The 56,630-nt window shown below is 39.3% G+C and overlaps 2 protein-coding genes across 4 annotated transcripts; both read left to right on the top strand.

The window, feature by feature from the left end:
* Positions 1 to 13,818: 13,818 nt before the first annotated feature.
* LOC110147733 (olfactory receptor 8B8) lies at positions 13,819 to 18,678 on the top strand. Of its 3 annotated transcripts, none has more exons than XM_070462977.1 (2): positions 13,819 to 13,825; positions 17,753 to 18,678. In XM_070462977.1, exons 1-2 carry the CDS (start codon positions 13,819 to 13,821, stop codon positions 18,676 to 18,678), a joined length of 933 nt encoding a protein of 310 aa, XP_070319078.1. The 3 variants fall into 3 exon arrangements, with proteins under 3 accessions (XP_070319078.1, XP_020765063.2, XP_020765062.2); XM_020909404.2 differs by lacking the exon at positions 13,819 to 13,825 and adding an exon at positions 15,383 to 15,397 and having other exon boundaries at positions 17,758 to 18,678; XM_020909403.2 differs by lacking the exon at positions 13,819 to 13,825 and having other exon boundaries at positions 17,731 to 18,678.
* Positions 18,679 to 32,302: 13,624 nt separating this feature from the next.
* Positions 32,303 to 33,231, top strand: LOC110147734 (olfactory receptor 8B4). Its single transcript, XM_020909406.2, is given in 2 exon segments — positions 32,303 to 32,978; positions 32,981 to 33,231. Coding segments are annotated over 2 exon segments (927 nt in total).
* The last annotated feature ends 23,399 nt before the right edge of the window (positions 33,232 to 56,630 follow it).

The raw sequence follows: 56,630 nt of genomic DNA on the forward strand, positions 1-56,630 counted from the left end.
CATTTCAGTGAGCCCAGACTCTAGCATCTTCCCACACATAGAAAATAACTAAATTCCTCAACTTGCAGACATCTATGTAAGATCATTAATTCTCAGTCATTTTCGACTCTTTGTGACCCCATGGACTGTAGCCTGCCAGGCTCCTCTGTCCACAGGGATTCTCCAGGCAAGAATACTGAAATGGATTGTCAGGCCTTCCTCCAGGGGATCTCCTCAACCGAGGGATCAAACCCAGGTCTCCAGCATTATGGACAGATTCTTTACCATCTGAGCCACCAAGGAAGCCATCTAGTTTTCTTTTATTAACAGTTTTAGTACTACTACCTGCCCCTTGTTGTGAAACTCCTATATATCCTGGCTCCCTCCATCACCTCCATGGAGCGGTTGTCTCAGGGTTACTTGAGATGCTGTCTTCCAGGCTTGAGGTCCTCAGTATGTCCACTGAATAAAACATAACTCTAAACTTGTAGGTTCAGTTCAGTTCAGTTGCTCAGTTGTGTCTGACTCTTGTGACCTCATAGACTGTAACACAACAGGCTTCCCTGTCTGTCACCAACTCCTGGAGCTTACTCAAACTCATATCCATTGAGTAGGTGATGCCATTCAACTATCTCATCTTCTGTCATCCCCTTCTCCTCCTGCCTTCAATCTTTCCCAGTATCAGGGTCTTTTCAAATGAGTTAAGTTCTTCACATCAGGTGGCCAAAATATTGGAATGTCAGCATCAGCATCAGTCCTTCCAATGAATATTCAGGACTGATTTTTTTGGGGATGGACTGGTTGGATCTCCTTGCTGTTCAAGGGACTCTCAAGTCTTCTCCAACACCACAGTTCAAAAGCATCAATTCTTCAGTGCTCAACTTTCTTTATGGTCCAACTCTCACATCCATACATGACTACTGGAAAAACCATAGCTTTGACTAGATGGACCTTTGTTGGCAAAGTAACATCTCTGCTTTTTAATATGCTGTCTAGGTTGGTCATAATTTTTCTTCCAAGGAGCAAGCATCTTTTAATTTCATGGCTGCTGTCACCATCTGCAGTGATTTTGGAGCCTAAAAAATAAACTTGTAGGTTGTGAATAATTTTTCAGTCGACTCTGCTTATAGCTAAGTAGACACTCCTTAGCTCTGGTTGTCCAAGGAGGCCTTACAAATAGCTGAGAAAAGAAGAAAAGCTAAAGGCAAAGGAGAAAAGAAAAGATATACCATCTGAATGCAGAATTCCAAAGAATAGCAAGGAGAGATAAGAAAGCCTTCCTCAGTAATCAATGCAAAGAAATAGAGGAAAACAATAGAATGGGAAGGACTAGAGATCTCTTCAAGAAAATTAAAGATACCAAGGGAACATTTCATGCAAAGATGGGCACAATAAAGGACAGAAGTGGTATGGACTTAACAGAAGCAAAAGATATTAAGAAGAGGTGGCAAGAATACACAGAAGAACTGTACAAAAAATGTACAGATAACCCAGATAACCATGATGGTGTGATCACCCACCTAGAGCAAGGCATCCCAGAATGCGAAGTCAAGTGACCCTTAAGAAGCATCACTACAAATAAAGCTAGTGGAGGTGATGGAATTCCAGTTGAGCTATTTCAGATCCTAAAAGATGATGCTGTGAAATGCTGCACTCAATATGCCAGCAAATTTGGAAAACTCAGTAGGGGCCACAGGACTGGAAAAAGGTGTTTTTATTCTAATCCCTAAGAAAGGCCAAGCCAAAGAGTGTTCAAACTACTGCACAATTGCAGTCATCTCACACACTAGCAAAGTAATGCTCAAAATTTTCAAAGCCAGGCTTCAAGAGTATGTGAACCATGAACTTCCATATGTTCAAGTTGAATTTAGAAAAGGCAGAGGAACCAGAGATCAAATTGCCAACATCCATCGGATCACAGAAAAAACAAGAGAGTTCCAGAAAAACATCTATTTCTGCTTTATTGACTATGCCAAAGACTTTGACTGTGTGGATCACAACAAACTGTGGAAAATTCTGAAAGAGATGGGAATACCAGACCACATGACCTGCCTCCTGAGAAATCTGTATGTAGGTCAAGAAGCAATGGTTAGAACTGGACATGGAAAAACAAATGGTTCCAAATTGGGAAAGGAGTACATCAAGGGTGTATATTGTCACCCTGCTTATTTAACGTCTATGCAGAGTACATCATGTGATATGCCAGGCTGGATGACGCACAAAATTACCAGGAGAAATATCAATAACCTCAGGTATGTAGATGACACCACCCTTATGGCAGAAAGCAAAGAAGAACTAAAGGGCCTCTTGATGAAAGTGAAAGAGGAGAGTGAAAAACTTGGCTTAAAACTCAACATTTAGAAAACTAGGATCATGACATTCAGTCTCATCACTTCATGACAAATAGATGTGGAAACAATGGAAACAGTGACAGACTTTATTTTCTTGGGCTCCAAAATCACTGCAGATGGTGACTTCAGCCATGAAATTAAAAGATGCTTGCTCCTTGGAAGAAAAGCTATGACCAACCTAGATAGCATATTGAAAAGCAGAGACATTACTTTGCTGACAAAGATCCATCTAGTCAAAGCTACGGTTTTTCCAGTAGTCATGTATGGATGTGAGAGTTGGATCATAAAGAAAACTGAGCTCTGAAGAATTGATGCTTTTGAACTGTGGTGTTGGAGAAGACTCTTGAGAGTCCCTTGGACTGCAAGGAGATCAAACCAGTCAATCCTAAAGGAAATCAATCCTGAATATTCATTGGAAAGACTGATGCTGAAACTGAAGCTCCAATACTTTGGCCACCTGATGCAAAGAACTAACTCACTGGAAAAGACCCTGATGCTGGGAAAGATTGAAGGCAGGAGGAGAAGGAGATGACAGAGGATGAGATGGTTGGATGGCATCACCGACTGGATGGACATGAGTTTGAGCAGTCTCTGGGAGTTGGTGATGGACAGGGAAGCCTGGTGTGCTGCAGTTCATGGGGTCGCAGAGTGTTCTGAAGTTGTGTGTGTGACATGGTGGTACTGAATGTGGCTATGTACAGCTGTCCGGATGGAATCCCAGAATGGGCAGTGAGGACACGATGCTTTTAGGCAGCTGGCTCTGAGCAAAGAGTGTCTGCTGCTCTAGTGTTGGGAGTATCTGTGGTAGGAGCAAAAGATGATTCTCTAAATAACACGGCAGGCTGTGGTTCAGGATAGTGATAATTATAGGGAGGCTTGACCTTGACCGGGTCCTTGCTGGTGGAAGCTGCAGAGATTGGGATTTCACCAGGGCCTGGTGCCAGGCTTCTCTCTCTCTGAGTAGGTGGAGTCTTGTGGTTTTATGCTGCCCTCTCATTAATGAGGTGTATGGGGGAGAGGGAGTGCTGTTGGGCCAGGCCACCCATTTAATTGTGGTGGTAGTTGGTTTGATTTTTTTTTTCTAAACGTGTTGAAGGCCTCCATTGTGTTGTTTGGGATGGGACTGGAGATCCAAATGCATATAGGATTGCTTCCCCCTAGGGTACACTTTGTCCCAGTGTGTTGGCCCTGGGCCCTGATGCATCCCCCAACACTGCCTGCATTTGGTACACATTTTGTCTCCCTGACCCTGATCTTCTCCAAAACATTTTAATCTCTGTTAGAGTTTTGTTTTAGACCCAAAGGTCTTCTGAAAAAGTTAGGGGATGAATGGCAGGGTAGAATATTAGAAAGATCATAAATCTTGATATTTGAATGCAGAAGACCCCCACTGGGGTTATAGAGGTTTTATACATCCCAGTTTTCTTTTTTGTAAAGCAGAAAAATAGTACCTTCTCCCAGAATTGCAAGGACTGATTAAGTGGGACTGGTATTAAGTGGGTTTTAGACTATATAGTGGTGTGCAACTTTCAGCTCCTGCTTTAAATATGGTTTTTGAACTTATAGAGGCAGGACGATGGTAGAGGCAGAAGGATTAGAAATACATCCTTAGGAGCAGGAAAATATGGATTATTTAGTCAGGACTAACTTCTTTGGTCATATGAAATATATTCCCTCTACAGAGAGGGAGTTGAGGGCAGATAGTGGAAGAAAGGGATCTGAGGAAGTCATTTTTGAGAGAGATTGAAATCTGAAGTGTATGTTAATGAAAAACTATTAGATCAATGTACAAAGAGATTACAAACTCAGAGAAAATAGACTCTTTGGCTAAGAATTTGATTACAAAATTTTAACAATTTGAATTAGCTTCCTGGGTCTGTCATTTCTGAGGATTCTAGAAAATTACCAACTTGTATAAATTTCAGTTCCTTCATTTGTGAAATTAATATAATAACAGAAACTATTTCATCAAGAATTAAATGAGATAAAGTATATAGACACTGAGTGCAATGTTTGGCTTCTATTAATCATCCAAGAAGTGTTAACTACTTTTAGCACATGTCAAAATTATATCTTACTTATTAATGAGGCAACTGGCAGGAAGACAAAGAAGCTAGCTCTAAGAAGAGCTTGAACACACACACTACACACTCACAATTTTATATAGGGATACATAAAATCAAACACATAATGTAGATACTAGGAAAAAGATGCTGAAATAAGATTGCCATGTTAGATATTTTAGATATTTGATAGATTAATGTCCTACAGGACAATAAAACCATATTCCCTTTAGGGTTAACTCCTTCACTGAACTTTACAAATTATAATGATATCAATTTATGCAAAACTTTTACCTTATAGAATTATAAAAAATGCCAGCTCCTTTATCATTTGTGGATTGTTAGTCACATACACCATGATATTTTCTAAGAGTGTCAATGTGGATCAAGAAGATAGTCTGAAATATGTCCTGGCTTGATGTCAAAGAATTAATCAATCATCTATTTACATTCTTTCCACCTTTGGGATACATTTGTTTTTAAATTATTACTAAAAGAATTTTTGGAAGGGACAACCTAGAAATTATTGAGCAGAAATGAGACAACTGATTCTAGGAACTTTTCCTCTCTCTCAAACCAAGCAGGTTCTTCTTTATTCTGAAATCATCAAGGTGAGAGGAAATGAGGCCCAGGACCTGGATTTTAGCTGCCTGCAACCGTGTTTCTCAACTTTGGCTGCCCTTCAGCACCACCTGAAGAACTTTAAAAAGTACTCCAGCCGGGGAGGCCCATCTCAAAACTTTTGATTTAATTAGTTTGGCATTTGGATTTATCTTTAGTTTTTCCCTGGGTTTTAAACTTTTTAGCCCAATTCAGCTGTGTCCTCTGTGAATCTGGGGAGAGGTTATTAAAAGCTGAAACAGGGGACATAAATTGGGGTAAAAGTGTTACTTATTGTTATGTAAGCCTCATTCTGGGAAGAATCTGAAGGTTTAACTTTGGAGGAGTAAAAGCAGTCAAACACCAAGAGAGTAACAGAAAAACTTCTTTTTCTAAGACATTACATCAATAATATTTGTGCTGTGGCCGGGCTGTCTTCAAAGAATTTTCAAAAGGGCTGCACTATTTTAATCACCTCCTGTTCACCCCATTGATGAGGGATGCCCACCCGTATTTATGGGGGTGGCCAAACACAAAATACCCAGCATTGGACAGATGAGTTAATGGAAGTTTACTATTTATATACACTCACAACCTGGGGTGGGGGGCGCTGCAGGTCATGCAGGTTCACAAGGGGTGGCCCAAGGAACATACAGAATATATCCAGGGACTGTGGGAGGCAGGCTTTCTAGTGTCAAGATGATGCAGTGTCCCTGGTTCCCATGGAAGAAGGTCATTGGCTTATTTGAAAGCTTTCTCAGACTAACAAGGGCTGAAACCCTAGGATACTCAGGGAGAAGCAGGGACTGTGCTTGGACCTCATGATAAGGGGGGGTTGTTTGGCTAGGAGACTTCATGAATGGGACTGGAATTAGGTGGGGAACTCATGGTTAGGCCTTTTGATGTCAAGGCAACCTAATATTGGACCTAATTTGAGCCTTATACCACATGCACACATTCACAAGAAATCATGTGTTTGCATTTATGCAAAGTTATGCATATATCTGTGGGTATACACAGTTGTCCCTCCATATCTGCTGGATCTAGGACTGGTTCCAGGATACCCTCCGCCCTGTGGATGCCAAAACTCGAGAACGCTCAAGTCCTTATATAAAACAGAGTAGTATTTGCATATAACCTACACACATCCTCCTGTATACTTTTGCACTTTAAATCATCTCTAGATTACTTATAATACCTAATACAATGTAAATACTATGTAAATAGTTGTAAATACAATGTAAATGTTATGTAAATAGTTGCTGGCATGAGGCAAATTCAAGTTTCACTTTTTGGAACTTTCTGGAACTTATTTCTTTCTGAATATTTTCCATCTCTGGTTGGTTGAATCCACAGATGCAAAACCTGATGATACAGAGACCTAACTCTGTATATGAAGAATGAAACAAAAAGACGTTGCTCTCTGATTATCCACGCTGAACAACTTGTTTTCTTTTACACATGGCTCAGTGGTAAAGAATCCGCCTGCCAATGCAGGAGACATGCACTTGATCCTTGGTCAGGAAGGTCCATTGGAAAAGGAAATGGCAACCCACTCCAGTATTTCTTGCCTGGAGAATCCCATGGACAGAGGAGCCTGGCAGGCTACAGCCCATAGGGTCACAAAGAGTTAGACACGACTTAGCGACTGAACAATGACAACTAACTATTAGTAGCAGGCTTTTTGAATCCTTACTGAGTAGTTAAGTTTCAGCTCAATTATCAATATCTGTCATCTGGGGCTTGATGGAGATGTCACCAAGTAAGACTGTGTTAATTTTCTTTGTTAATTTTGTATTTTGCCTTCATTAAAGAACATAGAACATTTTAGGGAGAGGAGAAATTTATTTTACATGACTAAACATTAGGTGTTTGAGATATCTGATAGTCGGTTGATAGTACAGGATGTAAATCTGAGCTGGTTTAGTCACTAAGTCATGTCCAAGTCTTACTACTTCATAGACTCTAGCCTGTCAGGTTCCCCTGTCCATGGGATTTCCCAGGCAAGAATATTGGAATGGGTTGCCATTTTCCTTCTCCAAGTCTGAGCTAGACACATACATAGGCAGCTACCAATTTTATAGCATGGGTTCATCTTAGCCAGTATAGATTGACTGCGTGTTTATCTTCAGAGCTCCCTGGAGCATTGGCCAAAGCTATGGAATACATTACATTTACTAGAGATAAATAGTGCTTTATAACCACTGGTCCCTGAACTGTTTTAGGGCAGGATGTACCAGCTTGCCAACATTATCTAGTAATATTAATTGGATTATAATAATTCAATAATCATAATAATGCTTGGCTTTGGCAGAGCCTTGGGGATTTCAACAGTTCAGGCTGGCCACCTAGGTAGACTGCCGACAAGATCAGTTCTTTATAAAAGGAGAAGACTTGGGACTTCTTGGTACCAAGAAGCTTCCCACGTATGCTGGTGGCATTTCAAGACCTGGTAGCAGAGTGTGTCTTGTGTAATCCAGTGGTGGGAGGGCACGGAAGCCAAAACATCTGGACCTCTTTCATTGCATACTCTTCTCATGCTATTGTTGTATTCTGTACTTGTGATAAAGTCGTGTGAGTGTAAAAGTTTTGAGTGTTGTGAGTCCTTTCAGCAATTGAATGTTTAAGGCAATTTATTCATAATTAACACATCAGTTAATGACATCTAAACCATAGAAGTGGATGGAATTATTCTGGAAAATTGTATGGGATAAGGGGATAAGAAAGGTGAGATTGGAAATCTGAGAAACTTCATTTAATTATGAACAGGGAAGAACATACCTGGTGCACTGTAGACAAATCATGAGGTAGACAGAGAAGTTTTAATATTCCTCTTTACAGAAGAGGAAATCATGGACTGAGAAACATTTTTACTTTTTCAAGACCACACAACTAGATCTTTAGATTCCTAAACATAGTTCTTTCAACTATATCACATTGCATCTTGATTAAAACTCCTCTTCAGAAAAGTTCCCTAGAGAAAGCTTTGAAAAGTATAAGAACATTTACCAGAGCCTTTGTGGCTTTCCTGACCAGCAGAGATGCTCAAAAATAGCAGCATCTTCACCATCCTGCAATTAGGATTTCTGAGACATCTCTGTTCTGTCCAACAAAGAAAGTCTGTTGCTTTCTACAAAATTAGTGAATCTTAATGTTTAGGATTTATTTTTTAAGAAAATCAACTGAGACATCTGTACCAATGCCTACAATAACCTCCCCTCCATCAAACTGCCTTTAAATAAGGCCACGCTACATTCTTGCATTTTTTTCCCCCTAGCACAATCTTGGAACATGGTGTACCCTTAACACACCTTGAAACCATGTATTTTACATTGCTAGTGTTAGTGTAATTTTCTTTTTATAGCATACGTATTCCCGAGATAAATGTCACTTAAAAATGGATTCCTATTTTAAGAGCCCCAAACTGTGGGCTATGATGAAACGGAGCTCTGGGCAACTCCTGACTTGGGAAGACTTTGCATCTCCTTCTGTCACTAAGTACCTCTCCTTTGCCAGTCCTCAAAATATTGGGAGGCTCCTTCTATTCTGTAAATATCTGGATCCCACAAGTTGCACCCAATAGGTACACAACATCCAACATGACTGTCCATTTGGTGTCAACATCAGCATGGTTAAAATATCAAAAATATAGTAAAACCAACTGTGTGAAATCTACTCTATTTATTTATCTTTTGGAAATGGATTTACCACAAAGCTATCTATAGAAAACCTCTAACAAATTTCTTTATCATTGGAAAAAAATAGTAAATGCATCCTGAACTTAATACTTTTCAAATCTGGACTTTTGTAGAATCATATTTACACTTCTTTCTATTGAATTTACTAAATATTAATGAACAATACATGCATTTGTCATTGTGTTCAATATTGGGTGTGTAGATTAAACAGTATTTCAGGATATTATCTTGCTTTGCAGTCACTTATGATATAGTTGGAGCTGAGGAAATTCAATCCTGAGACAGTGGATGAAACATAAAAGGCAGAATTTGACCAAGTGGATAAAAGGATATGCAAGAATAAGCATCCTGTGATAGTTCATTAATTCAAAATTACTGAACAAAAATTATGACACTTGCCCCTCACAGCAATCCTATATATGAGGTGTCAATCTGTTTACAGACTGAGTCCTTAAAGGGCAAACACTATAATCTTACTGCAGTAAGTGATGTGATCAGGACTCAGGTCATCTGACCACAAAGCCAGCTCGGGGCCAGCACACTGGCCTTCTCTGTCACATTTACTAACAACTTCCTCCTCCCTCTGTGTTGAAAGTTTCATCTTTCACCCTTGGCTCATGGTTTCTGTGATCCTCCCCATTTACGTAACTTACCAGTGCATGTCTCAGTGACCTTGCCCCGTGCTCCTATCTCACACAGCTTTTCCTGACCACCCCTTTTAGATGTGCTTTAGCCCTTGACAGTCTGGCCTAAATTCTAGGTCTTTATTTGACATCTTTACTTTCTTTTTTCATTGTCTTGTGATTGAAATCAGTCACCCTTGATACCTGATCTTTCCTTTCCACTCTTTCTCTTTGACCACTAGTCTAGCAAATGCTGTTAATTTCTCCATCACTACAGACACCTTGAGGCTTAAGTAGACCAGGCTGTCCTAAGAGAAAACCAAGTCTGATTCATTTGAGTCAAGGAAACGTTCTTGTGCTGAGTAGCATAATAATAGCACTTACCTCATAGGATTTAAAAAAAAAAATTAACTGAGTTAATATGTGTAAAGCATTTAGCATAGTTTTTGGCATGTAGTAAGCACTTAAAATATAAAATATTAGTACTATTTTTAGTATTCTTGAATCCATTGGATGACATTCTTAAGCTTGCCAAATCTGTACTTTTGGTAGATTATTCATTTTCTATAAATGACATAGTGTATGTAAAATTACTAGCAAGTGCCTGGTATGCAGGTGTTCAATACATGTTAATTACCCCCAATATAGACCTCCATCCCTGGTGGCTTAGACGGTAAAAGCATCTGCCTACAATGTGGGAGACCAGGGTTCAATCCCTGGGTCAGGAAGGTCCCCTGGAGAAGGAAATGGCAACCCACTCCAGTATTCTTGCCTGGGAAATCCCATGGATGGAGGAGCCTGATAGGCTACAGTCCATGGGGTTGCAAAGAGTCGGACATGACTGAGCAACTTCACTCACTTCACTATAGACCTCCAAGTTCCCTTCTAATTCTAGAATTCTATGTTAAATACATATATCGTTTATGTACAGATTTGTATGTTAAGGAGTTAAAAATGTTAAATAAAAGTGTGTGTATGTGCATTAGTTGCTCGGTCATGTCTGATTCTGCAACCCTGTGGACTGTAGCCCACCATGCCTCCTCTGTCCATGGGGTTCTCCAAGCAAGAATACTGGAAGTGGGTTGCTATTCCCTTCTCCAAGGGATCTTCCTGACCCAGGTATCAACCTGGGTCTCCCGCCTTGTAGGCAGATTCTTTACCTTCTGAGTCACCAGGGAAACCCCAATAAAAGTATACTGAGATTCAATATAACATAAAGCCACAGAACTTCTGATATTTCTTTTCTCAGGAGTTAACTGAGGTCATTTCAAATAATGATCTATCAGTTGCCATCTTTTCTCTTTGGTCAGGTTCTGGGCCTCTCTTCTCATGAAACTAACTTGTACTGGGCCTCTTTCTGGTGGGTAGCAATATTCAATACACTTGGAGCCACTCTTGTGCCACCAGAAATCTGAGAGTTAATGCGTGTGCGTGACAGCCTTTGTATTGCATTTACATGTGTCACACATGGAATGACACAAATAGATTGTAATTAAACAAAAAAGACAGAAAAAATAGAAATAAATAAAGTAAAGCACCACTATATAGAGATTCAAGTTTTGGAAAGAGGGCAGTTCTGCAACAAAAAGAATACAGTTAAGAATAGTTCTTCCTACACTGCTTCCTGCTTGGGCTTCATCTGCTCTTCAGGGAACATGACTTTAGTAAAGCCCCAGTTGAGAAGATTTTGAAACGTAGTTCCCATGGCAACATGCTCTGAAGTGACATAAATCCAAAGAAACTTTTCTTGGTTGTTCTATTATTCAAACAAGAATCCTCTAAGGCTTCTAGAGAAGTCAACTTTTAATGAAGCTAGAGTCTTCTTTGCTTTCTGTGCCCCAAGGAGCCCCTTTCCTATGGGACTCCTTTCAGGTTTGTAATAATGATTTATTTTCTTTAATTGCGAGTTGACTACAGTGGGAATGAGAGTAGGGCCTAAGATTTCCTGTAATCACCAATGCAGTGGTAAATTTTTAAGTGCAAGATCCATGCCTGAGGCTTTTTGTTACTGTTCAATTCAGTTCAGTTCAGTAGTATCCGACTCTTTGCAACCCCATGAACTGCAGCATGCCAGGCCTCCCCGTCCATCACCAACTGTTGGAGTCTACCCAAACCCTTGTCCATTGAGTCAGTGATGCCATCCAACCATCTCATACTCTGTCGTTCCCTTCTCCTCCTGCCCTCAATCTTTTCCAGCATCAGGGTCTTTTCAAATGAATCAGCTCTTCGCATCAGGTGGCCAAAGTATTGGAGTTTCAGCTTCAATATCAGTCCTATCAATGAACACCCAGGACTGATCTTCAGGATGGACTGTTTGGATTTCCTTGCTGTCCAAGGGACTCTCAAGAGTCTTCTCAAACACCAACAGTTCAAAAGCATCAATTCTTTGGTGCTCAGCTTTCTTTAGAGTCCAACTCTCACATCTATACATGACCACTGGAAAAACCATAGCCTTGACGAGACAGACCTTTGTTGGCAAAGTAATGTCTCTGCTTTTTAATATGCTGTCTAGGTTCATTGTAACTTTCCTTCCAAGGAGTAAGTAGTCTTAACTTCATGGCTGCAATCACCATCTGCAGTGATTTTGGAGCCCCAAAAAATAAAGTCAGCCACTGTTTCCACTGTTTCCCTATCTATTTGCCATGAAGTGATGGGACCTGATGCCATGATCTTTGTTTTCTGAATGTTGAGCTTTAAGCCAACTTTTTCACTCTCCTCTTTCACTTTCATCAAGAGGCTCTTTAGTTCTTCTTCACTTTCTGCCATTAGGGTGGTGTCATCTGCATGTCTGAGGTTATTGATATTTCTCCCAGTAATCTTGATTCCAGTTTGTGATTCATCCAGCCCAGCATTTTGCATGATGAACTCTGCATATAAGTTAAATAAGCAGGGTGACAATATACAGCCTTGATTTACTCCTTTTCCTATTTGAAAGCAGTCTGTTGTTCCATGTTCAGTTCTAACTGTTGCTTCCTGTTACTGAGATGTGATAAAAATCTACTCCCCATATGAAGGACTAGCAAGCACCAGCTATGTGCCAATGTCACTCGACCCTCACACACAAAACACACACACATGCACACAGGACTGATGTAGGGGTTATAACTAGTTTGCCAAGCGGAGGACACAGTGCTACCAATGAGGTTCTCATTATAGACCCAGTAACGATGACTTCAAATGCCTCATTCTGACCAAAATATACTTCTCATCAATTGGGTACTGTCTGAAAGTTCATAATTAGAGACCTGTGCTTTCTTGGTTAAAGATTTGGTCTTCATTAAAAAATATCTGGAAAGGGGAAGGGATGTGTGTGATCCCTAACAAGCTTTAGCTGACTGTTGATGAGTTTGTGTGATTTTCTATAGAGCTGGTTCTGACACAGAATTGAAGGTAAAGAAAGCTTAGGATTGTGAGTCTTTAGGGAAGAGGTTTTTTTTTTTTTTTTTTAATCGAGGCTAGGGGTGGGTACAGAAAGAGAAGTTTAGAGACTATAGAGGAAAGCTCACTTGACTTTGTGATTTGGCCTCTGTGGTGTGTAGAATTATTTGAAAAATAAAGCACTGGTTTTGGACAGGAAATAGGGGCAAGGTAAAATTAGCCCAAGCCTATCTGTGAATTAAATTGGTTGGAGAGATAGGCCTTACACAAAGTTTTGGAGGAAAAAAAATTATTTTAGCACTTCTCTCACTTCTATCAGCTCTCCTCTTCTTCCAACTTGTATGAGCCTGACTCTTGCCCCTTTTAGCTTCACTTGTGTTGTGCTTAGTCACTCACTCATGTCCGACTCTTTGCAACCCCGTGGACTGTAGCCCCCCAGGCTCCTCTGTCCATAGAGATTCTCTAGGCAGGAATACTAGAGTGGGCTGCCATGCCCTCCTTCAGGTGATCTTCCCAACCCAGGGATCAAACCCAGGTCAGGTTCATCTATCTCTTAGCAAACTTTTTATCTTCCTTATTCCCTTTCTAAATTATACATATCTTACATTTCTTTATGTATATCTCCTATAACCTTTATAAAGGCACTTCCATGTGTCTGCCTCTTTGTGAGATGCTTCCATTTTATAATTTAAATCTCACCATAACCCTGTGATTATCCTTAATCCCATTTTGCAAATGAAGAGACTGAAAATCTGAGATTTGTGAATTGCTGCAATCCAGGTTCTCCATTTGGTTTAAAGACACAAAAGTGAGTAAACCTAATGCCCACCCTTCAGGTTCCTAGAGGGAGATGGATGTACACAGAGATAGGGATATGTCGGGAGGAGAGCTGCAGGAAATCTCAAACCAAGGAGCTATAGGATTTTTTTTGCTAATCCCCATTAGGCTGTGACCTGATAATGACTTGAGACCCTACTCTGTTTGGCTTTTTGGCATTTTGACAGAACATACTCTAAGTTCTCTGCAACATGGAATTTCAGGTACTCAATAAACTCATGATTCATATTTGGTTTTCTGGTGGTGGTGGTGGGTCAGTCACTAAAGCATCTCTAACTCTTGCGACCCCATGGACAGTAAGTAGCCTGCCAGGCTTCTCTGTCCATAGGATTTCCCAGGCAAGAATACTGGAGTGGGTGGTCATTTCCTTCTCCAGGGGATTTTCCTGACCCAGGTCTCTTGCATTATTCTGACCTGGAATCAAACAACTCTGGGGGAGGCTGTTTCCACTCAGGTGGAATGAGGAACCTTTTGGTCAGGCCTGCTCCACATACTGTTTCAGCATCACCTTAACTGAGGGTTTCACAAAAAGGCATGCCAGACACAAGGATCTGTATGCAGGTAGCTTATTTTTGGAAACGATCTCAGCATAAAGAAGTAAAAACAGGAAAGAATAGAAAACAAATCCAAGGTTGGGTTGTTGGGCTGTTTACCCTAATGGGAAATTGACGATCAAATCTCTCTGAGGCTCTCTGAGATGCTATGGAGAATGAACCTCCAGAACCAGAAGAGAGGAGCGTTTGTCCGCTGGCTCCCAGGACATGTTAAGTCCTTTACACTTGCAGGTATGCACATGCACCAGAATGGCTGAGTGGATTCCCAAAGATGTGCCACATGTGATGGCAGAGATATCCTAGCACAGAAAGAAGGGTGTATGTACTGGTGCAGCTGAGAAACTGTTGTCTGGCTACAACTGCATGCTGCCAGCTTCCAGAGCATCAGTAGAGGCTGAAAGCATAGGCTGAGTGATATGAAATGAGGCATAAAAACTGTCCAACACAGAGAGCTTGGTGATGGCACCTGAACTTGGTGATGGGCCTGGAAAAAACTGTTCAGAGTGGAGGGTAGAGGACACCACGGCTAACAAGGCAAGGCCCACATTATCTGATTGGTAATGTGCTAAAAAGCTTAGAAAGGACTTTTGTTCCATTTATTTTGCTATTTATTCTGAAAGTTCATCCTTGGTCCCTTACCTCATTTGCTGTGCTTTGAGTTAAGCATCTTGTCTGGATTACAACATAAAATATAGTGCCTGGAGGGGCGGCAGATCAAGTCATTGACACCCACCAGTTCGTGAGACTAATTGGTCTTTCTCAGCCCATCTGATCATGTCATCTATTCTGTTCAAAATGTTCCATGGATTCACACTATATACACATTTCCTGTCTTGATATTCAAGTTTTTCCCTAGTATAATTTTGGGGTGCTCTTCTAGGTCTGATGCCCAGTTATGTCATTTACTTGTACTTTGCATTTCAGTTAAATGACCAGGTGGGCTTCTTTTGTATAAGCTATAGGCCCCCTTCAACTGTGGAGGTTAGAGACCCATGTTTTATTCCACATTCCAACACCAACCAATTTTGTAATTGACTGGGCCTCAATTTTCCTGTCTGGAAGACACAGGTAGAAGAATTAGATCAGTGTATCCCAAACCTGGCCAAATATTCAGATCACCAGGGAAGATTTATAAGGGAAAACAAATTATAAAGACCTACTCCTGGAGATTCTGATTTATATGTCTGGATTAGAGCAGCAAGGAATGTACATTTAATAAGTACATTGTTATCTAATTCAGTTGTATAGTTAAGTTTGTGAAAAACAGGATTAGATGACTTTTAGTATTGCTTCAAATCTATGGGGCCTCAAAGTGTGAACTGGGCTTCCCTAGTGGCTTAGCGGTAAAGAATCTCTGCAATGCAGGAGCCATGGTAGGAATTGTGGGTTCGATCCCTGGGTTGGGAAGATCCCCTGGAGGAGGAAATGGAAACCCTCTCCAGTATTCTTGCCTGGAGAATACATGGACAGAGGAGCTTGGTGGGCTACAATCCACAGGGCCCTAAAGACTTAGCTAATAAACAACAACAAAATGTGAATTAGCTGTCACTGAGCTCAAGAAGACTCTAAGAGATGGGACACAGAGGAATGTCATGAGAGAGGGGAGTTAGGAAAAGAGGAAAGATTCCTTTGCTTTGCAGAAACTTTTCAGTTTAATTAGATCCCATTTGTTTATTTTTGTTTTTATTTTCATTACTCTAGGAGGTAGTTTGAAATTATGTCAAAGTAATCTGCCTATGCTTTCCTCTAAGAGTTTGATAGTGTCTGGCCTTACATTTAGGTCTTTAATCCATTTTGAATTTATTTTTGTGTATGGTGTTAAGAAGTATTCTAATTTCATTCATTTACATGTAGCTGTCCAGTTTTCCTAGTGCTACTTATTGAAGAGATGCATTTTATTTTTAATAAATAATATTTTATTATTTACTTATTACTTTTACTAATACTTTAAATTATTTACTTATTACTATTTTTTGTCTATTTAGTCATATATATTCTCTTATCTTTTCCAAAAGAACATCAGAGCCTTGAGGGTAAGGATTTATACATTTAGTTATCTCCCATAGGGAGATATTAAGTGAAATTGTTAAAAATACCAGGCTTGTAGTTAAATGGACTTAGATTTCACATGACCTTTGTAACATTTAGTAAAATACTTTATTTCTAAAATGGGAGTGATAAGACTTAGTTCATAGGATTTGGGGGAGAATGAAACTAAAATATTTTATATAAAATGCTTTGACATATGGCATGGTGGGGTCAGCATATAAGTGCTAATAGAGGAAGACTGTTGGGGATACACACACAATAAGTGCTCAATAAATGTAAGTTATTAGTTTGCATTTTACTGAGTGGATGTTAATTGGATAAATAATGTTTCTAAAATCCCAATCAAATATTATCCTGGGTATAAGCAAAAGTTCCTTATTTTAAGAGTTAATTTTTAGGGCTGTGGTCCTGGGGGAACTCTGGCTTTCTACCAGTACCTCTAATCAGGTCCTCAGATCTCTAAACCCAGAATAAAACCGGCTCAGTCTCCTGTCACTAACTGGCACTGATTACAGGCAACGATCCGGTATCCCTTTTGAAAGATGGAAAAAAGCCTTCGGGCAAAGTCTCAATCAGATATCACGTCAGGAAAATTTTGGAGTCAGTGCAAGCTCTGATCCCCCAAACAGAACAGAGAGTTAAGGGGTAACTCTTAGTTCATTCGTTTGTGTTAGCACTACACCATTTGTCTGTCTGAACAACGGAGGGCAAGCGTTGGACTGAGAGGGACAGCGGACGGAAGTGCAGGCTGAAAGAGGTGAGTGACTGAATCTGGGCTGAACTTTTCCTAAGTCCCCACCCTCGGGTGGTAAAGGCTTTGCGAAGGACCACCTCCCTTTTCTGGTCTTCCCTGGTGGCTCAGTGGTAAGAATCTGCCTGTCGATGCAGGAGATGCAGGTTCAGTCCCTGGGTCGGGAAGATCCCCTGGAGGAGGAAATGGCAACCCACTCCAGTATTCTTGCCTGGAGAATCCCATGGACAGAGAAGCTTGGCAGGCTGCAGTCCACGGGCTCACGAGAGTCGGACACGACTTAGTGACTGGGCTTGCGTGCAGGCACATCTTACCTCTAGTCTGTCCACGTTGACCATGAGGTGGACACGGGCATGGTTGGACTGGCTCTATCCTTTCAGAGGACTCTTCCCAGAAAATGACCCCAGTTACTGTAAACCTGAGCAGACTGGAGTTGGAAGGGCATGATAAATAGACTGAAGTTTACTGAAGTAAAGATCCGGGAGATTCTTCGGTGCATCCTTAGTTCCTTTCTTCCCAGCAACAGTGGCCGTCCTCTGAGAGACGGTTCGTCCTCCAGAGGGCGCTCCAGAGAGATAGTCCCTAGAGGGTCATGGGAACAAGACCCACAGCTTCCGGAAAGGCCTTTCTGCTGAAGTCCAAAATATCCAAATGAAAGTGTTAATTGCTCAGTCGTGTTTGACTCTTTGAGCTCCCGAGGACTGCAGCCCACCAGGCTCCTCTGTCCACGGGATTCCAAAATATCCAAGTGTGCGTCTAATTCTAAAGAACTGGGAGGTGACAGGGAGGGCAGCACTGCTCTCTCTCCTTCTCTCTCTAAGTGACGCTTCTCCTTTGTTTCCACAGAATGCCTGAAATGAGAACGGTAGCTGAGAACTCTTCTGTGACAGACTTCCTCCTCGCAGGCTTAACCAGCCAGCCAGAACTCCAGATCCCCCTCTTCTTCCTGTTTCTAGGTTTCTACGTGGTCACTGTGGTGGGGAACCTGGGCTTGATAACCCTGATTGGACTCAACTCTCACCTGCATACCCCCATGTACTTTTTTCTCTATAACTTATCCTTCATAGATTTCTGCTACTCCACTGTTATCACTCCCAAAATGCTGATGAGTTTTGTCTCAAAGAAGAACATCATCTCCTACGCAGGGTGTATGACTCAGCTCTTCTTCTTTCTTTTCTTTGTCATCTCTGAATCCTTCATCCTGTCAGCAATGGCATATGACCGCTATGCTGCCATCTGTAACCCACTGGTGTACATGGCCACCATGTCTTCCCAGATCTGTTTACTTCTTTTGTTGGGTGTCTATGTGATGGGGTTTGTTGGGGCCATGGCCCACACAGCATGCATGGTGAGACTGACCTTCTGTGCCAACAATCTCGTTGACCACTACATGTGTGACATCCTTCCCCTTCTTGCGCTCTCTTGCACCAGCACGTATGTAAATGAGCTGGTGGTTTTCATTGTTGTGGGCATTGATACTGGTGTGCCCACAGTTACCATCTTCATTTCTTATGCCCTCATCCTCTCCAGCATTCTCCATATTCATTCCACTGAGGGCAGGTCCAAAGCGTTCAGCACCTGTAGCTCCCACATTATTGCAGTTTCTCTTTTCTTTGGGTCGGGGGCATTCATGTACCTCAAACTATCTTCTCTTTTATCCATGAACCAGGGGAAAGTGTCCTCCTTGTTCTATACCATTGTGGTGCCCATGCTCAACCCCTTAATCTATAGCCTGAGGAATAAGGACGTCAAAATTGCTCTGAAGAAAACTTTAAGCAAAGTATTGTTCTCCTGAGAAGGGGGCAATATCTGGGGAAAGGGACATTTTTCCTTCCATAGATGATTCAAGTTCCATTGACGACATGGAGGAAATTTGAACCCCTTCTCAGCAAGTTTGTCTTTCCCCTTTTAAGAGCCCTTTAACTTAAGAAGATTATTAGAACTAGAGGATACTCACATTTAGTGGGCCTTAAGGATCATTGGAGCTTCGCCGGTGGTTCAGACGGTGAAGAATCTGCCTGCAATGCAGGAGACCTGGGTTTGATCCCTGGGTCAGGAAGATTCCCTGGAGAAGGGAATGGCTACCCACTCCAGTGTTCTTGCCTGGAGAATTCCATGGACAGAGGAGCCTGGTGGGCTACAGCCCCTGGGGTTGCAAAGAGTCAGACATGACTCAGTGACTAAAACTTTCATTTTTCACTTTCAAGAATTATTTAGTTAAGCTCTGTCTTATTTCTGAGAACAGATTCAGGCTTAGGTAACTTCCCCAAGGTCACTCAGCTACCCAGCAGCTGAACTTGACTAGAATCCAAGCTCTTGCTTTTTAATACTGATTTCTTTCCATTACTGTTCACTTTCTTCCTCCCTCAGCTGCCCGAGAAGGTTTCATTTCAAGTGTGAGTTGGTCTAGGACATGAAAGTCTGGTTTTGACTACAGAAATTCCAGGCAACTTTTCAAGGGCTAATTTTAAATATCACATTTTCACATGAAGGTAGGAGGTATAACACTTTGTTGAGATGGTCTTGGCTGAATGACCAGACAGATTCTTGAAGAATTCTGCAAAGTGTGTGGGGAAGTGTGCTAGAACCCGGACAGCAGCGCACACGGTACCTCCTGAGACAGCGACGTGGAGCTTTGGCCAGTTGGACTTCAGTGGATTTGGCCAGAGTGCATGAAAGACCTCAAATAATATGTCAGCGTTACAAAGGACAGGATTTGGGAAATATTTCACACACAGTCATTTCCTTGTTTTCAAATTGTGCGTTTAAAGCAAGAGTGGAGAGATCTGCCACTCAGGGTGGTCAGCTGAGGATTTAGAGACTACTTAAGAGCCATAGAAAACCTAGTGTTATCCAGTCAGCACCACACAGCAGCCAGTGACAGTGGAAATGGTCACTGACTGTTACGGTACTGCTTGCATTTTCTGTGTGACCCTTTAGGTAACTTTCTGGTACCTGACTCCAAGCACTGGGAGGCATTCTCTAACGGTTCCATCATTGGGCTCCTTGGCCCCTGGTTTCTGGTTGGGTTAGGCAATGGAAGCATCAGCAGAGAAAATCAGAAGATGAGAGGAGTGTGACATTTGTAATATTTATTTCCCAGAGTTTCTTCCAGCTGGGCTGCAGTGTCAGGAACTGAGTGCCCTCTTTCCTACTTGGTTACAGTAACTGCTCCCTCCTTTGTCTCTTCATGCCAGTCTCTCCTGGCTGTTGCTAGTCTGGGAGCTCTATCTCCCTTCGGTGGTCTCTCCAAATCACCTTTTGTGTACACCCCTGCAAATAGTTCCCTTGTTATATGTTTCAGTTACTTTGTTTTCTGCTGGGACCTAGCTAACACACCTTACAGTAAAGGGTGGAAGTACAGCCTAAGTTTGTATATCCGCAGCCTAGTGTTTCTACGTATATGGGGTAGGGTTGCCTTTTGTTTTAAAAGAAAATTGTAGGGGGTAAATTTTTTTTTTTTTTTTTTTTTGTGAAGCAGCAATACATGAAATGCAGTGACAATACTTTTGATTTATGGGTCTCTTTAGGAAAAATTTCTTCTATATGGAAAAATGAAGTTTGAATGGATGTATAGCTTTGCCTGTTGGATCGCACAGATCAATAAGGGTGAGTTCAAATGAACGAGAGCAAAATGAGAGAACTTTATACAACACAGAACAGATGGATGGACAGTATGGAGGCTGGGTGACTGGGATAGGTGAGAGGAAGAGTAGCATAAAGACCTAGAAAAAGCAGAGACTAGGGAACTGGAAGGGAGAATCAAAATTGGACCCTAGCTTTTACTCCAAGTTACTTGATGACTCTGAGCAAATGTTTTCACAGGATTATTCAGAAAATTAAATGGCAAGTGCTCAGCAAATTTCATCTCCATTCTTGCTAGATCCTCTTCTCCTAGCATCAGCACTTCCACTAATTTATTGTGTGACCTTGAGATAATAGCTCTCTCTTTCTGGGCTCATGCTTGTTTATGTGAAAAATGATTATGCTAGATCACATTATTTCTACATTCTATTTATTTGTATATTAAATGCATAGTACAGGTTCATGATGTTTAATATTATTACTTAAAAATAATCAGTGAAAGGGCATCTGATCCTTTCTGGTCCTTTTGTAGCCTCCCATGGGGACATCACTATTGCTTAATAATTGTATGTATATTTGACAGTCTTTGCACATATATACACACAATGTTGTCTATTTTCAGAGTCTATGAGCAGTTTCTTTAAACAGATGAAAATTAATTAGAAGAGGAGGGAATAAAGAATTCTTATTGGATAGATGAATAAAAAAGCAGAAAAGATGTATGTGAAGGGTCACAGGTAGCCAAAAAGAGGGAGAGAGAAAGGAAGGCTGTGAAAGCCAGAAACACCATCTCTAGCTACAAAAGTTTGTTTCCCCAAACAGAGCTCACAGCCAGAATTTTTTTCTGATCTCTTGCCTTCAATTTTGTTTTTTATAATTGTGCAAAATTCTACCATATGGATGTATTATATGCAGTGAACATTTTTCTACTGCTGTATGTTATTTTCATATTTCCAAATCATAAATGATGCTTAACAGCATTCAATAAATCTGAGTCTCCCCATTAAAATATATTCCTAAATGAGGAATTACAGAATTGCATGAGATTCTTGGATTTTATTGCAAAATCCCTTCTTGAAAATTCAATCTCAAGCTGCACTTTCACTGGCAGCATCCACACATCTGGACTGTGCACTTTGGCCAAACTCTGTACTGGTAAGGGTGGCATTCATGAAAACTTGTCACCTTTAATTTTGGTGGTGGTGGTGTTTGTATTATTGTCTCTTCCTTCTATATCTTTTCTTTCCTCTACTTCATAAACTATTTGTGGTGCCTAGATGGGTAAGAATAGAGGGAGCAAATTGAAAATATTTTCTCTTTTCTTTTCCTTCCTTATACAGTCTTTTAATTTCTTAAATAGCTCTTTCTTGGCTTAATTGTATTGCTGGTAATCTTTTTAATCCTAGGACAGGAAGGTGCTCTGGAGCCTTCCAGTCTGTGACTATCTACTGTGAGGTGTCTTTCTGGAATATCTTTCTCCTGCCCCAGTTCATTTCTGTGCCTCTGCTCATGATGCTTGCAATGTAAAGTCCTTGTCACTTTCTTTTCTGTATTTATCCCTATCACAAATTAGACTGTGTAGTTTTGTGTGAGCAGAGTTCTTGGTGTCTGTTTTGAGACATTCCCCACACCAAGCACAGTACCCGGCACATGCACAGTGGAGATTAAACAAGTCTATGTTGGATGCGAGATTGGACCACCTAGCAGTTTAACAGCTGACTTACCAAAGGGGTTTCCCTGTTCTGTCTTCTGGCAACACATCTCTTCTAGCACACGGATAAACACATGCTCAGTCCCTGAGAGCCCATCAATGATGCCTTGATTATATTGCTGCTCAGTTGCTTAGTCATGTCAGATTCTTTGCAGCATTATGGACTGTAGACTGCCAGACTACTCTGCCAGTTAAATTCTCCAGGTAAGAATACTGGAGTGGGTTGAGATTTCCTCCTCCCAGGGATCTTCCTGATCCAGGGATCGAACCTGCATCTCCTGCATTGGCAGGCAAATTCTTTATCACTGAGCCACCTGGGAAGCCCTTGATTATGTTATTCTTATGTTTACTCCTGTCCCCTAATTTTAGGCACATGCCACCCGGCATCTGTAGCGGAAGCCAGACCCTATCTTTATCTGCAGACCACCACTTTGCTGCTGCTAAGTTGCTTCAGTCATGTCCAACTCTTTGCGAGCCCATGGACTGTAGTCCAGCAGGCTCCTCTGTCCATGGAATTCTGTGGCTCCTATGTCAAAGGCAGATTCTTTACTGCTGAGCCACAGGGAAAGCCCAAACCACCACTTTACACTCCTCCTAATAGTAAAATTTATAGTTTTCTATAAAACGAATACCTTCAGCAAACTCTAAGCCACTATCCAACTGAACATAGGACTTCGAGAGAAATTTAATAGTTGGGCATTCATTTCGTATTCCCCACTTTAGTTAATATGCCAGAGACAGCAAGCTGAAGAAAAATTTGTACAATATAGAAATGAATCATTCATGCTCCCATTTTCCCCAGAGAAGTGGAGAACATAATCTCAAATGATTGTGTTCAGAAGATTAATGCACTCAGAAAAGAGTCACCAAGATCACAGCCTGATTCTTTGCTGACTTCGCATAGCACCATTTCCTCAGAGCAAAGCTTCCTTTTTCTTTGATCTCAATCTGGGGACATTTGACAACACAGAGTTCTTGAAACTTTGCAAGTTCCTTGGTAATTTATTGGGGAAGATGACTACTTTTCCCATTGTAATTAAAAGTATATTGTGGGGAGATATTTTGAGACCATGAAGTGTGATGTTCCCTTTTCAATCTTTCACACCCTTGTTTTAACATCCATTGATGGTGCTTGCTTGATTCTATTACTCCGATGGTTATAAAATGGAGATTTTCTAACTCCATCAAACTTTTGTTATTTGTTTCTAACTCCATCAAACTTTTGTAGTTTTGTCAGGAAGAACCCTTTATTTCTTCTATTTCATTCATTCATTGATTCATTCATTCATTTATACCATTATGGACTCATACATTCTAATTTTATTGAGTTATGATTCATTGTTATCATTATTTACTTTGATGCTCAATTTGTCCCTGGTTTGTCCAGTGCCACCCTCCTCACACTTGATCTTATGACCTTTCAATATGTCTGCATTAGATTTTGAGGACTTTATTACTTTCTGGCAAGACAGTCTGGCTTATCCTGTTCTTTCCCTGCCCAAGCACTGGTTTTATGTGGAGACAAATGGTGTTTAAAACTGAAATATGAAAAAAAACCTGAAATATGAATATTAGGTGAAATGAGCTTCATTTAATGTGATTCTTCAAGCAGCTGTTTAATGGAAGAATGCTTGTCTTTGTAGTCATTTATGTTTGCTCTTTGAGGATGCCTGTGTATGTATAAGTGAGACTTGCTTTCTGTGAAGAGGCCAATGCTCTGTGTCTCAAACATAACGGTTCCTTAGTATCATTTCTCACCACGTTTTACTTGCACACACGATAGTTTACCACGTTCGATCAGTGACTAGTGAGACCACATAAAGGAAGAACCAGGCCTGGAGTGGGAGGAAAAACAGCCCCGAGACATTTGACCCCACAATTTGGTTGTAGATGCCATTCAGTCTGGCCTCCTCAAGGATATGACTCCTTGTCTCTCTGCCTCCTTCTTCACACATCTTGCAATGACTGTGATTTGAGAATGAAGGTGGACAAGAGTCTCACAAGATTCACGGGACCATGTTCTTTAAACACAAACAATAACATTTTATACAAGTTCTCATTTAGACTTCCTACAACATATGAGATGATTCTCTCTGCTTTATAAATGGGCAAACTGAGGCTTAAAGATGTTAAGAACTTACCTGAAATAGATTGTACAGTTAGTAAGTGGTGAAGTAAAGAACTGAATTTAAACTGGCTGACTCTGGTGTTCACACTCCTGCCACTCGCTGCCTTCCAGAAGCTCAATCTGCATGTGCAAGAAACTGTGATGCATGTATATGAACCCTGTGCCAAGTCCAAGGTCTTGCTGCCTCAGAGCTGGACTTGTCCATGCATTTACTCTCACTTGAAATGATTTGCCAAAAAGAGATGTCAAGGAAGAGTGCCAAAGACTTTTTTCCTTATCCAATGCACTGATTTGATAGGGTCAGTAATACAAGCATATGTGAGACCTGCTGGACTACGGTGATACAGATTATGAAGTCAAATATCCAGAAAACGTTTGAGGTTATAGTCCCAACTTTAGTTAGGTGATCTAACACATGAAGACAGATTAATGCCTGGCAGATACAGAAGGTGCTAGGTAAATGCTGAACAAATCCTGAGTGAGATCTTAAAATGTTAAATTATGCAGTGTTTTGTTTTTAATTTTTTAAAATAATTTTTCTTAAAATTGCAGAAGGAATGCTTGAGTGTTGTAAGAATACGTAAAAGTATCGGTAAGCAAAAGATTAAAAAAATCTATGATCCTACCACCAAGAGATAATTAACTACTCTTAGGATTTGGGTGTTTATTCTTTCAGAAATTTGTGTGTGTGTACCTATGATGACTTAAATTGGTTTGTAAAAACAACACACACATATATCCACAAACACAACAGCAAATGTGGTCATATCATTTGATTTTATAACTTTTTTTCTCATTCTGTAACACAATGTAAACAGCTCTCCATGTGACTAAATATATTTGAAAATCATGATTTTTAATGGCTATACTCATTATATTAGGAGTTGTAAGATCAGTGGAATGATGTAAAATGTTTCTGTTGGCTGCACAGGACAACACTGTTTCCTTCTTTACAAAGAGGTTTTTGTTTTGTTTTGTTTTTTGTTTGTTTTTTTTAGCAGTGATGTTTTCATCTGAGGATCTTAAATTTCCTTTTCTAAAATTCTAAGAGCAGCTTTCTCTTTGACTATTTCTCATGTGTGACATGCTGCACTTTCCTCCTACCACCTGAGTTCAGGTTCCCCTGGTCTCCAGCCCCATCCTCCTACACTCTTTACCAAAAGTCAGAAGCAAGTTTGGAGATGTCAACTGCCCATTTTGCTCACCATCAACTACAAACTCTGGTGCTAACCAGTTTCCACCCCAAATGTGATTCTAGCTTCCCTGAGGCTTCACCTTCCCTAGTAGGGAGAAGACTCTATGTCCTATACAGGTAACTGAAGAAGCAACTCTTTCTCTTCCCCATAATTTGCTCCTACTTCACTCCAAGGGAGGGAATGGTTTACAGAACTGATCAGAAATTAGGAAAATTGACTTATAATGTGGTTCAGGTGGCCCAGCCCCCTTTGTTAGGCCTCTCTCCTCATTTCCAGTTAAGACATGCACACTCTCAGAATCTCTGCTCGTCTCCTCCATCTGCAACCCTTCTCCTTTGTTGAGAACACCAACTGTTGTCCGGCTCAGTTTAGACCTGGATTCATAAATTTAGTCTATGGTGTGCAGTGAGGGAGTTATAAGGTCCTATTGTAGATGTACATCCACGCTCGGTCTTCTAATTAACTTTATCAGGAATAAAGCTGGCATTTTTTCACCCCCCTGACTTCTGTGTCTAACTTCTCAACTGATTCTTGAGTCAGAGAGGGAAGAAGGATTTAATTTACCACCATCATTAATCCACCCCAACTACCTCTCGCCCCTCTCTGCCATGTATGCAGTGATTCAAGTCTCAATGTCATTTTCCATTTCCCAAATTTGCAATGCTTTTTTTTTTCTTCTTTCCCTTCATACGTCTTTTAATATTTCCTTTTGTGATTCTCTTTGCCCAGAACATCCTCCTGATTTTCTCTCTTGGTTAAGTTCTACTTATCAGTCAAGACTAATAGCAATGCATTTCTAAAACCACATCATAAAGCAGATTGTGCATCTCCATGCATGTGTACGAGGTAAGTTGCTTCAGTCATGTCTGACCCTTTGCGACCCCATGGACTATAGCCTGCCAGTTTCCTATGTCCATGGGATTCTCCAGGCAAGAATACAGGAATGGGTTGCCATGCCCTCCTCCAGGGGTTCTTCCCGACCCAGGGATTGAACCCAAGTCTTGTGTCTCCTGCATTGGCAGGTGGGTTCTTTACCACTAGTGCCACCTGGGAAGCCTGCATTTCCATAATTACATGGAATGACTGGAAGTTGTTTTTTAATAAAGATCTGTTGCCAGACCAAAGACACACTTTCTATAATACTCTATAAGTGATTTTTAAGGGTAAATTATTTTCTGAGTTTTACAAGGTGCACAAAAAGCTATTCCAAAGCTATTCTGTATTGATTTTATACAAAATCACAAAGGCAAATAAGTGAACATAGAACCCATGAAAAATAGAACCTTATAAAAATAATGACCAATTTAAACACACACTAGCATTTTAATCACTAATAAAAATATTTTTTGTGCCATTACCTTCTTTAGATGTTAAACATACTCCTTATTATTATTATTTGCTATTACTTTTATGGTCCACAAAACATTAAAAAAGCTGGTCAGACAATCAAATGCATTTCCGTCTGCCTAGAAAAGGAGCTTATTATTCATTATTAAAGAAAAAAGGAGTCATTGGACAATTGAAGGTTTAAAAAACTTTATGTAGGATTATGAAGAATGGTCTCTGAAATCTGCAAAGTTTGTTCATTTTATCCTTTAAACCACATCCACACAACAATTCCCTGGAAGGGGAAAAATCATTCAAAATAGAGAGAAACACTGAGGGAGACTTTGTTACACCCTTTTAAAAGGTGATTTTGGTGGGTGTGTCTGCTTTCATCACAGGGATATGAGAAAGTTGTCCCACAGCTTGGAATGGTTTCCCTACCTCTACTCCCTGCCACACCCTCATTAATCTCCAGTCACTATTCTGGAAGCCAGCATTCTTAACTACAAACAGAACACTAATTCTGGTTAACTTCTTCCAAAAAAGGGAGTTGTCAGGAAATGAGGTGGTTCACAGAATCTCACAGCAGCTTTTGGAGCCAGGTAGCATCTAGGAGAAGCCAGGTGGTAGAAGCCCAGCCAAGTTACACTTCAGAACTGTCTGGTTAGGCTGAGCTGGCTGCTCCTGTTGGCCACCAACACTTGACATTTCTTACTGATTGACTGATTTTTGTCTTTTTTTGGTGCCAAAAAGGAATATGAATTGTTCCTCTTTTTTTGTGTCACAGAAAGAGCATGGGAATATCTGAGCTGAGCTCATGTCTTATGTTCTCAAGATTTCACAGAAAAAGGCCAAGTTCTGGCTCCATCCAAGACTTACAGAAGGGCGGGTTTCCAAATGCAGGAGTGCCAATGCTGGACAGTCACAAACAACTAGTTTCATCACTATTTACCTTTTGAGTTTTAAACCTGAATTTCACTTCCTCAGGGAGGACATCCCTGACCCTCCAGATTCAGGAGAGCACCTCCCCCTGCCTCATTAAATGGTTTCATAGCAACCCATAACTTTTCTCTGGCAAACTTACTGTATTTCCAATTAATTATTGGAATTGATTAATTATTAGAATCAATTAGAGGCGGCTGTTTATTTTTCCCATCTAAATTACCTATTTGAAAGAAAAGCGACTATGTGTTTCCACTATTGCTTTGTTTTTAGTGCCAAACACAATGTCTAGAATGTGGTAGATGTTCTCTATAAATCTGTCAGACTGTATTTATTTCTACATTTCTTATGTTTTATTTCTAAATGATAGCTATTCCCCCCTTCTCCCTAGTTGATGCTGACTTCTGGATAAGTTCTACTATCCAAGTTACTTATTTTTTCTTCACCTGTGTCTAACAGGCTGTTTAACACATTCAAAGAATTCCTCATTTCAACAATCATGTTTTTATTTCTAAAAGCTCTATTGGAGGGAATTCTTTGGTTGGAGAACTAAAATCCCACAAGCTGCACAGTGTGGTCAATAAATAAAGTTTAAATTCTTTAAAAATATGCCTTGCCAATTGTGATTTTTCCTTCATTATACTTTCATTTTTTCCCTTTGAATACATCAAATATATTTATTTTTTATTCTGTCCCTGATAAATATAATAATTTTGCAGATCTGGTTCTGTAGATTGTGATTTTTCATTATCATCTTGGTGGCTTATTATGTGTTTGTTTAATAACTTTCATTAAGAGTTTATGATCCTTGGGTATTTTCAGGGGAAATCCTTTCATATTTTGATTTAAATTGTATTTTCCCAAGAAAGATGTTTTGTTGTTGTTGTTGTTATATATGTAATACAGATTTTCTGCCTAAAACACAGAGGTGGTTGGGACTTTTCAGGGGATATTTTCTCTTTTTCTGCCCTTTTAGAGCCAAGGCCGGGACAGATACATATCTCTGCCTCTTCTATGTGAACTTTTTTCTTTAATTAAGCCATGGGAGATGTTTCCCTTTGGGATCCAGTATTATGAGTCAATAATGGTACCAAACTCCCAACCTGCTTGATTCCCTGGCTTTATCTCCTGTGTCCTGCATAGGCAACCCAATTAAACTCCAAATCTGGGCTACAGGAAATCGACTAGCTCCCCAAGGACAAACCCCTGGTCCAGTGCTCCTGCACCCCCCTGGATTATTCTCTTTTGCTCTCACAGGAATTCACTTAGTATCTTCTCCCTCAAATATCAACAAATAGATGACTTTAATATTTTATTCTGAATTCTTAGTTTGCCATATTAGAGATTTTTCTGAATATAAACTTTGCAAAATTGCAAGAAGTAGCTAGTCTTAATAAAAATGTATTGGATGATGAATAAGTGAATACATTGACTTCTACTCTGATGAACAGAGATGTTTATTCCTTACTCGTTCATTGCTGAGCCATTGCCACATATCTGCAAAACTGTTATTTAAGAGGGAGAAATGCAGTGGGTAAGAAATTATGTACTAAAGAGAAATACCTATTTTCTTCATAAAAACAAACCTCAGAAACATCATCTAAATATGGAACTGGAAAAAAGTTACTCTGAGTAGTGAAGGGGAAACAGAATCCAGTCCTGTACTAGGAACTGTCCTGGCAATTTCCCTTGTGGATGCATCCTGATGCAGCACGCAATCTCTAGAGGGCTTCTGAAAAAAAAAAAAAAAAAAAAAGTGTTAGTTGTCCAGTCGTGTCTGGCTTTTTGTGACTCCATGGATTGTAGCCTGCCAAGTTCCTTTGTTCATATAATTCTCCAGGCAAGAATACTGGAGTGGATAGTCTTTCCCTTCTCCAGGGGATCGTCCCAACCCAGGGATTGAACCCAGGTCTCCCGCACTGTGGGCAGATTCTTTACCATCTGATCCACCAGGGAAACCCAGAGGGCTTCTGTTCCTCCTCAGCACTGGATAAATGACCATAAACCTTCTGCCTTGCGGTTTATCTGGAGATAAAGCCAGATGTTCCAATGTGAGTGAAAGGCTGGGGATGACAAAAGAGGAATAAGAGTAAGGAGAGAGGAAGAGGGAAGGCGGAGAGAGAAGGAAGGAGGAAAGGAGGAGGAGGAAGGAGAGAGAGGGACAGACAGCGGAGTGAAAGCTGTATTCTTCCATGACTGAGTCACGTAGCATCACTTCTGCCATATTCTTGGTTTGAGAAATCCCAAGTCCCTGCCTAGATGCAAGGTTAGAAAGCATAGACACCATGGGAGTTGTCTTTATTGGAGGACAGCTTTCCTTCTGTTGTATTAAGAGCATGTGGGATGTAAGATGTATGTATAGGTGTGTGTGTGCACGTGTGTGCACGTGTGTGCATGTGCTATAATGCCATCTTTGGAAACAATAACCTGCCACACATGCACACTGTGAAGTTGTATAGTTTGAGCTAGGTATAAATCAGAAATAGCTTGCAGTTAATGCCCTCCCCATTTTTAAGCCAAAATCTACCAACAAGAAAGTACTGGTTGTCCAGGAAGAGCAGGTTCAGTGAAAGAGAACTCTTAGGGTAAGAGAGGGTGAAAGACAGAGACTGTCTGAGTCAGAAAGTGGACAGAAGTCAGTAGGAGACAGCAGGAGCAGGAGGATTTGAATAGTTGCTTATGCTCTTTTTAGTAGGGTGACCATATAATTTGTTACCCAAATCCAGACACTTTTGAGAGTGAGAAGGTTTGCTATTAATAATTATACAGGGATAATGGATGTAAATCAGGAATGTTCCAAGCAATCTAGGATTATTTTAGGCATCCTCAGTGGAAACTTACAAATGCAGTTGCTCACATATCTTGAAAATTTCTTAGAATATTCATGTAGCAGATGACATGGAGAACAATCTTGCCATCTGAAAGATGACAGAATTAAAACCTTTAGGTACATCTCCTGTTAATACCTTGGCCTGCACACATCCATAGAGTAAGTTTGTGAAGTGGTGTGTGTAGGTGTGTGTGTGTGTGTGTGTGTGTGTGTGTGTGTGAGCACATGTGTGAGTGCTGCTTTGCATAAGTGATACTTTAATCTCATTTATAGTAAAAGCCGGTCTATAGCCCTTGGTAGAACTGAGGGTAGGTGGTGCTTGTGATTGTGGCGGTGGTGGAATATCTCCACTGTTCTGAGCAGCTCATGGTGCTAGAAGCATTTTGTCAGAGGTGCTCTTCATACCACCTACAAGTCGGACCTAACTTTTTTTGGTCGTATTCTCAAAGCTCCCTTTACAAATTTGGAAATAGTTGTTAAAATAAGTATGGGATCATCCTCCCTTAATGTCAAGTATAAGTACCAAGATTTAATAAAGGAGAGGAAACCTGAGCCCTCCCTCCCATCAGTTCATCACTCAACAACATGAAATCCTCAGAGTTTAGGAGAAGTTTGAGTGAACACCTGAGTCCCAAGATGCTAGGTAAACATCATCATCCAGGTTGTAAACAAAGACAGTCCAATTTCTTCCCTGTAGGGACATAACTGAGAAATTACCTAGGGATTGAGACTGTATCTAATCAGATCCCTGAGATCATCAAGTAGCCCTAAGTTCTCCATGATATACCAGCTGGGGTTCTGGTGAAAAGGAGGGTTGCTCCTTTTTTTCTCCTAAAGTTGATATATACCATTTGGGAAAATCCACCAACAGAAATCTTGGTTGAGTCCTACAGCACCTTGGAGACTGGGGTCTGTAAAAGCTCTGATTCTCAGCACCAAGGGAATCAGAAGAGTTAAAACTTGATGCTGTCTGCTCTATGCACTAACACCATTTTCTCCTTTGAGCTAATAGAAAAAGAGATTGCTTAATGCCCAGGACTGAAGGGCAGGGAGGAGGAAGGTGAATGTCTGACTCCCATTTCTCCTCATGACTTTCTTTTAAATTCACATTCCAGCGGTCTGAGAAGTACCGATCCTCTCTTTACTCGAAACTGATTCTGGTGTCAAATGTAGTGAAGGGACTAAAATGAGCAAGGCAGGAGGTGCAGACAGAGGGGACCACGCTTGGCTTTCTCTCAGGGTGCGGACCTCTTATCTGGTTGGGAGGAGGCGGCAGGGTGAATGGAGACGATGTGGGACAGGAGAGCCTGTCTCTCAGAGTCTGAGGTGCAGTGAGTTCAGGTTGTACTCCTGGCTCTTGGAAGGTCTTTCTGAGAGTTACTGGGCAGCCAATTCAGGTGCTCCATCTCCTCATCTCCCGCGTGCAGACAGGATTCTTGCTGCTTATGCTAACAGACTCTAGCCTGGATTCATGGTCAGCCCAGGGGAGCGAAGATGTAGTCACAGTGACACATTGACACATTGTCAATAGCTTGGCAGGGCTGGGTGGGGGGAGGGCATATAGATGAGAGAAGAAAGGCAAAAAGGAGGGCATTCATGCACTGGCTCATCTTCTAGGCTTTTTTCCATCAGCTATGCTTGTGCTCATAATCAATTGAAACATTTTGTCCCTTGTTTCCACAGACAGCTTCCCGGAAGAGAATGGCTCTGGTAAACAGCTCCTTGGTGACTGAGTTCATCCTCGTGGGATTATCAGAACGATCAGAGCTTCAGCTCCCCCTCTTCCTCCTGTTCTTAGGGATCTATGCGTTCACAGTGGTGGGCAACTTGGGCTTGATCACCTTAATTGTGCTGAATTCTCGCCTTCACACTCCAATGTACTTTTTCCTCTTCAACTTGTCTTTTATAGATTTCTGTTATTCCTGTGTGTTTACCCCCAAAATGCTAATTGACTTTGTATCAGAAAATATCATTTCTTATGTGGGATGCATGACACAACTATTTTTCTTCTGTTTCTTTGTCAATTCTGAGTGCTACGTGTTGGTATCGATGGCTTACGATCGCTTTGTGGCTATTTGCAATCCTCTGCTGTACACGGTCACCATGTCCCCTCAGGTCTGTTCTCTGATGATGCTTGGTTCATATGTGATAGGGTTTGCTGGGGCCGTGGCCCACACCGGAAGCATGCTGAGACCGACCTTCTGTGATTCCAACATCGTCGACCACTATCTGTGTGAAGTTCTCCCCCTCTTGCAGCTCTCCTGCACCAGCACTCACATCAATGAGCTGGTGTTTTTTATTGTTGTTGGAGGGGTCATCACAATATCCAGTATCTGTATCTTCATCTCATATGCTCTGATTCTCTCCAGTATCCTCCGTATTCTTCTACTGATGGTAGGTCCAAAGCCTTCAGCACATGTGGCTCCCATGTAGTTGCTGTGGCTCTGTTCTTTGGGTCAGGGGCATTCACCTATTTAACAAACTCTTTTTCTGGATCAAAGGACCAGGGTAAATTTGCCTCAGTCTTCTACACCAATGTGGTTCCCATGCTTAACCCTTTGATCTACAGTCTGAGGAATAAGGATGTTAAACTTGCTCTGAGAAAAACCCTGAAGACAGTTCTCTTCTGAAATGGTTCTGATTGCATCAGTCACTTATTGGTAAGCAGCATGCTCAAGAATATTTTATCTACATGTGGAAGACTTTTAGTCTTTCTTTTTTAAGTGAGGTCTTCTCTCTACTTAAAAAAATTGCAAATCTCTTACTTGCATTCTTTTTGAGGTTTATACTATTTCAACTGGTTCACTGCATGCAAGTTAGCATCTATTAGGTGCCTATTGTTTATTGGACTTGATACTAGGTCCAAGAGATGAGTAAGATGAGACTATATGCCTTCCATCCTTTTCTTGGTAGGCTAAATGGGTTTGTTCAAGCAACTTTTCTGGCTGGGAGATGGGGCAGGTGGTCATATAAAAATCCTGGAGAATGAATTTATTTTTCTTCAGTTACAAGAACAGGCTTACCAAAGATGAAAGGTAGCTATAACTTGGGCCATAAGTAAGATAGCCTTCCAACTCCTAGAAAGGTTTGCTTGGCTAGGAGAAATGTAAATCATCTCTTTCATATACATCCACATGTGTATAAAACAAAGCCTCATCTAAGAGCTGTTTATATGACCTGAAATGTAAGATAAATCAAACCTAAATCTTTCTTTTCAAAGTTTCAAAACTCTTAGGCCATGGATTAATAACCATGGGGTAGGTGGTTTATAACTGGGCCAAATTCTTGGCTTCTGAGGTCTAAGTCTGAACGCAAAACAATAAGAGAGAAATTCCATGGATTTACAACATGTTATTAACTGCTAACCTCTATCCTGCCCTGAAGGTACACTGCATGTTATAGACATTTAGGACAATTCTTTTATTCTTTACAGTAGATTTAGATTTTATTGCCTCTGAAACTATGTGTGTGTGTGTGTGTGTGTGTGTGTGTACGTGTGTTACAGTTAATTACTAAAGAATCAGGAAGAAAGAGGAGTCACATTACACTTTCCACTTTCAGGAAGACTTGAAAGGGACCCCAGTTTTGAGTGCCAAAGAGTGCTCTGTTCTGCTCTGTTGAAGACTCCCCTATTCTATAATGGATAGCTCAGATTGTGATGAGTACACCCTCATAAAGTTCCTTGTGTGTTGGAATGAAGCTAAACTTAGGGTCAAACTAACCCACATGGAGAGGCTAGAGGACCGAGACTTGTGGCGGGGTCAGAAGAATGGGATCCTCTCTGCATAGTCTGAAACTTGGGGTGTCCATGAGGAGACTATCTGCAAAGAGCACTTGGTACTTTTGGAAGTGGGGAGCACCACATAAAGTGCTCAGTCTAGATATTTGGCTTTGCTCATAATTTTCCAACTCATCCAAAAAACTGGATAGTTGCACAGTGTATAGCGGCATGAGAAATGAGTAAACAAAGAGAAATAAGACCTTCCTCACATTTACTTCTCTGCTGACACCTGTTACAGTGGCAGCATCATACTAAGAAGAAAGATAGCTCAAGTGTTCTAGATCATGGCCAGAAGCAAGGCATTCTGAGATAGAGCCAAAAACAGCAAAGAGAAGCACCTGAAGCATGAAACTAAAGAGGAGGTGTGAAATAAAACTTATTTTCTCCATGTCTGGGCACTATTTAAGATGCTTTACACATATTGTGCACATGGGCATAAACAGAGGTCAATACTGAAATCAGATTGATTATATTCTTTGCAGTCAAAGATGGAGAAGCTCTATACAGTCAGCAAAAACAAGACTGGGAGCTGACTGTGGCTCAGACCATGAACTCCTTATTGCCAAATTCAGATTTAAATTGAAGAAAGTAGGGAAAACACTAGACCATTTAGGTATGACCTAAATCAAATCCCTTACAATTATACAGTGGAAGTGACAAATAATTCAAGGGATTAGATCTGATAGACAGAGTGCCTGAAGAACTATGGATGGAGGTTCGTGACACTGTACAGGAGGCAGTGATCAAGACCATCCCCAAGAAAAAGAAATGCAAAAAGGCAAAATGGTTGTCTGAGGAGGCCTTACAAACAAATAGCTGAGAAAAGAAGAGAAGCTAAAGGCAAAGGAGAAAAGGAAAGATATACCCATTTGAATGCAGAGTTCCAAAGAATAGCAAGGAGAGATAAGAAAGCCTTCCTCAGTGATCAGTGCAAAGAAATAGAGGAAAACAATAGAATGGGAAAGACTAGAGATCTCTTCAAGAAAATTAAAGATACCAAAGGAACATTTCATGCAAAGATGGACACAATAAAGGACAGAAATGGTATGGACCTAACAGAAGCAGAAGATATTAAGAAGAGGTGGCAAGAATACACAGAACTATACAAAAAAGATCTTAATGACCCAGATAACCACAATGGTGTGATCACTCACCTAGAGCCAGACATCCTGGAATGTGAAGTCAAGTGGGCCTTAGGAAGCATCACTACGAACAAAGCAAGTGGAGGTGATGGAATTCCAGTTCAGCTATTTCAAATCCTAAAAGATGATGCTGTGAAAGTGTTGCACTCAATATGCCAGCAAATTTTCAGTAGTGGCCACAGGACTGGAAAAGGTCAGTCTTCTTTCCAATCCCTAAGAAAGGCAATGCCAAAGAATGTTAAAACTACCATACAACTGCACTCATCTCACATGCTAGCAAAGTAATGCTCAAAATTTTCCAAGCTAGGCTTCAACAGTACATGAACAGAGAACTTCCAGATGTTCAAACTGGATTTAGAAAAGGCAGAGGAACCAGAGATCAAATTGCCAACATCAGTTGGATCATTGAAAAAGCAAGAGAGTTCCAGAAAAACATCTACTTCTTTACTGACTATGCCAAAGCCTTTGACTGTGTGGATCACAATAAACTGTGGAAAATTCTGAAAGAGATGGGAGTACTAGACCACCTGACCTGCCTCCTGAGAAATCTGTATGCAGGTCAAGAAGAAACAGTTAGAACCAGACATGGAACAACAGACTGATTCCAAATTGGGAAAGGAGTACATCAAGGCTGTATATTGTCACCCTGCTTATTTAACTTCCTATGCAGAGTACATCATGCGAAATGCAGGGCTGGATGAAGCACAAGCTGGAATCAAAATTGCCGGGAGGAGTATCAGTAACATTAGATGTGACACCACCCTTATGGCAGAAAGTAAGAAGAACTAAAGAACCTCTTGATGAAAGTGAAAGAGGAGAGTGAAAAAGTTGACTTGAAACTCAACATTCAGAAAGCTAAGATCATGGCATCCGGTCCCATCACTTCATGGCAAATAGATGGGGAAACAATGGAAACAGTGAGAGATTTTTTTTTTTTTTTTGAGCTCCCAAATCACTGCAGATGGTGACTGCAGCCATGAAATTAAAAGACTACTGCTCCTTAGAAGAAAAGCTATGACCAACCTAGACAGCTTTAAGAATCAGAGACATTACTTTGCCAACAAAGGTCTGTCTAGTCAAAGCTATGGTTTTTCCAGTAGCCATGTATGGATATGAGAGTTGGATCATTAAGAAAGCTGAGTACTGAAAAACTGATGCTTTTGAACTGTGGTGTTGGAGAAGACTCTTGAGAGTCCCTTGGACTGCAAGGAGATCAAATCAGTCAATCCTAAAGGAAATCAGTCCTGAATATTCATTGGAAGGACTGATGCTGAAGCTAAAGCTCCAATACTTTGGCCACCTGATGCGAAGAACTGACTCATTGGAAAAGACCCTGATGCTGGGAAAGATTGAAGGCAGGAGAAGGGGATGACAGAGGATGAGATGGTTGGATGGCATCACCAACTTGATGGACATGAGTTTGAGCAAGCTCTGGGAGTTGGTGATGGACAGGGAAGCCTGGTGTGCTGCAGTCCATGGGGTCGCAAAGAGTCAGACATGACTGAGCGACTGAACTGAACTGAACTAGCTGCTCAGTCATGTCCAACTCTTTGGGACCCCATGGACTGTGGCCCACCAGGATCCTCTGTCCATGGGGATTCTCCAGGACAAGAATACTGGAGTGGGTTGCCATGCTCTCCTCCAGTGGATCTTCCCAACCTCCCAACCCAGGGATCGAACCTACGTCTCCTGCCTTGCTGGCAGAGTCTCCTGCATTATAGGCAGATTCTTTACCATCTGAAGCACCAGGAAAGCCTTCACACATATTAATACTGGAAAAACCACAGCTTTATCCATACAGACATTTGTTGGCAAAGTGATGTCTCTTCTTTTTAATATGCTGTTAGATTTGTCATTACTTTCCTTCCAAGGAGCAGAAGTCTTTTAATTTCATGGCTGCAGTCACCATTGCAGTTATTTTGGAGCCCAAGAAAATAAAATCTGTCACTGCTTCCACTTTTTCTCTTCTATTTGCCATGAAGTGATGGGATCAGATGCCATGATCTTAGTTTTTTGAATGTTGAGTTTCAAGCCAGTTTTTTCACTCTCCTCTTTCACCCTTATCAAGAGACTTTTTAGTTCCTCTTCACTTTCTGCCAATAGAATGGTATCATCTGCATATCTGAGATTGTTATTTCTTCAGGCAATCTTGATTCCAGCTTGAGCTTCATCCAGCCCAGCATTTCATGTGATGTACTCTGCATATAAGTTAAATAAGCAGGGTGACAATGTACAGCCTTGATGTACTCCTTTTTCAATTATGAGAAAGGTCCATGTTTGGTTCTAACTGTTGCTTCTTGTTCTGCATATAGGTTTCTCAGGAGACAGGTAAGGTGGTCTGGTACTCCCAACTTTTTAAGGATTTTTAATACTTTGTTGTGAATCACATAATCAAAGGCTTTAACAGAGTCAATGAAGCAGAAAAAGATGTTTTTCTGGAACTCCTTTCTCTATGATCCAACAAATATTGGCAATTTGATCTCTGGTTCCTCTGTCTTTTTTAAACCTAGTTTTTACATCTAGAAGTTCTTGGTTCATGTACTGCTGAAGCCTAGCTTGAAGGATTTTGAGCATAACCTTGCTAGCATGTGAAATGAGCACAGTTGTACAGTAGTTTGAACATTCTTTGGTATTGCTATTCTTTGGACTGTGAGGAGATCAAGCCAGTCAATCTTGACAGAAATCAACCCTAGATATTCATTGGAAGGATGATCGCTGAAGCTGAAGCTCTGATTCTTTGGCCACCTGATTTGAAGAGCTGACTCATTGGAAAATACCCTGACGCTAGGAGAGATTGAAGGCATAAGGAGAAGGTCGTGGCAGTGGATAAGATGGTTATATATCATCACCAACTCAATGGATATGAATTTGAATAAACTCTGGGAGATAGTGGAGGAAAGAGGAGGCTGGTGTATTTTAACCCATGGGATCATAAAGAGTTGAACACGACTTTACTGAATGACAACAACATATATTAACTCACTGAAATTGTGTTAATACCTGGGACTAACTTCTTTTGGACTTAGCTGAGGACTGTCTACATTTAGGTATGTGGAGACCTGGGTATGTATTAGTAGGAGTCAAGAATAAGGAAGGACAAGAATAAATATAATATGATATGCATTAAGGAAAAAATTACCATTGTTATAAATGAGTGGAAATAAGGAATATATCAGAACCATAAGGATGTGAGTGGAAAGGGATATTTAGGAAATAAGTTCATTAAAGCCTCAGAATTATTTTCTTTACACACATCCCGTATTTGCACTGAGGTGACTGAAGGGGAAGATATAAGTACTTAATGAGACACTGGCTTGGATTCCTTTGTCACTGAAGTTCTGAAATGACAAAAAAACTCAGAGGCACTTTTCCTTATTTCTATAACAGCCCGTAAGAGCCATTTATTGCTCCCCCAGAAAAAACAACATTTTATAAATGATGAAGATATTCACATCTCTCACAAACTAAGGATAGATCATTTTGCATATCCTTTCAGGCTGGTGATGAGGAACTGTTGGTTCTTAAATGATCAACAAACAGGAACAAGTTTGGGGACTTGAACTTTACAGTAAGTAAAGTTGCACATATGCAATATGATTTGATGCTCTGATAGGTGTCCTAAAGGATGTCCCTCTGCCACAATACCAAAATTCTGTCACCTCATGACATCATGACATTTGATGCTCTGATAGGTGTCCTAAAGGATGTCCCTCTGCCACAATACCAAAATTCTGTCACCTCATGACATCATGACAGTTTGACTTTCAGCAAGTAAAATTTTCTCTTTAGGAAACATTATTAAAGTCAGGATTCCTCTGGGTTCACTCTTTGGTCCACTCTCTTGGGTTCTTCCTTGGACATCTCCCCAGCTCCCATGGTTCCAACAACCACATGCTTGATCCTAAATCTGTAACTCTGCTTTAGATCTATGTTTATAACCTATATCTAATTGTAGTTGGAAATATAAAAGTATTGTCAAACACCAAACAGAATTAGGTAATGATTAGGTAGTGCCAGTTTTGGAGAACAGAGAAGAATAAACTGTTCTTGGTATCTACACATTCTCCTACATTCTAAACAAGTAGGAAAATACAGAGGTGAGTGACAGACGCCAAGTCCAGGAAGAACTTCCAGGTGGAGGCTGGGAATGAAAGGCACCTCTCTACTCTGCAGAGCAGTGATGACAGGATAGTGCTAAGCCCCAGCCCATGTCCTAGATAAACGTTGCCCTGTCTCCCCTCATATGTCCGTAAAGGAAATCCATCATTTACTAACTGCTTCAGCGACTGATAACATAAGTCTGACTGCAGTGGTTTAAGCATGTGAGGGTTTATTTTTCTCTAACATAAAAGGCATCTCGAGGTAGGCAGTTCAGGGCAGATATGGTGGAGTGAGTCATCAAGGGCTTAGTGTCTCTTTCTTCTCTTCTTAGTAGTGACTTCATTCTAGTGGATGCATCATGGTTTCCATATGGCTGCTAGGCCTCATATGGTTTTGTCCGCAGCCCAAGCAGCAAGAAGACAAAGGGGCAAAGGAGGGCAAAGTGTGCTTTTACTGACATCTCACAAACCACACCTACTTACATGGCAAACTGGGAAACTTGGCATTCAATTCAGAAAATTGCCACCTGGGGAAAAAAATTAGGATTTTTTTTTTATTAATTAAGAGAGTAAATGGCTACTGGGTAGGCAGTCAGCAATCTCTACCACTTGCCAGGAGGGAGCAGTTCAGAAGTGAGCACTTTCCACTCCTATTATTGCTTCCTTACTTAGCTCACTCTATGAGAAAACAACAGATTAACTTGACAGATAAGACTTACAAAGACTGATGAGTTGGTCATTGAGGGAACAGTACCCAGTATCTCTTCATCACTGTCTCATTTGTACTTAAGGCAAATGCTTAGAAAGTACAAGCCAGATATGTGATATTTCATTTCCACCTTCTCCTCCTGCCGCTTACTGGGTGAAGCTAGGGTCTACGTTCTGAGAGGCAGGTGTGAGTCCTGACACTGATTTCCTTAATCAGTTTTGCTATTAATAAAGATGTAATGGTATTTTGATTCTCCTTTGGCTCCTTGTACTTGACCTCAATAGTAAGATTTCATATGGGAAGAGATTGAGTTCTTAATATTGCTAATCTCTTGCATTGTGATTATCTTTGTGCTTTTAGTATAAAGGGACTTCTGGTAACTGAAGCTCTTATTTTCTTATGCTCTGAGACACTCCCTCTTGACTTGCATGGTTATTAGAAACTGTAGGGGAGGAATATAAACTTTCTTCTATCCATCTCAGGTTCATTGACTAGCACACTAAAATTAGAATGATGAAAGAGAGATTAACAAGAGAAAAATGAACAGGAATGAATTAACATGAACATGTGTGCTGGGCACACACACACAGGGGTACTCGAGGATGAGTAACTAACTCCAAAGGGTGGTTAGAACTTGGGCTTAAATAGCATTTTAACAAAGAACAATAAATTTGTAGAGAAGTTACAAGATAAAGGAAAAGGGCTTTGAGCTTCTGGGGTGGCAAACTGTGGGAAGGTATTGATAAATATATGAGGAAAACTAAAGGAAGACAAGGTCTATTAAGTAATGTTTTTAATGTAGGTTCTGCTGGTGAGGTCTTTGGGCTTAGAAGGGTTTAGAGTTTTCTCCAGTGATTAATTTCTGTCTCTTCTGGGAAAGAAGGGAAAGGAACATATTTACACATTTATGTCCTGATTTTAGGTAAAGAGGGAGAGAATTTTTATATCTACTTTTTCTCAATAGTCTTCAGTTTAAAATAATCCTTAATACCAGCATGGAATATTTGGGTAGTATATATTCTGCTGCCATTCAAAACCATACTAAGAACTAAGTTACTGAGAGTACATGAAAATGCAACTCATATAGGGGCATGGTTAGAGGTACTCACTGACAGCTAATAGGGAAATATGACCAGTTTTCCTGGTAGCTCAGCTGGTAAAGAATCCACCTGCAATGCAGGAGACCCTGGTTTGATTCCTGGGTTGGGAAGATCCCCTGGAGAAGGGATAGGCTACCCACTCCAGTATTCTTGCCTGGAAAATCCCATGGACAGAGGAGCCTGGCAGGCTACAGTCCATGGGGTCGCAAAGAGTTGGACACAGCTGAGTGACTAAGCACAGCACAGGGAAATATGACAAGAAAAATTAGACTAGGAAATCTGTAATTTCACAGAAAAGCAAGAAGACTTGCTTACCTTTTAAGATTCATCCAAACAGTTATGGGTTCAACATATATCCTCTAAATTCTCACTAAGTTACAGTGGAGAATTCAAGATTTCACTTAAATGGGATCATTAGGACTTGAAACTGTCTTTTTTTCCCCATTAATATGTACAGCTGCATGCCCTGATTAATAAATAAGCTAAGGAGGGTTTGATTGATACTCCTTTCTGAAAACTGAGAATCCTAATTAGAACATATCCCTAATTAGAACAATCTGACATCTCCTTGGAGACAGGACAAGAGTACTTAACAAGCTGACAATCAGTAAAGAATAAGTATATTTAATAGTGTAAAACAGACATTAAAGAGTATTTATTTTTGGCTAAAACTTGATGATGGAGGAAAAGGAGCAGAAGGGAAAAGAAGAAGAAATGTATTAGTTGCATCATTAATTATAATGGGGAATTAATAGACACAGTAAGGGAATTTTATAAAAGCATGCACCACCACAAAAAATACAAGCTTTTCTAAGTATCAAAATTTCATACACATAAGGAAGAAGAAAGGCAAATCATATAGTTACTTAATGTAAGTAAAAAATGAGATATCATAACATAAAATATTATGACACAACTAAAGCAAACATATATACATAAATGTAAATGTCTTAACCTCTTTATTAGTTAAAAAAGTGTTAAGCTGAATCATAAATTAAAATACAAATCCATATTACATACAAAAACCTAGCTAAAACCAAGTGATTCAGAAAGATGGAAAATAAGACAGTGGCCAAAGATATATTAAGTAAAAGCAAACAAATGAACAAATAGTATAGGTTATCAGTTAGAATGGAAGTCAGGCCAAAAGTAGTAAGCACCCTTAATAATGTTAAGGGTAAAGTTTACATTGTATATGTGAGAGTTGTGACTCTCTATGTCCTAAATAAAAAAACAGCAGGACTGGTAAGAAGAAATAAACACACTAATGGAAGGAAACTTTAAGTTACCTTTCTCAGTTCATGATAAAACAAATTTACTGAAAAACAGAAAAAACATGATAAATATATAAAACATGTGTATGTGTATATGTATGTGTAGTTCTATTTCCAAGAAACTAGAACCACACCTTCTTATTAAGAAGTCAAGACAGTCACATAAATGAATAGGTATTTGGTTACAAAAGCAAACCTCAATAATGTGTTATGTGTTAGAAAGAGTCCAGATAATATCCTCTAGTGAAGTGAAGTTGCTCAATCATGTCTGACTCTTTGTTAACCCCATGGACTGTAGCCTATGAGGTTCCTCCATCCATGGGGTTCTCCAGGCAAGAATACTGGAGTGGGTTGCCATTTCCTTCTCCACCTGTGTAATAAAACTTAATTACTTAAGTAATTAAGAAAACAAAAGTTCTCTACTACTTGAATGTTAAAAGCTATCTTTAAAAGTACTTTTAGGTAAGAGAAAAATGCAAAATGACAAAACATCTAGAAAATGGATATGAAACTTTGCAACATTTCACAACTCATGGGATATGTGTACTGCTAAAACAGGAATATAATGTGTAACTTTAAATACTGTATAATAACTGGAACAATGAGAATAAACTAAGCACTTAATCAGGAAAAAATCATAAAATTAATAAAAATAGAGGGTAGGAAAACAGTTAAAAATATTGAATTATTAATAGAAAATGAATCAATAAATAAATAGCTTTTCTTTGCAAAATTGATACATCTACTACTATTTATTCTAAATTCAGATAAAAAAGGGAGGGCAAACACTAAATTTAAGAAATATTGGAGAAATAGAAATAGAGGAAATAAAAATTCAAACTATTTTGCTTTGTTCTATTCAAATGGATTAAAAGCCTTGGATAAAATAGTCCATTTTCTAGGAAAATAATACTGGAACATATAGGAAACCTGAAGAGTCCAATTCCATAAAATAAACTTGTTAAAAGTTATATTAAAAAAATTACCACTCACAAGTGGTTTCACAGGAGAATTCACCAAAGAACAAATAATTCCAATACTATTTAAACTAACCTAAAGCCTAAAAAAAAGAACAATTTCAAACTTATTTTTATAAGTATAATATCAATGCCAAAGTCTACAAAATTGCATACAAAAAAAGGACCAACCTCATTTTTGAATATGAATACAAAAATCTCAAATAAAATATTAGCAGCTAATTTTAGCAAGAGAAAAAACAGAGGTTCATCATATCTAAGCAGAGTTTTTTTTATGTGGGTGCATGGATGGTTCAGTATTAGGAAATCTACTAATATTTGTTAATAGAACTAAAGAGAAAACTATTATGATCAACTCTGTAGATGCTGAGAAGATATCTATTAAAAAAATCATCATCATATATTGTTGACTAAAATCACCTCAAAAAATCAGTCTTGACAGAGGCAATCTGAAGTTTGGATCTCTCTCTGTCTCTATCTCAGCTAGGACTAAGAACCCTATTGGATGTATTCCACTTACTTTTTAAATTTTATTTTATTTTATTTTTTTATGAATTAGCCATGGATTTACATGTATTCCCCATCCCTATCCCCCCTCCCACCTCCCTCTCCACCCGATCCCTCTGGGTCTTCCCAGTGCACCAGGCCCGAGCACTTGTCTCATGCATCCAACCTGGGCTGGTGATCTGTTTCACCCTAGATAATACACATGTTTCGATGCTGTTCTCTTGAAACATCCCACCCTCACCTTCTCCCACAGAGTCCACAAGTCTGTTCTCTACATCTGAGTCTCTTTTTCTGTTTTGCATATAGGGTTATCATTACCATCTTTCTAAATTCCATACATATGTGTTAGTATACTGTAATGGTCTTTGTCTTTCTGGCTTACTTCACTCTGTATAATGGGCTCCAGTTTCATCCATCTCATTAGAACTGATTCAAATGAATTCTTTTTAATGGCTGAGTAATATTCCATGGTGTATATGTACCACAGCTTCCTTATCCATTCGTCTGCTGATGGGCATCTAGGTTGCCTCCATGTCCTGGCTATTATCAACAGTGCTGTGATGAACATTGGGGTGCACATGTGTCTTTCAGATCTGGTTTCCTCAGTGTGTATGCCCAGAAGTGGGATTGCTGGGTCATATGGCAGTTCTATTTCCAGCTTTTTAAGAAATCTCCACACTGTTTTCCACTTACTTTTATTTCTAGCTTAATGTTCATCAAACTGCTTGCCCTCTTTGGACTAAATTCACAGAGACATTTCGTATGTCAATTTCTTTCCTGGCCCTGAGAATCTCATGCTGTATTAGGTAAAATGTAACATTTCACTGTCTTACTGATTTGAATTTATAGCTCTTTTTATTTTCTTTTTCCAAGTTCTGGACATATATTCTGGGTTCCCTAATTTTAAAAGCAAAAATCATAGTATACTGTTCAAGGACCAAAGAGCTATCTGCAGCATGAAGTTTCTTTGTTTTCTTAATTGGGCAAAACAGCTCCCTGGTGCAAATGAAGATCTTTTATTGCTCTTTGAAAAATGAAAGAAATGTGGCAGAGAAACTTCCTAGCAGTGAACTGAATACTTTTCCATGCAACTTCCACTTGTTTTTATCTTTTTCAAAGGTAGAAATAATGTGCATTCTCCTGGCTAAAACACATGAGTAAATTGAATTTCAGAGTTAAGAATCTGCTGAAGGTCACCAGAATGTAGCAGATCCTATTTTTAAACTCCACTTTATTTGGCTCCAACTCCTGTGCTTTTCTGCACCAATACACGTTGCCTTCTAGAAAAGAATGTAAAAAAAATCAGAATATGAAATACAGAAATATGAGAGGAACAGAGAGTGAACAATCTGGAGAGATGGTTCTAAGTCAGCATGAAAGAGAGGATAGACTCAGGGTTGGTGCCCCAAATATAGTTTACTTTGGTTAAGATTCCAAAGTAGAAACTTGTACATGTTCTTAAAAAGTTCGTCTCCAGGGCTGGATGAAAAAAGTCAGCTACAAGAGAACATTTAACCTTGCTTTGTTTTCAACAATAACTCTTGGAGGATGGGTCAACCTTATTCTGGTAATACGTCAGAATCTTCAGGGACATTGTGTGTAGTAAAAAAAAAAAAAATTGTTGTCACATGATTTTGCATACTGAAAGTAAAATACGTACAAATAATGTCATAATACAATTTAGTGATAAAAAATATTCTGGTGAGAATACACAAAAGATAGAATTTATCCTCTTGACAACATTTATACTAAAAAATGGCAAATAAGGTTATTCCTCATAGGCTTCCCTGTAGCTAGATGGTAAATAATCTGCCTGCTATGCAGAAGGCCCAGGTTTGATCCCTGTGTCGGGAGGATCCCCTGGAGAAGGGAATGGCAACCCACTCCAGTATTCTTGCCTGGAGAATTTTGTGGACAGTGGAGCCTGGAGGGCTATAGTCCATGGGGTCTCAAAGAATCAGAAATGACTGAGTGACAAACACTTTCACTTTGTAAAATTTAAATTTTTGCCAAATGGTTTACACATACTGCTTTACAGAACATAAATTATATTGCTGAACATTTAAAACTAGTTTTTATGTTCATGACACTTTATATATAACTTTTTACTGTACTCCTACTATATTCCAGGTATTGGCGATAGAGCAGTAAACAAAAAAAACCAAAAAATACTTGGAGCTTAGATTCTAGATATTTATTACACTGAAATAGTTAGTTAATATTTGTGTATATTATTTACATTGTGATTATCATGTCTCATCCATTCATTCTTTACCACACAACATAGTAAGTGTCCAGTAAATTTTGCAAATTAAATATATTCAACCTGCTTAATTTAATTTTTAATTTTTCTATAAAAACATCATTTAAAAAAGTTTTTCTTTTAATAATGAACTGAAAATTTTATATAAGAAGTTATGTAAAATCTCTGGTTATACATACAGGGCCTAAAAAGATGCAGAATATAAATTTTAAGCAAATTTTTTTTTCAAAAATAACTTCACTGAGTCACCAGCACAACCTGGTGGTTGCTTAAATGAACTACTTGGTTCAGTGTTTAAAAGTTTTTCTTGTGAGTTGTGTCTCTATTCTTTTATTCATTTGTCTTTTTCTTTTTTTTGTATTTAAAAACCACCCTAAGAAATTTATTGCAATCATAATTAAAATTTATGCCATTTTTTGGTAAAACAAATATAAATTTTTAAAATTTTTAATATAAATTTATTTTAATTGGAGGCTAATTACTTTGCAATATTGTAGTGGTTTTGCCATAAAAATCCTGTACATATTGGTCCTCTAACAGCAATGTGCTCAGAATATCTGTCTCCTCTCCAAGTTAATTTATTTCTAGAGGGCAAGAAGACTGTTATGAATTGTTTTATTATAATCTTTCTTCCTATAGGAACTTAATCTTTCTGTGAATTAAAAGTAACTATTGCTTTACTGCTTTGCAACATTTTAAAGGGTTTGTGGGGTTTGCAGGTGGTTTGCACTCATTTAATAGAGTCTGGGATTTTGTCAAATTTGTGATATTTATAATCTGATTGGCTCTTCTTCCAAGTGATTGTGACTAGAAATAACTGGGAAGAAGCTGAATGACCATTTGCCAGAAATGTCTTAAAAGGTGTTTTACCATGAATGGGGCCAGTAGTACTAGACAACCTCTAATTCTAAAATTGCAAAACTAATAATGACTCATTAAAAGTGATCATTTTCACCTACTTGTACTTCCACTAGCTAATGCTGGAACTCAACTCCTGTGAGATTTCCTCAAGAGCTTCAGGGAGTCTCTAGAAAGGTCTTGGTGCGCTCCGGAACCAGTGGTCTCACTGGCAGCACACTACTCCTTCCTGCAACCTTCTCTCTGCTGTCTTCGCTCACCAGAGCTCATAGACCCACCTATGGGAGCACAGCCACATTCTCCAAGGCTGTTACCAGCCCCTGACACAGAATTCCACTCCCTTGGTACCTTGTTTCCCATCCCCCACACTCATCTGCTGCTCTGGATGGTGGCCACTTTCAGTTTTTTTTTTTCTTTTTTCACATATCCAACAAATTCTTCGATTTGTTAATGTGGTGTATCACACTGATTGATTTGTGGATACTGAAAAATCCTTGCATCCCCTGGGATGAATCCTACTTGATCATGACATATGATCTTTACAATGTATTGTTGAATTTGGATTGCTGGTATTTTGTTGAGAATTTTTGCATCTATGTTCATCAGTTCTGTTGGCCTGCATCTTTTTTCATGTGATGTCTCTGTCTGGTTTTGGTATCAGGGTGATGGTGGCCTTTTGAATAAGTTTGGAAGTTTTCCTTCCTCTGCAATTTTCTGAAACAGTTTTGAAAGGATAGGGGTTAACTCTTCCCCAAAATGTTTGACAGAATTCACCTGTGAAGCCATCAGGTCCTGGACTTTTGTTTGTTGGGAGCTTTTTAATCATTTCAATTTCAGTGCTTGTGATTGATCTGTTCATATTTTCTGTTTCTTCCTGGTTCAGTCCTAGGAGACTGTACATTTTAAAGAATTTGTCTATTCATTCCAGGTTGTTCATTTGCTTGGCATACAGTTGGCTGTGGTAGTCTCATGATCCTTTGTAATTCTGTGAAGTCATTTGTAACTTCTCTTTTTTCATTTCTAATTTTATTGATTTGTGTCTTCTCCCTTTTTTTCTTGATGAATCTGGCTAAAGGTTTATCAATTTTATTTCTTTTCAAAGAACCAGCTTTTAGTTTCATTGATCTTTGCAATTATTTTTTTGTCTCTTTCATTTATTTCTGCTCTGATCCTTATAATTTCTCTCCTTCTACTAAATTTAGGTTTTGTTTTTCCTTCTTTCTCTAGTTGTTTTATATGTAAGTTTGTTTGAGATTTTTCTTGTTTCTTGAGATAAGATTGTATTGCTATAAACTTCCTACTTAAAACTGCTTTTGCTGCAACCAATGGGTTTTAGACCGTTGCACTTTCCAACAACCAAAAAAACCCAGATAGGTATTTTCTGATTTCCTCTTTGATTACTTCAGTGATCCACTGGTTGTTTAGTAGAATATTGATTGGCTGCAACGTGTTTGTGTTCTTATAGTTTTCTTTCTTTTAGTTTATTTCTAATCTCATAGAGTTGTGATCGGAAAAGATGCTTGATATGATTTCAAATTTCTTAAATTTACCAAGGCTTGCCTGTGGCCCAGTATGTGATCAATCCTGGAGAATGTTCCATGTGCACTTAGGAATGTGTAGTTTGCTGCTTTTGGATGAGATGCTCTATTTTTTTTTTCATTTATTTTTATTAGTTGGAGGCTAATTACTTTACAATATTGTAGTGGTTTTTGCCATACATTGACATGAATCAGCCATGGATTTACATGTGTTCCCCATCCCATCCCTCTGGGTCTTCCCAGTGCACCAGCCCCGAGCACTTGTCTCATGCATCCAACCTATAAGTTTCAATTAAGTCCAACTTGTCTAAAGGGTCATTTGAGACCCGTGCTTCCTTATTAGTTATCTGTATGGATGCTCTGTCCATTGATGAAAGTGGGGTGTCAAAGTCCCCCAATATTATTGTGTTATCATCAGTTTATCCCATTATGGTTGTTAGTATTTGCCTTACATATTGAGGTGCTCCTATGTCAGATGTATATATTTACAATTGTTATATCTTCTCTTGGATTGATCCCTTGATCATTACATAGTGTCCTTCTTTGTCTCTTATAACAGTCTTTGTTTTAAAGTCTATTTTGTCTGATATGAGTATTGCTATTCCAGCTTTGTTTTGTTTTTTTTTTTTCATTTATTTTTATTAGTTGGAGGCTAATTGTAACTCCATGGCTGATTCATGTCAATGTATGACAAAACCCACTGCAATGTTGTGAAGTAATTAGCCTCCAGCTTTGTTTTGATTTCCATTTGTGTGGAACAACTTCTCCCATCACCATACTTTCAATCTCTGTATGTTCCTAGGTCTGAGGTGGGTCTCTTATAGACAGCATATATACCAGGTCTTGTTTTTGTATCCACCCAGCCAGTCTATGTCTTTTGGTTGGTGCATTTAATCCATTTACATTTAAGGTAATTATTGATATGTATGATCCTATTATCACTCTCTTAATTGTTTTGGGTTTGTTTTTGTAGATCTTTTCCTTCTCTTGTATTTCCTGCCTAGAGAATTTCCTTTAGCATTTGTTGTAAAGCTGGTTTGGTGGTGCTGAATTCTCTCAACTTTTGCTTGTCTGGAAAGCTTTTGATTTCTCCATCAAATCTGAATGAGAGTCTTGCTGGATAGAGTATTCTTGGTTGTAGGTTCTTCCTTTTCATCACTTTAAATATATATATTGGGCCATTACCTTCTGGCTTGCAGAATTTCTGCTGAGAAGTCAGCTGTTAACTGTAAGGAGTTCCCTTGTATGTTATTTGCTAATTTTCCCTTGTTGCTTTTAATATTTTATCTTTGTCTTAAATTTTTGCCAATTTGATTATTATGTGTCTTGACATGTTCTTCCTTGTCTATCTTACCTAGGACTCTCTGCACTTCCTGGACTTGATTGACTGTTTCCTTTCCCATGTTAGGGAAGTTTTCAGCTATTATTACTTAAACTATTTACTTGGTCCTTTCTCTCTCTCTTCTTCCTCTGAGACCCCCTATAATGTGAATGTTGGTCCATTTAGTGTTTTCCCAGAGGTTTCTCAGGTTGTTTTCAGTTTTTTTCATTGTTTTTCTTTATTCTGTTCCATGGCAGTGATTTCCACCATTCTGTCTGTCTTCCAGGTCACTTATCCATTCTTCTGCCTCAGTTATTCTGCTATTGATTCCTTCTAGTGTATTTTTCAATTCAGTTATTGTATTGTTCAGCTCTGTCTGTTTTGCTCTTTAGTTCTTCTAGGGCTTTATTAAATATTTCTTTCATCTTCTCAATCTTTGCCTCCATTCTTTTTCCGAGATCCTGGATCATCTTCACTATCATTATTCTGAATTCTTTTTCTGGAAGGTTGCCTATTTCCACTTCATTTTTGTTTTTCTGGGGTTTTATTTTGTTCCTTCATCTGGGACATAATCCTCTGCATTTTCATTGTGATTAACTTTCTGTGATTGTGGTTTTCATTCTGGTGGTGGGAGGATTGTAATTCTTGCTTCTGCTGTCTGCCCTCTGGTGGATGAGGCTATGTAAGAGAAAATCTGATGTGGGGTTCAGGACCTTCACAATAGTGAGAAACTCCGGTGGTATAATTGTTCTGTTTGTGGGCTGTTGGACCCAGAAGTTACAGGATTTGATTTTATCATGATTGCATCCCTCCTACTGCCTTGTTGCAGCTTCTCCTTTGTCTTTGGATGTGGGCTATTTTTTGGTGGGTTCAAGTGTTTTCCTGTCAATGGTTGTTCAATAGTTGTGATTTTGCTGCTCAGCCACCTTCCCAGTGGGCCCATCTTGAATCTTCAGAATCCCCTGGTGTATTTAGGTAGCTTTATTAGTGGGGAAATTTAATCAAATAGGAGCAGCATGCACATAGGATGCCCCATAACAATATGTGCGAAGGATACACTAAAACTTAAGAAAGCTATTCTAGTATGTACAATGTTGCCTGAGTGAACTCAAAGTTGCTCAGTCATGTCTGACTCTTTGTGACTTCACTGTAGCCTACTAGGCTCCTCTGTTCATGGAATTCTCTCAGCAAGTATACTGGAGTGGGTAGCTATTCCCTTCTCCAGGGCATCTTCCCAACCCAGGGATCAAACTCAGGTCTTCCACATTACAGGTGGACTCTTTACCATCTGAACCACCAGGGAAGCCCAAGAATACTGGAGTGGGTAGCCTATCCCTTCTCCAGGGGATCTTCCTGACCCAGGAATCAAACCAGGGTCTCCTGCATTGCAGGCAGATTCTTTATCAGCTGAGCTACCAGGGGAAGCCCTACAATGTTGATTACGTTGATATTGTTCCTCTCGAGTTAAATTCAAAATAATAAAAAAATTAATCTAAATGGGTGATATCTTAAGATTTTAGTTTCAAGGAGAATATAATTTTAAAAATTCCCTTAAATGATTTAATTTCTATTTCTGATATAAAACCCTGTATCTTTTATCTTTTTTAAAATTAAACCTTTTAAAATAGTAGATTCACACACAGTTATTAAAGTAATACAAGGATGCTGTGTACCTTCTATTCAACTTCCCTGAATGGTAACACCTTAAGACTATAATATAGCAGCACAACCAGGATATTGACACTGATACAATGCATTGATCTTATTCACATTTCTCAGTCTTTGATTCATTCATATATGTGTATATATATAGTTCTATACAAGTTTTGTCACATACATAGGTTTGTATGTTCAATACCTCAGTATTTCAATATACAAATTTATCACCACAAAGATCCCTTGTGATGTTCTTAATTTGTTATGTTTGTCTTCCTCCTTAAACTTCATTCCCAGCTTTTAACTCTAGTCCTTAGCCACTAGTCTGCTATCTATGTTACTTTTCATTTAATTAATATCATATATTTATATATATATATATATATATATATATATATATATATATATATATATCCTACATATATATAATCTTGACATTTTTGTGAGATTTTATGCTTGCAAATATTTTATCTCTAGCTCCCTTTCTTTTCATCTTTTGAACAGGGTATTTGACTGAGCCAAAACATTTAACTTTGGTGAGTTTAAATTTGCAAGTTTTTCCTTTTATAGACTGTGCTTTTGATGCCAAGTCTTAAAAATCTATGCTTAGCCCTAGATCCTAAAGGCTTCCCCCTCATCTGTGTTCTTTAAGTCAGTTAAATGAATTTAATATTATTGGTTTTTTGTCTTAACCTCCAACTGTCTAGCTTACTTAGAAGAAAAAGTTTCAGAAATAGGTGCTGTAAGATCAAAATCTTCGAAGCAGGTTTTCTTGGTGATCTTAGCTAAGAGTTTACTTTCCCTCTTCTATGGTTATTAGGAGACTGTGAGTCAGAGTAAATCCCACTGTAAACTCCATAAGGCAAACACCCATTATCATTAACTTTCATAATGAAACAAATTATTTGGTGCTTTTCATTTGTTAATTACAATTATAATTCTGATGATACTTGGGAAAGATTAGGTGATACCAAAAAAAAAAAAAAAAAAAAAAACCCAAAGGAAAAAAAAACACAAAACTTTCTCTCCTTTAAAAAAGAAGCAATATTAATCACAAATGAAAAAGGGTCACTTTTATCTGAGTGAAACCAAATTGCTCCCTTCATGGATTGAATTTTCTTAATCATATTTTGATCTATTTTCTGTTTGATATAATTAGAGAAACAGGATATTTCATAACTACAATTCCTCACTATAGTGTGAGTTCATGAATGTAGGGAACTGTTTTGATCTGTATGATATCCCACATGTAGCATCTACTATGATAGGTGTTCAAAAATTTTTTGTAGAATGATTGGATTAATCAATCAATGAGTATTACCACTAATTATTTAGGAGAGTCATCAATGCAAGAAAGATCAGAGCAGTGAATTCATTTAGTGTTCTATTTCTAAATAATAGAGGTATAGAGAAGAAAGCATTAGTTTTTCAGGCTAGTATCCCTGGAGAGGGAGGCATCTGTCTATGCTTTTCTGTAATACACAGTCTCAAGTTCTGAGGTTTGTGTTCTGCTGGTTCATCTATATTCATTTTGATAGATAGCATTCTTTAGGCAGGTTGATAAGTAGTCCAAGGCCCTTAGGGAGATATCCATTCTGTAGCAGACCTTGTGCTATTTATAATATACCTTGCTCAAAGGCATGTTCTTTCCTCCTTAACAGGAATTTGCTCCTTTTGGTCAATCTTGTCCTGATGTTATCTCAAGATGTATGCCCTGGGAAAGGGATCTGGTAAAACTTTTACAACCTTGAAGTATTCTTTTAATCTATTGTTGGTGGTTGACTAGAAGGTATATAAAGCTCTGCTCAAGTTAAGCATGACTGCGGCAGGGGAATGGCAGTATTTTTTTACCCCCTTCTGATGTCTATGTCAGAAGTCTGTTTATTTCTTTTCAATAAACTCTCCTTCCTCACTACAAGCCTCAAGTGGTCACTGCTAGCTGTCTGGCTCTGTGAAGAAATTCCTCTTCCTCAATAGGGGCTACGAGCTTGGGTATGACACACACCCTGACCTCATCTCATCCAGGTTGGTTTCAGCTTCTGAGCTGAAAGTAAACCAAAATGGGCAATATGGATATTTATGCCCATCAATCCGAGATATTAGCCCTATTCCTAAACTCAATATTTGGGGGGTAAATGTTAAGTCTCTGAGTCTTCATCCTCTTTGGCCTGCTGCAATCTCCCCTCGCTGCTTCCACTGATGCCCAGCCTTGGCTTTGGACACCTGACTGTATTATAGCTTCTGCTGCAACTGAGTAGATCCTCATCCTAAATTCTAGGCCACACCTTAGACATCATCCAAAATGAATTGCTGTTAACGTTTTATTGTATTTCCTTTCAACCCTAATTTGTAATTGACATATAAATTCCACTTCATGCTTATGCTCTCCCTGGAGTGCTTCATACTTTGTCATACTTTGTCATCTTCATGCTTTTCCTTCTTGAATATGCTCTCCTTGTCCTGCTCCCACACTTTTCATCCAACAATACACACTTTTACTTTTGTTAACTCATTTCCTTCTTCTGTTCTCTGTTTAAACATTACTTTGTCCATTAAGTCTCCCAGCCTCTTAAGCCAATCTTAAATGCTTGGGTACAAATGTACCTATTATCCTGTGGGTATATATTGTCAGGTTCCACCACAGACAATCAGATCTTCCAGGGCAAGGGACATGTATAAATTATTTGCCATTGTATCAAGATGTCGGGGGTGTTTTTGATATGTATGCAATAAGTTTCCAACCCGGGAAATATACAGGAGAGAAGAGTGTGGAGCTGAGACCCAATGAGCAATGAGTTCTTGCTGTTTTGTTGATTCTCTTCTATTCTACATTTAATCCTAAATAAACATTGTGGGCTTCACAGTCCACAGGGAGTTAAGTCAATATTATGCTGAATTTCACTGAGCACCGAAGTGCCACAGTGCTATCACCAAACATCCTGAGAATGTGATTTGAAAGTAGCTTAAATTAGACAATCCAGGTGAACTGTCTTTTTGATACTCCCTTCCTCAAAGTTTTTAATATAAGCAAAATTTGCATGTAACTCTTCTCTAACAGTAGCAGGTGAGGTTTATGTTACATGAAAAAGACTCATTATTGGGAAAGCTGATAATCTTATTACTTGCCAGAGAAGGAAGCTGGAAGTTTCTCTTTTGATAAGTGAGGTACAGAGGAGGTTATAAAAACTATCACTTCTGATTATTACTTATGAATCAGAACACCTTAAAGTCAGTTTTGACAATGTTTAACTTTTCATATACTGTACTTACTTTTTGCCAGTTTTTCCATGATTTGGCATGTATAGATGCAGGGGAAAATACCATTCTCTGGGTTTATGTTGATAAGCAAGTGACCCTAGGAATTTATAAAAAGAACACTGAGGTTGTAGGCAGTTGGTGTGAGACTGTAAAACTACACTTGGGGAAAAGGCAGAACCAAGGCAACCCAGAGGCCAGGAGCAGAGCATATTTCAGCAGAAACAGTCTTGACACAATGCCACACCCCTGCTCTTTACAACTGACATGGGCCTTGGATACTGCTGCAGCCACCAAAATGGTTCCCAACTGGCTCACTGCATTCACATCATTCCCATTCAGATTAATTTCTCAGGTGGAAGCATGCAACTAGGTCGGTGTGTCTCCTTCCTGTGAGCCTGGAGACACAGGGGAGGTGTTTCTCTCCTACATGGATTCAATAGTAGGAAGCTGGGCAGTGAATCTTATCAACATGACAGTGAATGAAAGCTTATCCTCCAAGATATATGCCCACACATTTGTTTTCTCATATTTATTGAAGCAGTGAACTTATATTTTCAACTCCAGCTAGTGGTTTATTTACATAATATTCAATATGACATTTGGGAGTGGAGCACTTGCTGTTTTTTACTTGCATGTGATTAAATTGATGCCAAGAAAATTCAGGTCATTTTCCTTTAACTTGTTTCAATCTGTCTTCATATTTTCAAGATGCTTTTTATCTCTGGCAACAGCATTGGATACTGGTGGAACCAAACAGTAAGCCAGCTGGCAAAGTAGAAAAATAGTATCCAGAGGCTTAGCCCCAGCATCATGAAAAAAAGTACAGAAGGAGGTATTTGTACCAAGAAGCAATTTAATACACTAAAAGAAATATATTCCATGGTCAACTGGACAATAGTCATTAGATAGTCATGTATATACATGCCTGTGTGTGTATATGTATTCTTAGGATTAATAAATGCACTCTAAAAATTTTTACACATGACTAACAATTTATGTATTGGTTTATTAATTTCAATTTTAGGGGGTAAGAACAAAAGATTTGGATCAACCTAGTTATCTATCAGAAAGAGACTGATCAAATACATTTTCAGATATTTGTACAAAAATTTTTACATAGGCATATTAAAAATTAATACTATATATATGCTATATATATTACCCCATTGATTTTACAGAGATGGTAGCATTCTATGTGCACTCTGATTTAATCTGCTTTTTATCTTACATGTACCATTTCCTGAGACATAACTAGAGAATGGTAAGCCTTAGGATTTAGGAAAGAGTAAATTCAGAAGACTAGTAGATTCACAGGATGACAACTGTGCAGTTAGCCTAAAAGCAAACATTTCAGACTGGAACAGTGGTATAGGAGGGTTTTCTCCACTTACCAATATATTCTGTGTTCTAAAATGTCACAGTTGCCTTGCAGGCACAGCTAATTTATTTACTTGGTTTCATTATCTTCTACTAACTTAGGCAGGGGGCTTTCCTGGTGGCTCAGTGGTAAAGAATCCGCCTGCCAATGCAGGAGACAGTGGTTCA

Source organism: Odocoileus virginianus, unplaced genomic scaffold (genome assembly GCF_023699985.2).
Source record: "Odocoileus virginianus isolate 20LAN1187 ecotype Illinois unplaced genomic scaffold, Ovbor_1.2 Unplaced_Scaffold_19, whole genome shotgun sequence".
Taxonomy (NCBI): Eukaryota; Metazoa; Chordata; class Mammalia; order Artiodactyla; family Cervidae; genus Odocoileus; species Odocoileus virginianus.

Excerpts from the sequence above, each read along its gene's own strand:
- LOC110147733 (XM_020909403.2), top strand. The coding sequence starts at position 17,731 with ATGCCTGAAATGAGAACGGTAGCTGAGAACTCTTCTGTGACAGACTTC.